Here is a 72,089-nt window from a genome sequence, read left to right as displayed (position 1 = left end):
GCTTATTAACTGTCTGTTATACCTTCTTGTAACTATTTAGCTCATTAAATCCTGCATAATTCTCAACAAAAAAAAAAGAGAGGAGAAAATCTTACATAATTTTATCAACTTCTCCTAAAAGCAGTTGACCTATGATATAATGAAGCCTACCTGTAGTGAATTTGCATTATAGGTGTAGGGGGGACCTTCAAACTCATACTGTTGAAGCAGTAGTGCAGTATGTAGTCCTTGTACATACTTGAGATTTTTAATGCATCATCAAGTTGATGGATTTTCTTGAGTACATTAGCTATTTGTAGTATCAGGATCTAAGTTCTGAATTATCTTCCATTGCGTCGGCCTTTTAAGATTCTTTTTTTGTCAGACGTGTTAGATTATTTATACTGTGTTTTGTTTAGTGGGTTTTCTTGCCTACTAAACTTATTCTGTGTACTTTTGTTGCGTGCAGCAAGAGAATGCAGGTGGAGGAGATTCTAACAATCAATATTAAACCTGGCTGGAAAAAAGGTACAAAGATTACCTTCCAAGAGAAAGGGAACGAGCAGCCTGGCGTTATACCAGCTGATCTTGTCTTCATAATAGATGAGAAACCTCATAGAGTTTTCTCACGCGACGGAAACGACTTAATTGTTACACAAAAGATATCTTTGGTTGAAGCCTTGACTGGTACTACAGTCCAACTCACTACTCTAGATGGAAGGAATTTAACCATTCCCGTCAACAGTGTTATTCAACCAAATTATGAGCATGTTGTCCCAGGCGAAGGTATGCCGCTTCCAAAAGATCCGACAAAGAAAGGAAATCTGAGAATCAAATTTGACATCAAGTTCCCTGTTCGTCTGACTACGACCCAGAAAGCTGGGATCAAGGAGCTATTGGGTTCTTGAGCTTTATGCAAGCTTAAAGCTGGTTTGTTGTGATGTGTACATATTTTCATAGAACCATTTTAAATTTATGGAATGGGGTGTTGGTTTTAGGCTTATAGGAAAGATGACACCTTAGCGAAGTAGATTTCTGCGAAATATTTTGCTTTGCATCTTAAGGGTGTTGTTCAGTGGTACCATTCAACAATAGCAATGCCATTTTTGTTTGTCGAATAAGATTAAAAATTTACATGGCAGATTTACCAGTGTCAGCTTGCGTATTGTCTGTCGTGAAATATTAGCGGTGGAAAGAAACTGTGTTGGGGCAAAAGGAACCCTTGAGAAATTTCCTCCTTACATGTAGTGAAGTGATTTTATAGAGCCTGGAGAGCAGTACAATCTCAACTAGAATACTCATGCATTTAGATGAAGCTGTTGCGCAGCTGGTATTCGAAGCCATTCTCGCAACAAGTAGTCTCTGTGATTAGCCTTATATTCTGGTTTCGATGTGTTTGTTTATGACAGCTAGCCATAAAGCTCAAATCCTGGTAATACTATTTTGAAAACTTATGCAGTACAGTTTGTGAGGGATTTAATCATTTATATATCAACTTATAGTAGCATTATAGAATGACTCTGGCATCCTTAGCTTGTTAACCTATGTTACTTTGCTAGTAGTGACCTTGTAATCAGTCCCATTATGCACTTCATTTGCTCGTTTACTTCGTCTTTTTGTTTACATTTGAGTCCCAGTTTTGTGTGTATCCTCATCAAAGAGGGCATTGAGAATATCAAGAGATGTTAAGGTGGCGGGCGATGAAAAGAGAATGAGCATAATTTCTTGCGTAGTTGAAAAATTAGCAGATCTATCTTTCCAAATTCTCTGAGTGAAAAATGAAAATTTAGATCAATATTATGGTATACTTGATTTGCTGGTGATCCTCTTCAATTGAGGTGTCAAATTCAGCTCTTTTAGGTCAGTGTTTGCATTAATTAACCAATGTTGGTTTGCTATTCGACTCCAAATCATTGATTTAAGCACTTTTTAATGTGTCAATGAACACATGAGCATGAGTGGTACTACAACTTGTTCCACTTTGACTTCTCAGAGATTGAATAGCTAGTGACGTCGCTGTTCACAAAACATGATCAACCAAACTAGGAAACGACTTGATTGTCACACAAGATATCTTTGGTTGAAGCCAGGCCACACTTGGAACGTGCTAATTCAAAAAATCGATCCCCTAGTTTTCCCAGCGACGTATATTATTTGGTCAGATCAGTAGCTTCAACGAAAATGAACTGGAAATGAGACAACATATGCACGGCATTGCCACATTAGATTACACACGATGTGATACATATGTTAGTGTAAGAGGAACTACTGTACTATTTTCAAGTTACATGCTGACTATTAACAGTTAGAATAGAACTAATGATGCTTTCACAACAACAATTGTGGATTCTTGTCGAGCGTATTCCTGTAGCTCCCAACAAGAGCGCTGATCGAAGACCTGCATTGAATTTATCCTTTGACCTTCCTCTCTTTCGCACTCATTAGGAGAAATGAAACCATAATGCCCTGTGGGTTTAACTTAGCTAGTGACTACTGCAGTGTTCATGAACTATTCTCAATCACTATACTCGGATGATGATTCTGAATCTTTATTTAGGTTTTCAACAAGTTCTCCATCCATAAATCTATTCCCTTCTTCCTCGGACCCGGCATCAAAGTATCTTTGGACATTTTCATCGGCCAATCCATCTTCCTCATCCTCTTCATCACGGTCATCCTCATAATCATCAACATCATCTCCATAGACAGGTTCAATATAATGTTCACCAACACTGTAATTAACACTGTTCGATACATGATCAGTTTTATTCCTTAAAACACCATAGTCATCAGCCATTAAATCTTCATAATCATTAGCAGTTGCTTGACCATTATCATCTTCAGATCCTGATGTTCCAGGATCACTGTCATTACCGGGTGCCTCAAATTGAGCTGCTGCTGTTTCTTCATCTTCTTTCCATTTTTGCTGACTGGGGATAGGCACTTTTTCTATAGCAACATTTTTGACATTCTTGACTGGCTTTTGCCTATTACGAACAGAGCGGCGGCCTCTTTTACGTCGTCCTTTGCCACGGTCTCGACTTTTCCAGGGTGAGAGGTGGTCAAATCTGTCATTGTACTTTGTTGGTGTTCTCTGAGCAGATTCAGATTTGGATGCACTGAGTTTCCTCTGAGATCTGCCTCCATGGACACGACCATGAGCTCCTCCTCTTACATGATTACGACCCTGTCCTGAATTAGAATGTCTGCCTCCTACCGTAACTGAGAAATCTGGTTCTAGATTTTCATATTCAAGAGGAGCTTCAGCAGATATAATCCCCGCAACTCTCTTCATATCAGCATAATTTGTTTTAAATGTCTGGCATATTGGGAAAGATTCAACGTGTAAATGAAGTCAACCAGCAGAAGCTTGAAAAACTTAATGCAATGCTCTAAAGCAGAAAAGGAAGTATCAGCTCATTGATTTGAAGCATGCAAGCTATTATTTAGTGCCAAAAACAAAGTGGGTCCTTTAAAAAGCGGAATCAGATGCTAAAGTCCTCAACATAGCTAAAAAATTTATAAGAATTTGGAAGCCAAAACCAGCAAAGCATCGACTATAATTAGGATACATTTGGTGTAATTTAAAACATTACCATGTAATTCAATAAGGGGAATGTGTTCATCAATTGTATTCTGGAGTTAGGTTGAAATTTATGTGTGAGAAATGATGGAGGCGTGCAAGAGAAATGAAATCCTTATAATAAAATTACACATTCATTAAAGTGCAAACAACCCTGAAATCTGATAAGCAGCTATCTTTTAGGTCAGAACATCAGAAAGAGATGCTTACAGTGAAATTTGCAGATTCTTTATCTTTTAGAGAATCAGCTTTCTGTTGCTGTGTATAACAGAGGGAGGAATCAAGTTCCATAAGCCTTAGTGCAACAGCAGGTGTTGTGTGAGGAATCCAAGGTAACACCGGCATCCTCTCCAGATTGGAGGTGCTAACAGCCCCCAACAACTCAGTTGTAGTTTCATAATCTGACATTAAATACTCCCTTTTGATAGCACCTTCCAACAACGTCAGAATCTAAGAGATACAAACAGGAAAAGGTGGTTAACAACATTGCATTAAGATTTAGAAAACTTTTACGGTAAATGTGCTAGAAGAACCCAATGGTAGAAAGGAAAAGAAAACAATAAGGTCACATAGGTGTGTTTTTCATTGTTGATGCTTAAGCAGTGAGTCTCAGTAATTATTATGTCTGTAAATGTTCTCTCTTTTTTTATGAAGAGATCTCTGTAAATTTTGGTAAGTTACAATTCAAGTTGATAAGAATGATCAGCAAGCAGGTAGTCCTATGTGTCATAAACAGAAATTATCGACAAACAGAGGACCTGAAGTAGGTCACCAGCTGCTGAAGCAATATGCAACTTTAAACCCCAGGATCTTCGATATACCTCTGACCAAACAGGCTCAAGAGCTTCAGGAGGAATGCAGGCCTATAAAGCAAATATCACCTTCCGTTAATTCAAAAGCTCATACAGATGAAGTCACAAGTAATATGCACGTTCAGAAGTCAATAAGGGAGAGCGCGACCAGATATGATAGTAGAAAAGAGTATGTTACCTCCATTGAAGCTAACTGCGCTCTTAGCAATCTAATTTGAAGAGGAGGTGCTGCGTCCGAGATAAGAGGGCGAAATAGGGCCTCCAATTTGTCTTTGCATTGAGCTACATGCTCCATAAAACATGAACTCTTTGCTGGACTGAATGTCGTATGACAACAACGACAGTGGTTTTCTTCCAAGAAGTAAGTGTCATAGCAATTATTACAAATACTGATCAACTTTTCACATCTCATCTTTCCATACTTCCTTGCACATAAAAACTGGGTATTAACACATTCTTCCCACATCCACTTCTCTAGATCTGCATATCTACTCAAGGCATCAGAGTTCTCCATTTTGTTCCTCCCAATCCCAATACGAAAGGAAGTTGAAGGTTCTGATGTTTCGCAGTTTGAGATACAGATTGTGCTTTTAGGGCTACCAGTTTTTGAACAACAATCATTGCTAGGTACTGTTTCAGAAGTATCCGCTTTGACGGGATTTCCAACTTTAGCTTCAGTGTACATATACCTCCTAGAAGTTTCCTTGAAAGTTGCTTCAATATTTTGAAGCATTGAATGCAAATGAGATTCTCTAATTCCACGTACATCCAAAGAAGCCATTAAAGCATTGAAGTCCTACACGTAGAAGAAATAGATTTTCACAAATGATATTTAGGAGCCTTGTTGATCATGAGCCTATAGTATTTTGGGAGCACAAACAAATGAATGTGGAGACCAATATGTTACTTCATTAGCTTAAGAAATATAACGTCGAACAAATTTAGAAAAGGGAAACATAATCCAAAAAATCCAACTGTGAAAGACAAGGGAGGAATGGCCTAGTGGTAAGGACCCTCCACCAAAACATAAGGATGGTGGTCCAAACCATCAGGAGAGCGATGTGTGAAAAGGCCACTGTTGGCTCCTGGACAGAGGCTTTTGGGATTTTTATTTTACCATATAAAAAGGGGAAAAAGCAGTATGTCTAATGATAATCCACAACTCCACATAAATCTAGATGAAGTATTGAGATAAAATTAACCCCCCCTCCCCAAAATAAATAACAGTAACCAGCCCACAAAAGCTGCTGATACAGAAGGTTGAAATGAAGAATATTTTACTACCTTTTCAGAATCAATTAGTCTCCATCTACCATCACGTAGCTCAACAAAAATCCTCCCAGAGCCTGGATCATTTCGAGAGGGCGACGTGACAAACTGCCAGTACCGGTTACGTCTGCGATCTTGACCAAGGGGCAGAGACCGATAAACAAATGTCTCTTCCGCCCTATGGCTGATATAAGCTTTCAGCTGGGAACGCGACTTTTCAGCAACATATGCAAAATGCTGGAATTGCGAATTATCCTGGCCTCCATAAATCTCTTGCATTGGGCAAGCCTTTTCTACAGCAACATTTCTAGAATTATTGGATTCATCTGGCAATTTATGCATGGCTTCCTGCTGAAGTGAACGTATGGCTGCTACATCATTGTGGCCATCAACAGCAAGAAGAGGACTTTGCCTGGCCTCCCTGGAAGTAACCGAGCAGAACCGTTCAGCGTTGTTGCTAACAGATGGATATTGAACCTTCAGTAAAAACTCCTCTTTGAAACGACGTTTATCGAGCTGCGCCTCAGCCCAAATCTGCTTCTTCAATGCAGATGCAGCTTCTAGTCGCTCCTGAAAAGATTTCACACTAGGTTCACTGATAGGAAAATTGACAAGGAAAACATCCAACACACCATTATCAACAAACCTCTAATACAAGGCGAATAGAATTCCCCTCATTTGCAACACCAATCAACGCGACAAGGGCATCTAGGCGCTCTTCAACGGTTAAATCAGAATACTCCCCTTCTATAAGCCCTTGAACCCATTTCTGACCAGCGTTGCTTTCATCAATCACTACATCTTCTTGATTGAGACTACTTGAATCAGCACCAATTGCGGCTGATTGACTACCAGAAGTTCCTATGGGTTTTAACTCTCCAAAACTTTCTGAATGCATTATTCCGGTGGAATTCTGCAGACAAACATCTCCTGGTGTTTGTGTCAAGTCAAAACGTAAAATTTCTGATACATCTTCAGTAGAATTCATTCCGTCAGTTCTGTCGGTTTTATGGGATTGAGGAGTCTCCGCGAATTTTAACTCCGAGACTAAATCATCAACCTCAGGATCATCAGCAGCATCACTTTCAGATTCATCATCCCTTTCAACCTCTTTCTCAACATCCTCTGCTTCTTCTCCATTCAAACACTCATTTTTGAACACTCGGATTTTTTCCCTAGCAGCAGAAAGAATGGCATCAGCATCAGCAGGATCTTTCCTGTACGGATCACGTAAACAATATGTTGAAGGAGCTGTTCTCTCGAAAAGCTTTGTATCTCTCGATAATGCAGCAGAAATAGACGCTTCAGGTGTCTTGCTGGTTGTCAGATCCCGAAGACCAGATTTCTTCAACCAAAAAAAAGAAAAATATAGTCAGCTAAAAGAGCAGCAGGAAACAGCATCACATGATCAACAAATTATCTAAATCTTTCAACAGCTTCCAGATAATAAGGATCACCAAAAATACCTGAATCTTTTCAGCAACGTCGAGGATATTAAGGCCCTTACTTCCCTCAAGGGAAAGAATATGAAATGCTGCAAATTTGACTGTTCCAGGTGTCAATCGATGCCTAGATCTCCGCGGATTAGAAAAACCCCTCTCTTGCAATTTGGCAACTGCTTTCTCAGCTGCAACTCCACTCCGTAAATTGGAAATGATATCTGCTCCATCATTACCCTGTAGTTGCAACCAAATTGGAGGTGACATGATAAAAGAACCCAACAACAACAACCCAGTAAAATTCCACTAGCGGGGTCTGGGAAGGGTAGTGTGTACGCAGACCTTACCCCTACCCCGAAGGAGTAGAGAGGCTGTTTCCGAAAGACCCTTGGCTCAAGAGAATAAAAAGACAAAAGGAGACAATATTAGTTTCACTACAGAGATCATAGGTAAAATAGGAACATAAAATGCAGAAAAAAAAATGCAAAGCAAAAACGATGGCTAGTAAATAGGTACTGCACCGAAAAGAGAAAATAGTAAGACACGACATTGCCACTAGCTATCTTAGACAAAAACCCTACCAGACTAGGTTCACAAAGGTACAAAGTAAGGCAAGACTCAACTACCTCCTAGCCTACAACCGTAATACTCGACCTCCACAACTTCCTATCAAGTGTCATGTCCTCGGAAATCTGAAGTCTCGCCATATCCTGCCTGATCACCTCTCCCCAATACTTTTTAGGCCGCCCTCTACCTCTTCTCGGGCACTCCATAACCAGTCGCTCACACCTCCTTACTGGAGCATCTGGTCTTCTCCTCTGTACATGCCCGAACCATCTGAGTCTCGCTTCCTGCATCTTGTCATCAATGGGAGCCACGTGCACCTTATCCCGACTCTCATCATTCCTAATCTTATCCATCCTAGTGTGTCCGCACATCCACCTCAACATCCTCATTTCAGCTACTTTCATCTTTTGGATATGTGAGTTCTTAACAGGCCAACACTCAGCCCCATACATCATGGCCGGTCTAGCCACCGCTTTATAGAACTTACCTCTGAGTATCGTTGGCACTCTCTTGTCACACAAGACTCCGGATGCTAACCTCCACTTCATCTATCCTACCCCAATACGGTGTGTGACATCCTCGTCGATCTCCCCTCCTCCGTGGATAATCGAGCCAAGGTACTTGAAGCTGCCTCTACTTGGGATAACCTGTGATTCAAGCCTCACATCCACGCCCACTTACCCAGCTCAGTACTGAACTTACACTCCAGGTATTCCGCCTTCGTTCTGCTCAGCTTGAAACCCTTAGTCTCAAGAGCCTGTCTCCAAACTTCCAGTCTATCGTTAACACCGGCTCGGGACTCATCAATCAGAACTATGTCATCGGCGAATAGCATGCACCATGGCACCTCCCCTTGAATATGGTTTGTTAACGCATCTATCACCGGGGCGAATAAGAACGGACTGAGCGCAGAGCCTTGGTGTAACCCCATTTCAACCGGAAAATGCTCAAAGTCGCATCCTACTGTCCTAACCCGAGTCTTAGCCCCATCATACATGTCCCTTATCTCCATAATATAGGGAACCGACACACTTTTTGCCTCCAAGCATCTCCAGAGAACTCTCTAGGAACCTTGTCATACGCTTTCTCTAGGTCAATAAACACCATGTGCAGATCCTTCTTTCTCTCTTTGTACAGTTCCACCAACCTCCTAACCAGGTGTATAGCTTCTATGGTAGAACGACCCGGCATGAACCCGAACTGGTTGTCAGATACAGACACCGTCATCCTCACCCTCGCTTCAACCACCCTCTCCCATACTTTAATGGTATGAATCAGAGATAAAAGAACCCACATTAACAAAAAAAAAAGGGAAGGGTACCACATTACATATGAGCTAATAAGTTAGATTCAATCTAGTCTTAATCTTTAGAGACAAAACAAACTGGGCATCTGAAGTACCTAATATACTCCCATCTGCCTAAGCCTTGATAGGCATAGTTACCCCGTATATGTATTGGCGGGAGGTGGCAGGTACCTGGTGGAATAGTCAAGGTGCGCACAAACTGGCACAAACACCACCGTTCTTAAAGAGAAAAGGAGTACCTAGTATACTAGTGTATTAAACGCTTTTCTTCCATGATCAGTACTAGAAGATAAATAGGAAAAATGTCTTGCAAAACACTAAATTAACCCAAAACATATATTTTTGTTTGGGGATCCTTGGCGCAGTAGGTAAAAGTTGATGTGTCAAGCCGCGAAAATAGACTCTCACAGAAATGCAAGGTAAGGTTGCATACATAAGACCCAATGTTGTCCACCCTTTTATGGACCGCCGCGAATAGCAGGAGCTAAGTGCACTTAGCTGCCTTTTTATTTTTTTTTTGGGATAAGTAACCCCAAAAGATACATTCAAAATCAACACATCAGTTTGCTAGATTGCTTAAAGGGAATAACATTACGAATTAAATTTTCAAGGAATTATACGAACAAAAGCAAGCAGTTAAATGGGAAAATGCTCAAGGTCGTCTTCCCCCCTTTAAGACCAAGCAAAGATGCTCAAACAGGTCTTAAGCAAACACGTGTCCTTCCACATTGAATATGCAAAAAGTTCACTGAAACAAGCCCATTAACAACCTTTTAACCTAGCTACCAGTGCAAGCTTTTTGCAAGCCAATATTGCAATCGACTGGCATTTATGATTTAATTAAGCTTAACTTGACAAGCCAATTTCTTATGGAGGAGAACAAAAGGAAAAGGAAAGGAAGATCATACCTCATTTTCATCACGTGGATATGCTGGTTCAACACTTTGTTTTTTTAGCTTCGGCCCAAAACCAGCAGACAGTGCAAATTGCCGCAGTATTTCAGGCCACGTCAGGGCATTCAAGTGGCTCTGCCAACTTCTTATGTCAAAACCCCATGCATATGCCTGTTACAAAGTACATCACTAGAACATTTCACAATGAGTGGAAAAAAAACCACATCACATTGCTAACCGGAGTAGCAACAAAGACCAATAACATATAAAAATCTACCCCTTCAACAATCTCAGGATGCCCGCCTCCAGGATTCGCTCCACTGTTTGGGTTTGCTCCTACTGCACTGGCAGGTGTTCTAGCAACATCTTCAATATCTTTTATTATCAATTTGAGAAGAGCAATATGTATCTCTGCGAGCAGCCTGGGATCCTGAAAGTAGTGTGTCCTAATGTTTCATATATGCAATTACCCTGGAAAAATTCAAAATTGTATCCAAATAAAGAAATGAGGAACTTACAAAATCATGAAATGCTTGTACAAACTCATCCAGAGTGAATGGCCAGAGACGAAGAACATCAGAAAAAGTAATTAAGAATCTCCAAACCTGGTGAGGAAGGGCAAAAGAAATCCATAAAAAATAATTATAAAAAAAGAATTCTTAGAAAGTGTCCCTATTCGTACTCCAAGCAACCCAGATGCTTAGAGGGCTCGGTTCACCATGAAATCTTGTCAAGAAATAACCCTGTAGGAGTTACATGGTTTTCATTCACTCCAGTCCAAATACAAGATTTTACTGTTGATAGGCAGGATGCAATGAGTAGCAACAGTGATGGCCATGAAACACAAGGGTTACCTATGGGAGCCAATACATTCATAGTAAGCTATGTTAGTACCCCCTGCCTTCCAAAATGTTATCAGCCTTTAAAATGTTGACATTTTAGGACGGACTTACTTTTGAATTAGTTAGAGATCTTGGTAAAATTACAACTGAAAAGCTTGAACCAAAATCGGGAGAGACCATAGCACACAATGACCTTTTTTTCCTTTTTTGTAAAAGTAGTGTTGCAGCCAACTTTCACATCGACAAATTCACTAGGTACCAACTACCAGATAACTCCGCCAATGATGGTACGGACAAATGGGAAAAATTCACCAGGTCAACACTGCTGGTATCCAAACCTTGATTCTCAACCACTGCACCCCCTTTGGGGCTATTGATGTATTCTATCATCGACATTTAATCCAAAACGCAATGGTATTTTCTTGTTCCTGAATGGTTTTGAGTCGACCGAGATTGCAGAGTTTGCCACTACCAGAGAGGGGTATCCTTTTGGGAAAACCCCAACCTCAAGAATCTAGTAAATTAAAACAAGGCAAGGACCTTCCATGCTCGTGGAAAGTAAAACTGTTGAAGGAGGATCTTACAAAATGTTTAAATAAAAGTTGAATCGTAGAATATCATGCCTTTTATACAAATAGACAACACCAGAATCGACCAAACAAGAGCTCCACCTCCTCAAAATTAAATACATAAAATGAACTGTGTGTTTTAAGAAGAAGCTAGCAAATGGTCTCACCATTAAAAGATTACCCACGTCCTCCTCAGAGCATATCCATGGCTCAACTCCAAATGGCTTTCTCAAGCAGACACTCTTTGGTGGAAATTCAATGAGCATATCTGAAGCATAAATTAATTTTGGATCAAAAGTCAGGAGCAACATATTGGTCATTTCTACTTCTCAAATATTCCTTCAAAACATGAAATAATGGAAAAAGAAAAAGGAACTGTGTTGTTCCCTTGGCTCATAGGTTTCGACTAAAGAGTGCTCATTTGAATGCAAACAGGCCATTCCAGTGTTATCAAAGGCGAAAAGCGCAAAAAAGCTCTAAGGTCTGTTAGGGCTTTAAGCGCAAAGCGTAAATAAAGCATGGGCTTTAAGGAAGAAAGGCTCAAATAGAGTAAAATTACAAATATGCATGTGTAGTCTAAGACTAATATCTATAAGCATGAATACCAAATATATGGACAAAAAAATTGAAGAGAATTTACGATAAAGTGAAATATCAATTGTTTAGTGTCACTTCTTCAGGATTATGCTTATTGGCAAGGAAAAGCATGCCTTAGCGCCTTGATGACAATACTGAAGCGCCCGTTAAGCGACGCTCAACGTGTTTTGAGCCTCGCTTTAGGGCTTAAGTGCGCCTTTGATAACACTGGGCCATTCAGTACATAATATGTCATTTAGCATGTCAATCAACTGTATCTGATAAGAGCATGATACTACTCATGCTCAAAGACCATCCACTCCCACTAATCATACAATAAAAAAGAAATAGAGAATTAAAGAAGAGAGAGAGAGAGATCTGTTTCTATTGAAAGACATCATTAGACACAAACATGCTGTAATCCGCAGGGAAAAGCATGAAAGCACTATCAGAAACAAAACAAAACAAATCATATGTAACATGGAAATTAAAGATTCACTTTTCCAAATGAGGAGAAGAAAAGCACAGTACTTCTTGACTCTTCTATGTTGGACATGCCAGGATGCACTATTCCGGACGCTAATATTAACAAAACTTTCACAAGTTTAAGAATACTTTTTTTCAAGTTAAAGAATTGAAATTCAATTACTTTAACTTCGAATGTGATGTTTTCTATATCCAACTAACTACTACACATAATATTCTTTACCTCCTTATATATTAGACAAGTCAAAGTAACATCTCAAACTATGCACCTAATCAAATAGTGTCACATGTAATGGGATGGTGAAAGTAGTATTCAGTAGTAAAGCCAAAAGCATTCTTTTCATGAAATAGCAGCACATAAAGGGCAACCCAGTGCACTAAGCTCCCGCTACGCACACAGTCCGGGGAAACGCTGAACCACATTGGATCTGTTGTATGTTGCCTTACCTTGCATTGCTGCAAGAGGCTGTGTACCAAGCTTATTTTTCAAGTCTAGCAAGTAAATTTCTGATCAATATACAAGAACAAACTTTTACTGCATGTTAGTATATGATCTGGGAACTACCTCTAAATGCTTCAAGGTTTTGTAGATTTTCACTGTCTAGTGACAAAATTGAGGGCAAACCCTTCTTTGAGGCTGCTAGCTCCATCAATTCCAGGCGCTCATCATCAACTAATTCCGTTGATTCTTTCGCAATTCTTCGGGCAGTAGCCCTTACATTAGCTGCTTTAAGCCTTGCAACCTCTTTCTCTCGGCGCATTTCTTCTTTAAGCCTCATTTTCTCTGCCTACAGGAGGTAAGGGAGGAAAATGAACTCCGTCTCCTGCCTAAAGCCATAGAAAATGGCATATCTCTGATAAAGAAATTTCAAAATTACTTACTTTTATAGTCTCTTTCTGCAAAAACTTCTCTCTTCGTTCTATTTCACGCCTTTGCTCACGCTGGAATCTCTCTTCTTCCCGCTGCTTTTCGCGGAGCAGTCTTTCTTCCTCTTTCCGCCTTTCCCTGTCTTGTCTCTCCATATCTTTCCTCAATTGCTCTTCTCTCTGAGGATAAACAATAAATAAGATTTCGAGTATTTAGACCACCTTCTACTACATTATGATTCTGTCGCAGAGGTTTAGGCCTTGATCTGAAACTTTAACATTCATTGTCTACTAGAACTGTGGTGGACTCAAATGGAAGGTTGGAGTTTAAGTAATCTGGGAGCTAGGGAAAAGAAGCTATGCAAGACATGTACATCTTGGGTTATTATGAAGAGAGAGAGAGAAGTAGGAGATATTTTCTAAAGAATTGAAACTCCGTGGTCAAGGTCATTGATTCTCTTTTGTTTCATTTGTATTTCTGGTTTAAACATAACATACCAACTGGTATAGATTGTTGGCCAGTCTTATGGGATGCTTATATACTGAACCTAGATAGTTTGTAGAGTTAGCACAATATTGGTGTAGCAATCATGAATTTTTTTTTATTTATCAAAAGAATAAATAAGATTTCAAGTAAATAACACATCCATCGCTACTCTCGACTGTATAACATTTTGTGATGAATAGGAGAGAGAGAGAGAGAGAGAGAGAGACCTTTCTCCGCAACATGTCTTGCTTCTCAAGCTCTTTCCGTATTCTTTTTTCATGGGCCTCCACTTCCCTTGCAATTCTCGCCTCTTCGCTCTGCAAGATATATGTGAACTATGAGGCCAAAACCTAAAAACAGGCTCTATGCAAGCAAAACCCTATGCAAGGAATTCATCCTTGTTACAGCAAAGCCCTATGCAAGGAATTCTGTCTACCTTTCTAGGGAAAAATTTTAAAAGATGATAACAAAATTTCATATGTAAGGTACAATATGTTTTTTTATAAGGTAAAATTTTATATGAAGGGTACAAAGCTGGTACAAAAGAAATGAAACTCATACAAAGACCAAACAGAAAAGCTGCAACTCTTTGCTTTCTAACAACTCTAGAAAATCCATGTATTAGTCCAGACTAAAAGATTGATAAGGTAAAATATGTTTTTATACACGCTCCTATACAAATTTTAAAAGAATATTAGCTTAAATAAGAAGAAGAAGAAGAAGAAGAAGAAGAGTAGGTATCTGTTGAAACCTTTCGCTTTCTCTCCAACCGTTCCTCATCATGGATGACTCTCGGCATAAACGGACTCTCCAATGCCATCATTGGCTGACCACCATAATGAGCCTCCACTTCTATGTTCACAAGAGATCTTTGGGGAACAGCATCAGCCTCTGCAGAAGCTGGAGATTTGTGACCCTGCTTCCCTTGAGGCAGAAGATTTAAAGTCGGGATCTGACCAGGAATACTGTATCCAGAGGCCACTTGTTCACTCCCATGCATAAATGACCTCCCAGTTGACAACATGGTTCTGGTGCTCTGAACTTCAATTGAACTGTGATAATGAGATGGTACAGATTGTTCATAGGCATCGCTTCTAATTGATGGTTGTTCTGGAAGAAACTGGTATTCGTGCAAAGTCCTTGTAGTACCCTGGCATGAAATTTCTGAATTGTTAATTATCCTCAGTACTATAGGAGTTAATCCTACATCTACATGTCATTAAGATCCTTCTGATCTAAATCAGAAAATGCTATACCTCACAAACATATAAAAACGACGAGGGTCTTTTGGAAAGAGCCTCTTTACTCCTCCGGGGTAGGGGTAAGGTCTGCGTACACTCTACCCTCCCCAGACCCCACTAGTGGAATTTTACTGGATTGTTGTTGTTTTTGTTGTTGTCACAAACATATAAAAACATCTTTTCCTTTTTCATTTATCTAGCTCCAAAGTTTAGTTATTTTAGAAAAAATATAAAGCAAGCATTTTATGTGCCTTGACAAGCCCTTAACTATGCTATGCTCTTCTTTCCTTCATCAGTTTGTGACTGTTTCCAACCCTTAAAGATACAAAAGCAACGAAAGGATTAAGACAAGAAAAGAAATGCAAAAAAGAGTTTAAGGAAACATACATAACTGTGTGTTCACAATCAGAGAGATGGCTAATGTCTGACACAAGTCTCGTGTCTGTATTTGTGCAACTTGGCAATATTGCTATTCAACAAATCAAGCAAGTCTAGAAGTTCAACAACAACAACAACAACCTGGGGTACAGTTGAGATCTTTCACCTAAGACCAACCTACACTCTAATTTATTTTTCAATCAATAGTAGATAAAAGGTATCAGCCTCTACTAAGAAAACAATTGTTTAGATAGTAAAAATTTATTAATGTAGTGCAAGTGGTATATAAAAGTAGAACCTAAAGGAAGATATAGTTCTCTATAAACACCACCAATTATCTAAAGCTAATAGGAACCTCGGCGAAGATTTCTACTAATGTTATTCTAATCATCTTCCATGCTTTTTAACTGATACAAGCACCAAACAATACTTTGTATGCTTCATTCTTCATACAAATGTTACATCTCATCGCGTCTCTAATCAGACTTATTACTTGTTTTATGAAAGATTGCTGACCTTGATTGAATTAACATCTGGTCTCTCATAGATTTGGGCTTCAAAAGGTCTCCCAACCGGCTTGTGCTGCATAGCTGCCACTGTTTCATGCAAAACGGAAAGCATTCATCAACTCTGAACATGCCTTCATAACATTAGGGGCTACATATGTAAGAATATACAACTGAGCAAAATAACCAACAGAAATGAAAACCAGGAAAATTGACCAGAACTCATTCTTTACACTTTCTGAACTAGCAGGAGCATATCAACTTACAGAAATGCAATACACATGAGAGACTGGTGAGACAGATATATCGACAAAAATTTGATATACTACTATGCCTATACAACTTCTACCCTCAAAGGAAATCACATATCCTTTAAGTTTATCAGTGTTCATCCAATTGAGGCTGCAATTAATTCCCTTAGGGCTAGGCCATGGAAAGCAGTCGGCATCTCTTCTTCTTCTTTTTTTGGTCTTGGAAAAGTAATATGGAAAATCAGGCAGTTTTACAGGTAGATCAACAGCACATTTTTCAAAAGAAGAAAAAGCAAAGAAGTATATTCCTGCTAATCCTCAAATAAATCCAACATAAAAGACAGTAAGGGGCCGTTTGGTTTGTGAACAAGGAATTAAACAATGATAGGATAATTTAGTGGATATATATTTATTTGTAGATATTGGGTTTATTGGACTAAAAATAGGATATAATGGTATAATATAAAACAATGTGTTTAGTTAAACTAGATAAACTTGGATAAAGTTTTAACTCCAATTTAACCTTAGCTTTTTGAAAATACTATGGGAAAATTGCTGTGGAGAAGGGCAAATGTGTCTTTTTGTTGTTCTATGCCATGATTAGTATAGGATTGTTGTCCCATTAGAGTGTCGTATAAAAATAATGCCACAATTATAGTATAAAAAATCCCAGGATCATTAATTCCAGAATCAACAATTCAACCAAAACTGGGATAAAATAATCCCCCATTTGATCCCAGGATTACTTTATTATCCTTGTAATTATGACTCCTAATTGCTGATTCATGTGCACAAAGGTGTCTTTTCTCAAGACTAGTTTGCCATTAGCACTTCTCACCACCAAAAGTTAAAAAAGCTCGCTGTATTTTAGATGAAAGGTAAATGGATATGTTACTGAGGACCAAGAACTGGAAAGTCTTTGAAATTAACTATACATGTTTTTTCCAAATAGAATGAAAATTAACTTTCATCATGCTTTAAGTAATCAACCGGGCATAGTTCCAGCAGCAAGGTTGAGGCCAGAAAAGCAATTAAATGTCCCCCATTTGTCTAATGTACCATTTTCCTAGCGGATGGTTCACATTTGTTTTTTTGGAGTCGCTTGGGCTGGGCTGAGGGAGCTTCGTAATGGCTTGTCTAGAGCCCGCCAACAAGACCCAATCCTAGCTTTGGACTTACTGTTAATGATAATAAAGCTCTAATTTCTTCTTTTGAAGATTCTAAAAGAATTACTCGACCATAAGAAGGTGGCATGGAAAGGGGACAAGTAGCATTGCCTGGTTCTTTTTTGTTTCCATATCTCAGCAAGTAAGTGATTTGTAATATAAAATCTTTATAAATTTTTATAAAAATTTATTCTCATTGTTTCGCTCAAAACTATTTATGCAGTTTCATAATTATTCAGGAACACTTGGGAGCGACACGCTGCTGCTCTATACTGTAAGGAATACAACATTTGGCCTTCACATCATGCCTCTTAGTGGATTAACATAAATGAAACTAGGAAATTTGCTTTAGAAACGCGACGTTACTTAACATGACTGTTAGTTAGTTAGTTGTTATGTAAATAAGCATAGTCCTACGTGGTTGTTATAAATAAGGGTACTTATATTATAGTTAGGGTACATTAATAATATAATTTTCCCGTGTCATGTTCTCACATGTATCAGAGCAGCAGTGAGAAAACATCTGGGAAAGGGAACCAAGCCGAAACAGTTGTTGTGCTTCAATTCCGGCGACTTTTTAGGGTTGTTTTTTCGCCAAAACCAATTTCCATCGGTGCTGTGCAAAAACCACCGCCACAAGGTCCCCCAACCCCCGGAGACCAAACCCCAGCAAATACCTCCGGCAGTCGACGCCTCACGCGCCGCCACGCCGACCGGAGAGAGTTTTTTCCGACAAGATCTACTCCACGCGCAGGCGCATGGAGCCCTTTCCGACCATTTTTTCAAAACCCTTCTTTAGAACAGTTGGATCGCCCTATAATTCCGAACCTACCCATAATTTTCTTTTTTGATCCGAGCACTTTGAAAATTTTCCGGCAACCACAATAGTTTTCCGGCAACTACAGTATTTTTTCCGGCAATTTTCCAGCAACTACAGTTGATTCTTTGTTTTATTTGGTGCTAATTTGCTAGACCTCTTTTCAATCCAACAATGTCTTTGGGAGTCGATGTATTTGGGTCTAAAAACACGGGTTCTGGAAGTTCCGATATTATGATTACCTCAGAACTTTTAATGGGAAGTTCAAACTACTTAGCTTGGGCTTCGTCTGTCGAGTTGTGATGTAAAGGTCAAGGTGTTCAAGATCATTTAACAAAAAGGGCTAGCGACGGTGATGAAAAGGCCAAAGCACTTTGGGAGAAGGTCGATGCTCAGTTATGTAGTAACCTGTGGTGATCTATTGATTCCAAATTGATTCCCTTGTTCCGTCCATTCCAGACATGTTATTTAGTTTGGGAAAGGCTCATACTTTATACACTAATGACATATCTCGTTTCTATGATGTAATATCGCGAATGACAAGCTTAAAGAAACAGGAATTGGATATGTCTACTTACTTGGGACAAGTAAAGGCAGTCATGGAAGAACTTGAGAAGTTGATGCCAGTTTCTGCTAGTATTGAAAAGCAACAAGAGCAACGACAGAAGATGTTTCTAGTTCTTACACTCGCTGGACTCCCTAATGACCTTGATTCAGTATGTGACCAGATTTTGGCTAGTCTGACTGTCCCCACAGTTGATGAATTATCCTCTCGAATACTTCACCTTGCTGCAGCACCAAGTCACCCAATGATCTCATCACAGACACTTGACTCCTCTGTTTTTGCATCCAGATAGTGGAAAATCGAGCATCTCAAACTATGGAGAACAGACGATGATGAGGTCGTTTTGGAAGATCTAAACTCAAGTATTCTTATTGTCATAAACTTGGACACACTCGTGAAGTGTGCTATTCTTTACATGGTCGACCACCCAAAAATGCTTATGTTGCTCAGACCGAAACTACGGGTAACTAGGGATTTTCTTTATCTGAAGGAGAATATAATGAGTTTCTTCAATATCAAGCAAGTAAGCAGACATCTCCACAAGTAGCCTCAATTGCTCAGACTGATACTTCTATTGCTGGTAATTCTTTTGCTTGTCTCCCAATCTAGTACTCTTGGACCATGGGTCATGGACTCAAGCGCTTTTGATCATATCTCTGGTAATAAATCATTTTTGTCGAATATTGTGTATTCACAATCTCTTCTCACTGTTACTTTAGCCAATGGGTTTCAAACTAAAGTAAAAGGAGTTGGACAAGCCAATCCCCGATTTCTATCACTCTAGAAATGTCCTTGGCTGCCCTTTTAGTCTTGCATTTGTTAATCGTTTGACTCGTGCCTTCCATTGTGGTATATATTTTATTGATGATTCTTTTATTATGCAGGACCGCAATACGGGACAGACGATTGGCACAAGGCGTGAATCAGAAGGCCTTTACTACCTTAACTCACTCAGTCCCTCCACAGCATGTCTAGTTACAGATCCTCCGGACCTAATTCACAGTCGTTTAGGACATCTGAGCTGATCCAAGCTTCAGAAGATGGTGCCTAGTTTGTTTACATTAGATTTGAGTCGTGTCAGCTTGGGAAACATACCCGAGCCTCCTTTCCGCGTAGTGTTGAGAGTCATGCAGAATCTGTTTTCTCTTTAGTTCATTATGATATATGGGGTCCTAGTAGAGTCAGTTCACCTTGGGATTCTGTTATTTTGTTAGTTTCATTGATGATTATTCAAGATGTACTTGGCTTTTCTTAATGAAAGATCGTTCTGAGTTGTTTTCTATAATCCAGAATTTTTGTGTTGAAATCAAAAATCAATTTGGTGCTTCTATTCGCACTTTTTGCAGTGATAATACCTTAGAATATTTATCCTCTCAGTTTCGGCAGTTTATGACTTCTCAAGGAATTATTCATCAGACATCATGTCCTTATACCCCTCAGCAAAATAGGGTTGCAGAGAGAAAGAAGAGGCACCTCAATGAGACTGCTCGCACACTTCTCATTGAATCTCATGTTCCGTTGCGTTTTTGGGGCGATGCAGCTCTCACACCTTATTATTTGATTAATCAGACGCCTTCACCTCCCATCGAGAATCAAGTTCCGTACTTAGTATTGTTTCCCTAGTCACCCTTTATACTCTCTTCCCCCTCGTGTTTTTGAGAGCACATGTTTCATTCATAACTTAGCCCCTGGAAAAGATAAGTTAGCTCCTCGTGCTCTCAAGTGTCTTCCTTGGTTATTCTCGTGTTCAGAAGGGATATCGTTGTAACTCACCTAATCTTCGTACGTACCTTATGTCAGCTGACGTCACATTTTTTGAGTCTAAACTTTTCGTTACCTCTTCTGATCACCTTGAGATATCTGAGGTCTTACTTATACCGACCTTTGAGGAGTCTACTATAGCTCCTCCTCCACCTTCAGCCACAGAAGTCTTACCCATACCAACCGTTGAAGAGTCTAGTGTCGCTCCTCCTAGATCACCAGCCACAGGAACACCACTCTTGACTTATCATCATCGTCCGCGCCCAACTTCAGGCCCAGCTAATTCATGTCCTGCACCTGACCCTGCTCCTACTACGGACTTGTCTCTTCCTAGTACACCGATTACACTTTGGAAAGGTATACAGACCACTTTTAATCCTAATCCCCATTATGTCGGTTTAAGTTATCATCGGTTGTCATCACCCAATTATGCTTTTATATCTTCTTTGTCATCTGTTTCCATCCCTAAGTCTTCAGGTGAAGCATTATCTCATCTAGGCTGGTGACAGGCTATGATTGACGAGATGTCTGCTTTACATATGAGTGGTACTTGGGAGCTTGTTCCTCTTCCTTCAGGTAAGTCTATTGTTGGTTGTCGTTGGGTTTATGCAGTTAAAGTTGGTCCGGATGGCCAGGTTGATCAACTTAAGGCCCGTCTTGTTGCCAAAGGATATACTTAGATATTTGGGCTCGATTACAATGATACTTTCTCTCCCGTGGCTAAAAGAGCATCAGTCCGCCTTTTTTTATCCATGATTGTTGGTCGCCATTAACTTCTCTATCATTTGGACATTAAGAATGTTTTTCTTCACGGTGACCGAGGATGTAGTTTATATGGAGCAACCACCTGGTTTTGTTGCTCAAGGGAGTCTCGTGGCCTTATATGTTGCTTGCGCCAGTCACTTTATGGTCTAAAGTAGAGGTGGCAAAATGATTAAAAGAAAATAGTTATCCACCCATAATATCCATTAAAAATGAGTTGGATAATGAACTTTTTAAAAACGGGTCGAATATAGATAAAATGGTTAACCAAATGGATAACAAATGAATAACTATTTAACTTTTACATTTGTAAAGCCTCAAATTGGGGGTTCCTCAAGTTTGGAAGACTAGAAATTCTCCCACAAGTGATTATAATTAATAAGACATGGATATCCATATTATCCGTCGGATAACCCATTTTTATCCATCTAAAATACGGGTCGGGTCGGGTAATTCATCTATTTTTGAATTACCCGTTTTCGACCAGTACATATCCGACCTGATCTGCCCGTTTGCCACCCCTAGTCTAAAGCAGTCTCCTCGAGCCTAGTTTGGTAAGTTCAACACAGTTATCCAGGAGTTTGGCATGACTCGGAGTGAAGCTGATCACTCCGTGTTTTATCGGCATTCTGCTTTAAGTCTCTGTATTTATCTAGTGGTCTATGTTGATGATATTATTATTACCGGCAATGATCAAGATGATATTACTAAATTGAAGCAACATCTCTTTCAACACTTTCAGACAGATTAAAGTATTTTCTAGGTATTGAGATTGCTCAGGTATTGTGATCTCACGACGAAAGTATGCCTTAAACATTCTTGAGGAGAAACAAATGACAGGGTGTAGACCTATTGACACTCCAATGAATCCGAATTCTAAACTTCTACCAGGACGGGGGGGGGGCTAGCAATCCTGCAAGATATAGGCAGCTGGTTGGTAAACTAAATTATCACACAGTGACCAGACCTGACATTTCCTTTCATGTAAGTGTTGTAAGTCAGTTTATGGATTCTCCCTATGATAGTCATTGGGATGCAGTTGTCCGCATTCTTCGTTATATAAAATCCACTCCAAGTAAAGGGTTATTGTTTGAGGATCGAGGCCATGAGCAGATCGTTGGATACTCATATGCTGATTGGGCGGGATCACCTTCTGATAGACGTTCTACGTCTAGATATTGTGTTTTACTTGGAGCAATCTGGTGTCTTGGAAGAGCAAGAAACAAAATGTAATTGCTCGGTCTAGTGCAGAAGCAAAATATCGAGCAATGGCTATGGCAACAAGTGAGCTAGTTTAGATCAAATAATTGCTCAAAGAGTTGAAATTTGGTGAAATCAGCTAGATGCAACTTGTGTGCGATAATCAAGCTGCCCTTCATATTGCATCAAATCTGGTGTTCCATGAGAGAACTAAACACATTGAGATTGACTGTCACTTCGTCAGAGAAAAGATACTCTCAAAATATATTGCTACAAAGTTTGTGAAGTCGAATGATCAGCTTGCAGATATTTTCACCAAGTCCCTCACCGGTCCTCGTATTAGTTATATATGTAACAAGCTCGGCACATATGACTTGTATGCACCGGTTTGAGGGGAGTGTTAGTTAGTTAGTTGTTATGTGAATAAGCATAGTCCTACATGGCAAGGAATACAACATTTGGCCTTCACATCATGCCTCTTAGTGGCTTAACATAAATGAAACTGGGAAATTTTCTTTGGAAACGCGACGTTACTTAACATGACTACACTTGCAATAAGATTAACAGATCTAATAGTCACATGCCAAGATGCAAAAACCTCCTACTAATCATGCTTGTTGTACGTTGGGCACCTTTAGAAAATATTTTCTTTGATCAAGTAAAAAATAATTTTATTAATAATTTGAGAACTCCTGATAGAGTCTAAGAAAATTATACGATTCTCTACCAAAGACACCTAATCTTATGAGCAAATCGGAACCTCATGGGTGCACCAAAAAGATAATTAAACCAGGATAATCAAATGTGCAAAATCAAGCTAAAAAGAAGCTCTTATTTTTTTTATGACGATAGTGTCTCGACCAACTCGCGCACCTCGACTATTCCACCAGATACCTGCTACCTCACACTATCATAGGTACCGGAAAATTTTGCACACCAAAGCTCAAGGCTCAGGAAGATGGGAAGAAATCATTCTTGCCTCCGTTAGGTTTTGAACCTGAGACAGGTCTCCTCCCACTTCATTGACCACTATTTCTGTCCACATAAGTGCTAGCGGAGCAATATCCCAACCCCAGCATCTTCTCTTCCCCATCCTATAAAGGCCCAGCTAAAAAGTGCAACCTTCACGGTACCCAGCTTGGTCCGTAGTATCAGAACCATCTTAAAGTCTCCCATCATAGACAATTTTCTTTGTGGTCCAGGGATCCAAACTGATAGAAGAGAGAAACTCGATTCCTCTCAAGCTATCAACTTAAAGTAGAAACTCTTTACTGAGAATCATCTACTGCTCCCTAATACCCATCTCCAAGAATCCTAGCTCCATACCAGTAAGATCTGTTTATAGAGCATTTCAAGCAGACTTTGAAACCCTGCTATCTCCTAGTCATGAAGGTTCCTTCTAAATTTGAGATCCCAAGTTACGCTCCCCTTTTAATAGCACTACTTTAGTCGAAGAAAACCTGATAAGTTAATATGCATGTTCAGAAGTATAAATGTTTGCTCATTGTTAACAAACCATTTGAGTTACATTAAGGTTAAAATAAAATAGAGAACAAAGTCTAATTACTTGTATCAGCAAAGAGGAATGTAAAACTGTAGAGAAATCTCAGCATCTGGAGTCTCAGGCTCTCAACTTATTAGCGTACATCCATATTAGAGTGACCATATTAGAGTCTCAGGCTCTCAACTTAGAGATATCGTCATTGAAATTTAAAGATGACACCTCTACTCAGATAAATTTGTACTCGCTCACTTCTCACTTTCCAAGCTTCCTAAAAGTGACTCAGTCAAAAAAAGTAGGCTGCCACCACTTGTATCACTTCCTAAAAATTCAAAGTAATTACATCAAAACATTGCACGGCTAGGAATAGCACACACTTGTTAATTTTCTGCAAAATTTTGTTTATGGTTAGTATTGCCGAGTAGAAGCCTTATGCCATCAACATATCAAAGAAGGTGCAAGTAAATAGGAAGACTTGAGCACCGCCTGACTATCTTCAGTCGGCAGAACAGGATCAGAAACATCAAAAAGCACCTTGATAGGCAACATAGTACGAATTTGAGGAGTATAGGTCCAATGCCAGAAACATAGCAAAGCAGATGGAAGTAAATTAACACATGAGTATTACAAACTATCACAGTTGAAGAATAAGATCATAGATATCACTAAACACTTTTGATAGGCCTACTCAATAGTCATCAAACTTCACATACATTGCAAGGCTGCAGTTCTTATAAGAGAAAGGCAATGACCAAGTATGGGAAGTAATTTACCGATTGGTGCACCAAATGCACCGGGTGGTAAGGGGTCAAACTCCATTCCTAGGATAGGCCCATCTTCCCTTAACGGCTGCCCCAACTGTGCCTCCACAAATGCGATTGCCCGAAGCTCGGATATGGCCTGAGGTGGCTCATAATATCTCTTCAAAGCTGGCATTTCAGTTCTAAACCTAGGAACTGCAGTTCCGGGTCGATGAGCAACTCGCTGTTGATGGTGCTGTTGTTGCAGCTGCAAGTCCATGAGACCAAGCGGACTTACTCTTGAACCAGAACCAGAAGCATGTTTCTTCCCAGTTTCACCACTCACTGCCATTTCATCAACCATTGCTACAGGTGAAGCTTCCTTCTTCTGCCGCTTCACCGGCGTAGTAGCTTTCCTGTCCTTGAGCCTCCTATGACAGAACCACATCTGCAGTTGCCTATCAGAGAGCCCTAATTTTACTGATAACTCTGCTCTCAATGCTTCTGAAGGATAAGTTTCAACTACACAAAAAAAAAATTAAAATTAAAGTCAAGTCCATCAAATAAACAGCCTAAAACTCCAAATGCAACAAGAAAACAGCATTAATACCAAACCAATAAACAATTAAAACCCAAAATAGGGAAGATTAATAAAAAGTAAAGATTGAAAAGAGAAAGATAACACACCAGTATAAGTGTTCTCAAGAATCTCTAACTGAGAAGCTGTTTTCATTTTGCGCTTAACCTTAGGCTCCCCCCCTTCTGGAAGCTTCTTTTTCTCAACATCAGAACTTCCACTGCCTCCACCAGCAGCAGTAGCAGCAGCAGCAGCACTACTATCAGGCTCCATTCCAACAACAAAGATCAAATTTCTAACTTCTTTCCAAATAAATTACACCTCCAATGATCAAAATGAAACTAAAAAATAGCAGCAGCCACCATTTGGGGCACATCAAAATCTCATCTTTTTAACTTCTCTCTCTAAATTAGGGTTAGAGCAGATAGATAGAAAGAGAAAAGAGGAATTGGGGGTGTTGCTTTTGGTATTGACGAAAAGACAGAAAATTAAACACACCCACAAAGTTTATTACTCACAACTGAACGCATTATCTATTCTCTCTCTCTCTTGCCCCCAAAAAGTAAAAAAGACTGTGATTGAGATGTGTGGTGAGATTTGAGGAATATCGATAATAAATAACTCGCCTCTCTTGAATTGATATTATTATTATTGCCAACAGCAGTTGTACTAGTACTAGTAGTACTAATACAAAGTAGATAGAAAGAAACAAATGAAATTAAAGAAGAATGATGAACACACAAAAACCCACCCATCAAAAATCTTTTCTTTTCTTGAAAATTGTTACACTCACATGCAAATATGAAATGAATATAGTATATATTTGACTCTGTCATTCTCCGTGTGACTGATGTAAAAGAGATTAGACAAAAAGAAAATGAAAAAGAGAAAGAAAAAAAAAGGGAATTTCTTGGTATAAAATTCTTGTGGTATAAATATATGGGATGACTTTAAGGGTTAGTATTGTCAGATGCTTTGAAATCCAACGCTTTGATTCACAAATGGGCTTGTGCCTTTGTGCTTTCAGAGTTTTCTTCCTTTCTCTCTCTACAACTCTCAACTCTCAACTCTCTCTCTCTTCATATATAAAAGGACCGACCGGTTTTTTCTTCTCATTTTGTTCGTTACTTTTGTACTAAGATCTGGTCGAGGATTTCAGGTATAAACGAATCGCCTTGTTGAGAGTGTTACACACTCGCCACAGTTGCCGTTGGATGGGAAGTAAAAAGGTATCTGAGAGCGCGTGTGTCCAATGTAAAGACAAAGTCGAAAGCGAGATGAGTTCAGTTTCTTTCCCGCATTATGATGTGGGGTCCAGCTAATGGGAGTGTTTGCATTTTTATCGTTAATTTTACGGCGTGTTAGTGGAAAAATGATTTATCTTAATATAAAATATGCAGCTAAGCATGGTTTGATTAATGAGTCAAAGGGGTCTAATTAGGGGTGCTTATCGGACGGATAATTACGCTTAGCAATTCAACGTATCAGTTATCGGATTATAAATATACTAATCCACTGGTCATCTAATAAGACAACGGACGGATTGGTAGTGGATTAACAATTCTCGAGTGATTATCGGCGATTTATCGGCGGTTTATTGGCTAAACCAAGTAGAATTTTTTTGAAGAATCATTCATCAATACCAAACGGTTTCAAATCCATATCAAAATTTTAATACCATCTGAGATCTAACAGTATTTTTTAAATTGAAGAGTCTTCTGCCAAGTTCCAATCTAGATCATATTCAAGACTACTCGTACACTTATGAATCAATCAAATTTTCAGTACCATTCGTTCTTCACAATAAATCCAAATTGTAAAACCAAAAATCTAGAAAGTCAGTCTTTAATTTGTTAGATGCATGCAAAAAAGGACATAAAACCATACAATCTAAGATTATGCAAACACGTGTGGAAGAAGAATTAAAAGGAATGCATGAGATGAAAATATTTTAAAAAAAATGAGAAACATAAAATATTTTTATGCTGGGGAGACATTAAAAAGTGAAACACAGAGTGTGCTGCAAATGACTCCAACAGCAGCGGACAATGTCTAAAGGATTTCATGTGTTTCTTCGGATAGAAAGGATGTAAGCAATTTTGCTTACTTTACGCCTATGACCCTATTATTTCGTGAAGGTAGAAAAATTATTTTCGAGATTTTCAGTTCAAGTAAAATATATTCTCGATATTCATGAAAAAGAGATACAAATAATGGACGGTAGCGCAAGGAAGAAATCCGTAAAAGTGTTGTTTGACTGTCTTTTCTCGGTATTAATTGACAGTCATTTTTAATACAATTTAAATAATTGGAAATCCAGAAGAAAGAAAACGAGATAGTTTCCACACAATTACAAAGGTACTACAAAATTTTCATACAACTCTATTCTCTAACTTGTTTGAACATGTAGTGTAGGTTAGGGTGAACTACTTTCAATGTAAAGAAAACCTTTTCAAATGTTTGGTAAACATATTTAATAGTACTTTAAGTTTTATATATTGTGTCTAAAAGTACATTTGAAACTTCCTAAACTGATTTTCATTCTTTTTGTGGTACACATTACACTACTACCTACTTAAACTTTTACGTGGAGTCCAATTTTGCGTCACCTGTTGAATTTGTATTCTTTTTAAAAAAAAAATTAACTGATACCCAATTCTTTAATAACTTCATATACATATACTTTTCTCTTCTTCTTTACTGTTGTTTTCTTCTTCTTTGTGCTTAGAGTTTCTTCTTCTTCTTAGTTGAAAAATAGGTTTGTTAAATTTATTATTGTTCTGATAGTTTGATGATTGAGATTTATTGTTTATAATATTTGAAAATTATGTTTCAAATTTGAGCTCATTTCTAGTAGATTGGCATTGAATCATGTATTGAATTGTCTGAAATTGCATTGAAAAGATTGAACTGTTTCAAATCCGAACGGATACACTTTCCAAAATTTTATGCAATACCATTATAACTTCAATGGTGGCCCCAAAAGTGAGTATATATGAAAATGTCCCACCGAGTACTTCTACATAATTTTTAATGAACTAATTTCCTTTTCTTTTTTCCTGTCTGGAAAAGTGATTCCGGAGATAGTAGCACTTCGTAATGTCGTATGAAGTAGACCAACGCCCATATTTGTATGGTATAGGGCCGCCCTAGACTTACATTCAAATTAAGTAAAAATAGCACGGGCTAGTCAGTTTTTGGACTAGTTATTCAAAAATAGCCAGCGTTATATTATGCTGGACCGGTATATTATACTGGAACTCCAGTATATTATACTGGAGTATTTTTTCGGATTTTGAACAGTATTTTCGTTCAAATTATCTTTACATGAAAAGTGGCTAAATTTTGATTACTTTTAAAATTGTGATTATTTTTGAACGATCACTTGTAAATCTGGCTATTTTTGAATTTCTCCCTCAGATTAATAGGCCTGAAGTTCGTTAATGGGCAGAATGTATTGAATCAATTTGGACTCCCTGACAAACAAATGGGACTTTTACCTAGTTATATTATATTAGAAACTTATTTACCAATGTTTTTTATGTTTTGTAGTTTTTAATAAGTATTTAAATTTTTCTTACAAATTATGTAGATTACTCCTTAAAAGACTCTCAGCCCATTATTAGTGCCTTCAATTAAGGGATTCAATTATATCCTTTCCTTTTTTTCCCGTTCCTCTTCTCTCTCCTTTTTTTTTTTACAATAAAATTTCTTAATCTACGTCCAGAATCTCTATCTCCTCTCTTCCCACCATTGCCGATAATTTTATATTATTAAATCATATTTGCATCATTCTTTTGCTGAGAGACCGGACAACACTGAAAATGAAGAAATATTCAGGAATTGTATGATAAATGTATCATAATTGTATTTAAATTGTATCAGATACATCAATACGTAAAACGTAATTGTATCATAATTGTATATAACTTGTAGATGGTACATTAATATCCAAAATAATACATGATACAATACTAATAATTAATATATAATTATCATATATTTGTGATACAAACTGTGAAATTCGTCACGATCTCACAACTGCTCATAATTCAAATATAAATTTGATACAATCTTGAAAGAATTCTTACACAATTTTGATACAATTGTGATACAACTTAAAATCGACTCTAAACTTAAACTGATACAATATCGAATTATACTTGTATTAATATTGTATCATGCATTATTTTAGGTACATATTGTGTTACAATTGTGATACAATTCTAAATTATGATACAACTTTGATCTTCATCTTTTTCAATTTTTAATTTAAGACATCCACCTAGAACCAACTATAAACTTAAATTATAATACAATATTGTATTTTAATAGTATTAGTATTGTATCAGAATTGTCTTGGGTATTGATGTATCAAATACAACTCAGATACAATTTTGATACCTTTATTATACAATCGTAATACAATTCCAAAACTTCATCTTCCTCGAGTTTCATTATGAAATTCAACCTAAAACCAACTTTAATATAGAGTGAAGCTTACCCATAACTTGATTGTAGAGCAAATCTTCAAATTTCTTCTGTATTATATAAATAAGAAAGAGATTTTGAACGATTAAAGATAGAAATCATATATCAACAGCTTTGGAATAGGAAAGAATCTGCAATTATGGGAGATAACAATGGAAGAGGAGTGAGTAAGCGAGATTTTTGGGTTAGAACGATTATGGTTATCAATGGCTTTCTTACTGTGGGTAAGTACAAAGAGAGGTGATGATTTTGGGGTTCAGTGGATTTCTTACGATGATGATTTTGGGTAAGCACAAAGACAGATATAATTTTCCTTAGAAAAAGGAAGAGTATCTTAAATGTAGGGGATTATGTGTAATTGATACCCAATATTTAAGGTATGTTTCATTTTCTCCTTTCTATGATTTTGTATAAAACTAGTAAATATAGGTATATAAAGTAATTAATAAGGAATCTAAATAAAGGTAGTAAATAGGTTTCTATTATAGTATAACTAGGTAAAAATCCCAATACGAATCTATCACAGTGGGCCTAGTTGATGGGCATATTATCAATAAACTAGCTCTTGGTTTCATTGCCCAGTGGACAATGTGATGAAATGATGGGATTGAGAAAGGGACGGGTCGATCCTATTTGAGCGAGTTAAAAAGAATTGAGTCAGTAATTACATTATGAATCAATTCATCCAAAATTTGTTTAAATGAAACGGTTATGATTTAAGCCGCTCAAATTAACCCCCAGAGTATTCAAAGTTTCTCCATTTTATTTTGAGCATGAGTTACTTCAGAGGAATTGCATCATTTGACCCTAGAAACCTCTTAAAAGTTACTTATCTTGCAAATTGACATCACAAAAGTTTCACTAAAAGATATCTTTTTCCTCCTTTGCATTCACATTTGATGCAAAGAAAATTTTAATTTTTTTATGACCTTATTTCTCCCTAATTCCGTTCTTCCTTATAAACCAAACACCCCAAAAAAGAAAAATTATGTTCATCCCTCTCCTCTCTCTCACTTCCAAGTTCGAGTAAAGATAAATATTTAGACACTTGGGCAACTTTCACTAGTATAGTAGTATTAGTAGCCGTGATGCTCGTACATTATTAAAGAATATTAATTATATGAAAGTGTGATCGATCTGAATTGTTCGAGTACTTCAAATCATATATTTTAACAAAATCATAAATTAAATATCATTTTATCTCAATGTATGTACCAAAAAATTTATCTCTTTTAGACTTTTATTCGATTGCTCCGAATATATTTATTATTTGAAATTATCAATAATATTTTCGAGTATTATTTTTACTTTATTTTTTAAGTTAATTCAAAGTATACTTAGTGTTACTCTATATCTATTTTTTTTTTATACATTATTTTACTATTCTAAAAATAATAAGTTCAATGGCCTACCCATTAGATATTATCCCATATATTCAATGTTAACTAGTACTAAGTTCGGGGGCAAGTTGTGTTACCAAATTATGGCTCCTTTCAACAAAGTTTCTCCAAATTATTTCAACAATACTAACTCGATCTCATCATCATTCAGGTCGTTTCCTTTAATCCTGCAAGTATATAAGGTAATATGTTCATTAGGGTCGGTTGTCCCGTTATATTTGGGTATATCGGGCATGCAAAACTTTTTAGGAATAGGCATCGGAGCCGCTCTTTGAGGGAATGGTTTCTGTATGAACTTTTTGGCATCTAAACCTTTCAGGTCCGGGGGTGTCCCCGATATTTGATCAACACGGGAGTTATAAGTCTCCACCTTTTGTCATTGTCCTCAATCTTCTTTTCCCTGGACTCGCGATCCTCTTGGTGAGATCTTCGAGTATCCTCATGGCGATGGGGTCAGTCCCCGAGCCATTTTCGTTTAACCTCTCTGGTGCCGGTTCAGCACGTCGAGTGTTTTCCGGTTCAGCTATACTCGGAGTTTTATTCTGACTCTGAAGTTGAGCGATGGCAATCTGTTGAGCTTGCAGCATCTCGAATATCACTTGGAGGCTGACTCCCCCATCTCCTATACCTTGTGCTCCTTGGCCCTCAGATCGGGCTTCCCCGTGTATACTTCCTCCGGGGTCTGCACCTAAATCTGCATTTAAAGCAATGTGCGAACTAACATCAACTGGTTCCACATTTGGCACTTCATCAGGGTTTATCGGTGGTACACCGACCCCTACATTGTTGTTTTTCCCATAAAATCCAAGACCTTCGTTGTCATGAACAAGTGCATTTTGCGAGTTTGACATGTTTAATCCTGAGAATCAAAAAAAAATTGACAAGAAAAAATGTAAAAATATAGTGTGTTATGAGAATCATTAATGAAATAATCACTATTATTTTTATCCCCACGGTGAGCGCCAAACTGTTTACCTCGAAAATACGAGTAACAATTAAATTTGATTTGTGGTTGTAAAGATATGTGATTTAGTTCAATACTAATTAATAATCAAGAAGTATAAAGTATAAATGAAAGAAATGAGTGAATCAAACCAGTGTTACTAGGCAGTATCGACCTCGAGCTCAGTGACCTCGAGATGGATTAAGGACAATAAAATAAGAATAATAAAGCTAAAAGATAATTCTGATGAACAATGACCGAGAAAAGTAAGAGAGTATGTTCTTGCTAATGATTAGATCCCCTTTACAAATGATTGGGGTCCCCTTTATATAATAGGGGAACCCTAAATAAGGTGCATTTCCATTTACAGTAAAGAATCTTATTGGGACAGTTGTCTAACTGCCTAGTACGGATTCGTACAAATCTGTTCCAGAATTTACGTCATGATTTTGGGGACGTGGCAGGAATTTTGCTCATTTTGTTATAAATCCATAACAACATTACCTCGAGGCCTAGTCATAGTCGAGCCCCGACGTTCCTCGAACACTTAATTCTTCGAGCCTTGTACTCTGTCATCGAGCTGGAGCCTAGTTCATCGAGCTTGAACTCGATCCGTCCTGAATTTGGGCTTAAGGTGATCCCTCGAGCCTAAAAAATCGGGCATACCTTATTTCGACCGTATACAAATTTCATTGCATATTCGAACATTAAATAATTAGCTACCTAAACTATTTTTGGACTTAGTTTATATTTTGTAATTCAAATATGAGTGCAATTAAAATTTTATTATTTTATACAAATAGTTTGGTGCAATTAAAATTTATTATACAACGATACATGCATAAGTCATGTGATTAGTTAGTATTTACATATTTTAAGAATCAAAAATGAAATTATGAAAATACTCAAAAAGAAAAATGGAGAAAGCGATATAAATTGGAAAGTTTCCAACGAGACAAAGAAAAGAATATATATATATATATATATAATACTAAAATTCTTATAATTAAGACGTACACAGTTAAATGTCTATCTTTATTAAGCTGTGTGCAAATTTATAATACAAATAATATGTCAGAAGTAGTGTCTATATTTTAGTTATACTTACTTGAGTTAATTGCAATATTGTCATAACCTCAAAGCACAACAGGATGAGGTCGAGTTAAATAAAAAGAAGAAAAATAAAGAAGTCCTTCTGCCCACGCCATTTCAGCCATACTCCTAAATTACATTGTATACCGCCTAAACTCTACCCACTCTCCTAAATTACACAGAACTCCCGCGCCTTTTCAGCTTCTTCTGCCCACGATCACAATATACTAAATCCTTTCCATTATTTTTCCCAACTGAAAGATTATCTCAAACCAGTCTCTCACAAGCTATCGTTTGGATGCTTCTCAATTCCACAATCCATTCGGCTAAGTGGTAAGTATTTTTTATCAATCTAATTTTTCCAGTATATTGTAGATATGTTGAAAGCTTGTGCTCATTATGATTGGGATTTGAGGCCTAATTTGATTATTAGTACTCATTTTTTACTATCTAAAGATTTTTAGAAATCAATAAATGCTACTGTAATCTTTTTACATTATCAGGAAAGGAAGTTTGTCAGAAAAATGACTTCAAATCGTGAGTGGATGTACAAAAGGTTAACGAGAGGTTTGTATAATCCAGAATTCGTGGTGTTGAGCAATTTATTGAGTTTGCAAAGAATCATCGGGAAGGGAGGGATGGTGAGAGACTAAGGTGCCCATGTAACCGAAAAAAGTGTCAGAATAAATTTTTTGAAGATGTTCTTACGGTCCACGAACATTTATTGCATGACAGCTTCGTACCTGGATATCATATACGGTACTTGCATGGAAAAAATGAGGTTACTAGAAATATAGTTCAACATGAAGAGATGCAAAATTGGGATCAAACTATGAATATTGCATCAGTAAATGTGGGTGCAATTGATGAGCCTGGATCACCTACTTCATACCATAGAATGGTCCTTGACGCCGCTGGCCCCTCATTCGATCCGAATGATATGGATGAATTACTGAATTCTGATGCACAGAAATTTTATGATATGATTGATTCTGCAAATTAAGAGGTGTGGCCTGGCTATGAAACACATTCTCAATTGTCAGTTGTTGCACGTTTATTGCATATCAAGTCTAAACACCATCTATCTGATAGATGTTTTGATGACATTTGTCAATATGTGAATGAGATGATTCCTTCTGATAACCTAATGCCAAAAAATTTCTATGAAACTAAGAAGTTAATGCAGGGAATGAACATGCCAGTAGAAAAAATTCATAGTTGTATCAATGCCTGTATGATTTATTGGGGAGAAGACAGTGAACTTAGCCATTGCAAGTTTTGTCGTCATCCCAGGTACAAGCCTACTAGGAAAATATCTAATTCAAAGAGAAATCTTGTACCATTCAAACAGATGTACTACTTTCCCCTCACTCCACGGTTGCAACGCTTATATGCTTCCGGCATGACTGTTGCACGTATGCGATGGCATGCCGAGCATGAAGTAAAGGAAGGTGCGATGCGTCATTGTTCAGATGCACCCGCATGGAAACACTTTGATAAGATGCATCCATCTTTTGCAGCTGAAAGTCGTAATGTTAGATTGAGGCTATGCACATATGGTTTTCAACCATTTGGACAAACAGGTCAACAATATTCATCTTGTCCAATAGTTGTGACACCATACAACTTGCCGCCTTGGATGTGTATGAAAGAGTCCTATTTGTTTTTTGTCAGCTATAGTTCCTGGGCCGAAGAACCCTAAGCAAAAATTTGATGTTTTCTTGCAACCTTTGATTGCAGAACTAAAAAATATGTGGAGTATAGGTGTGGACATATATGATATCTCTAAGAAGCAAAATTTTAACATGCGAGCTCCTTTGATGTGGACAATTAGTGATTTTCCTGCATATTTGATGTTGTCTGGATGGGGTACTGCGGGTAGGCTAGCATGTCCATATTGTATGGAGAATACAAATGCTTTTACTTTGACAAAATGTGGCAAACAGTCCTGGTTTGACAATCATCGTAACTTCCTTCCACTGGATCATCCATACAGGACTAATAGAAATTCATTTAGAAAGAATAAAGTAGTCACAACGCATCCTCCCCCGATACGGTCAGGTGATGATATATTGAAGGAGATAAATGAATTGGGGTTGAAAAAGGTAACAGAGCTTGGGGCTGATATTATTAATGGCAAAATTAGCAAGTTTTCTGGTTGGAAGAAAAGAAGCATATTTTGGTATTTACCATATTGGAGTACAAATCTCATTCGGCACAATTTTGATGTTATGCACATCAAGAAAAACTTTTTCGAGAATGTGTTCAACACAGTGCTAGATGTAGATGGTAAAACCAAAGATAATCCCAAATCTAGAGAAGACTTGAAAGAGTTCTGTCGACGACCTGAATTACATGCTGTTGGTGACGAATATCCGAAAGCTTGTTACACACTAGATAAGAAGTCAAAAAAAGTATTGTGTGAATGGGTAGAGACTCTGAAATTTCCAGATGGATATGTCTCAAATATGGGAAGGTGTGTGGACATGAAAAAACATAAATTGTTTGGTATGAAAAGCCACGATTGTCATGTATTCATGCAAAGATTGGTCCCTATTGCGTTTCGTGAGCTATTACCACAAAAAGTTTGGGAACTACTTGCTGAGATGAGCCTTTTCTTTAGGGATCTCACTTCTACAGCAATTCGGGAAGAGGATATGGTCAGACTTGAACAAGAAATGCCTGAAATACTTTGTAAATTGGAGCGTATATTCCCTCCCAGCTTCTTTGATTCAATGGAACATCTCCCCGTGCATCTTGCTTACGAAGCAAGGATAGCAGGTCCAGTGCAATATCGATGGATGTACCCATTTGAGAGGTAAAATTTCATTGATATTAAGTCAAGCACTTCATTTTCATCATCATGAATGACTCGCAATTTGAGCTTATATGTTATTTCCAGAAACCTTCAAAAATTGAAAAATAATGTTCGAAATAAGGCACAAGTTGAAGGATCCATATGCAATGCGTATTTAGTTGAGGAAGCTTCATCTTTTTGTTCACACTACTTTGAACCTCATGTTTACACAAGGCATAGAAAAGTTCCACGGAATGATGATGGTGGTACAAGGGAAAGGGATGAACGCGATGGTAATCTTTCTATATTTACCTATCCATTAAGGCATTTGGAAGATGTAAACCAAGATATATGACAGAAGAAGAACTTGATGCAACTCATATTTATGTTTTATTAAATTGCCTAGAAGTACACCCATATATTGAGTAAGACTTCAAGATTTTGTTTTAATTTATAGATGAGCAAAATCATCAAAACACTTAATATATAATTTTCTTGGATGTGATTCAAAGGATTTTTATTGACTCCCTTCGTCAAAATTTCCCACAAATTACGGAGAAAGAAGTGGATAGGAAACTTGATGAAGATTTTGCATCATGGTTTAAAAGATATGTGAGTACTTGTACAATATCCTTCCACTTATACTTACCTCACTTACGAGAAACTCTAATTATTTTTCTTTTATAGGCACGACTCCACATAGATAATCAGTTCATCAAGGCCCTTGCAGAAGGTCTGTGTCGAACAACGCAACCATGGACCGGTTATGTTGTCAATGGCTTTAAATTTCACACTAAAGCCGCAGTTCTTCTAGAGCATCTAACAACAACGGTGTATGCATAAAAGGAACTAATTATAGTGCAGATGATAGTGACTACTATGGTGTGCTAAATGATATCCTTGAATTGGAGTACAAGGATAGTGAGTATATAAAGAGAACTGTTTTATTCAATTGCGAGTGGTTTGATCCCACAAGGAAGGAATGAAGATTCACCCACAATATAAACTTGTGGATATCAACCATGAAAAGAAATTAAAGAAGTATGAACCATTTGTTTTGGCAATACAAGCGGCTCAAGTGTATTATACATCTTATCCTAGCTTACGACGTGATAAGAGTGACTGGTGTGATGTGTGCAAAATAAAAGCACGGGGTATTGTGGACATGCCTCCGTCATCTTCACAGTCAACTCCGACAGATGGTGTTGAGCCATTCCAATCCTAAGAAGATGGTTTAACATTTGGTGTGGTACCTGACAATGAAACTGTTCTCCTGAATGATCCAAATGGTGAATTCATAAACATAAGAGACGAGGATGATGATTTAGATGATGAGGTAGAACTTCATGTTGAATTTGGGTCGGATGAAGATGAGGATGAGGATAATGAGGATGAAGCGCCATATGATGAAAATGACAGTGAATAGAGTCAAAGCGCCTCAATCTCTTCAACTATAGAGTCTGAATGAATGAAACATAGTATATAATTTATTTTTATTACTATTTGATTTTACATTTTCTGAGAAAAAAGTTCCTGGATTTCAGATTTTATGGTTCCTTATTTTTTTTAAACTTAAGTATTTGTATTTAATAGCTCTTTCGCTTGCTTGTTTGACCGGTTACCATCAATCTCATTTTGTGAAGAGTAGTAGTTGTATTTGCAAATGCGGTAAGAAATACTTATGAAGTTGTTTGTCTTTTTAATCTGCCATGTCTAGATTAATACTTGTATGCATTAATTTTTTCAGAGCATTCTGTTCTTGGAGTAATATATAAATTAATTACTCTTGCAATAATATATCAATTAACTACTTATTACAGTATCTAATTAGATTTGATCATAATTCATTAATTATATATTTGTTCATATACATATGACTTTGGAATTGCAAATATGGCACCTAGGGGAGGTGGAGCACGTAGATATGCTGAAAACAGGAAGGCAAACACACTGAGATCTCCTGAGATGTTGAGTCCCATATCTAATCAGTCAACATTATCACATGAACCTCCAGTTATAGAAACACCACATTCGGATGCAACTATAAACAGATCCTTACCATCTTCATCTTCTAATCTTGGTACACCTGGAGATGAAATTCAAACAACAAGTTCGTCAAACATAATTGGTGGTAACCGTATCCTAATTACAATCGTCCTTGGAGGGTAAGAGTACAAGTGTTATCTATTTATATTTATTTATTTATTTATTTTTATTTCGTGCTTATCTGGTGTGTATCAGTGCATCTTTGTGAAGTTATGCGAAGTCATACCTGATTGTTTAGCATCTAAAAAGATAGATACATATTTAGACTATTGGGACAGACATGTTGAGGCACAATTTGTTATAGTATGCAGTTAGCGAAATCTTTTTTTATCCTTTTTATATGGTACGTAGGACAAGCACTTCAAATGAACATGTCATTTGATTTTCTACTCTAACAGCAGGGTGCTCTTATCCAAAAAAACTAGAGAAAGCAGGAAAGTTCTTATCTTTTTCAATATGACTAAACAAATGACTCTAGATGAATATACTCATGGAATCGTCTTATAGAGGAAAGCTTTTCTATTTTATTTTATATGAAGTAAGACTTGGTCTTATTAGGAAAACTTTTGGAATAATGTATATGATTTGCCAATATGAGTGCATTAATGTAGTCTTCGTTGCATACCAAAATCTTAATTCCTTCATATTAACTCTAGTTAGGAGGTAACAACTCATTTACTGCAGTAATTGTGTAAAATAAAGATATTACTTACACTTCACACAAAAAATATAAATTGGTTCGTAAGAAGATGGGCAGAAGAATGTCCCTTTTGATGATTATTAAGCATCGCCTAAGTAATTCACGTTATTTCTCAAATGCTTCTTGAAAGAATACGAAGTCTTTAAATGAAATGGAGTAATAAAATAATTCGTTTCTTATTTACTCAAGTCTGGACCCGGGCAATCAAGTCATTCGGTCTGTCACAAAAATCTTCAAGGAGAAACTGGATTATGCAGGACATAATTGGAAGTCTGTTATACTAGAGACAAAAGATTTCTATTGGGAAGAGTTTAAGGTAAAGTTATAGTACTAATTATTATTTTAATAATGGAATTTGTACATTTTAAATTTCTGTTTTATCAATCTTGTGTTTCATCTGTTCTGTGCGCATTCCAGAAAACACTGGTTTGGGGCTTCTGACATCTCTGATCTGATTAATACTAGGGTGGGTAGCCAAACAAAATCTGGTTAGTAGTCTTCAATGTCGAGATATATAGGAGATATCGGATAATTATGATGAACTAATAAATAAATGCATTAGAAGTATGCTTTAGTTGGCTAGGGAGAATGCAGTTCTTTGCTTTGTTAGTTTCTAGACAGATAATTTTAGTAGTCCGACCTAAAATGTGGGAGAAATCATGATATCGTGAATGAGCTCCCAATTATTTCATCTACTGCTATTAATTCTATCGGAAGTGGACCGTTATCCATCTCTTACATCTTTGAGAAACCTTGTAATCATGATTAAGTCCTTATAGTTTGTCATATTGGTGCTTTTCTCTTCAGAATATCCTTCCGCTGAGTACATATGTGATACATTTATCAGAATTTCACGATACTTGAATTCCTCTCATTGCAATATTTTATTTTTGTTGCATAATTAGGGAAAAATAATCATAATCCTTATATATAACAGTTTTTATAACGTCCAAGACTTCTTAGTTTTAGTGCTTTTATGCTGCTATAAATACCTACACATCAGTAATGCAAGATAAAAGGATGAAAAATAGAAAACTTAATACCTTAATATTATACTAGTTAGTTTCCCTTTCTGTCAAATGTACAAATGTCATGAAGTAACTACTGCATGAATTATTTCAACTTCCGGAATATACATATGTTGAATTGTATAGGTTCTGGTCCAAGCATCGTTATTTATCAAGTACCTTGACAGAGCAATTCTAGGACTGCTATGTCCTGCGGCACCAATGTCCGAGAAGAACTAGGGGAAATTTATAATGACCACAACAGTAAAGACGGAATAAGCATAAACTTTTGATCCCATATGTTGATAATAATTATGTCTCGCAAAGGTTTTTGCTATCTTGAGGGATCACAGTTCTTTCTTAGTATTTGGTTGGTGATCTTTGTTTTTAACTTGATTTCTAGATCAGTAATTTTTTTTCTTTAGCTAGGCTAGAAGATCCTTCTCATTCCTTTTAGATATTTGGAGCTATTCTTTTTTTTTTTTTTCCAAATAAGATCGATAATATTTGGAGTTCCCTTTATCTTTCTTGAGCCGAGGATCTACTATACTGGGTAAGTTGTTGTTGTTGTCGTTATCAATATCTTGTGTTATTTTTCATTTGATCTTTTCAAACAGAAACTATTTCAATGGGACACTGCAATTGAAGGTGCCATAAAGGATAAGTTTATGAGCAAATGTGCAGAACGATACACGGGTATGTTATCTGAAGCAAGAGCTTGTGAGAAGAAGCGCAAACATATTCCAGTATCTATTTGGGAGAGCTGGAAGCCTCACTGGGAGACTAAGGCTTTTCAAGCCAAGTCTACACAATGCTCAAGGAATCGACTAAGTGAAAAAGGTGGTGAAGGGTCTGGTCCCTCACGCCATACATGAGGCTCCAGATCTCACCGAGAACATGCAAGACTACTGGCATATTCATTTTTCTTTAGCCAAGTTAGAATATCTCCAAAGCTAGTGATTATGTATTAATATAGTGAACTTGATTTTCAATTTTAGGCTAAAGAACTAGGAAGACCAGCTCATCCACATGAGCTTATGAAGAAGACACATGTCAAGGCGAACAAGGAGTTTGTGGACCAGAAATCTAAGAGCACATATGTAAGTTACTATAGCTTGGCTGTCATTTTTTGGCACGTAAAAGTAAAGCACCTATTTGGCGATTACATATCTCCTATTACCAATTTTGAGTGAGTGATACCCAAAATCGGTCTTACAATTTGAACTAAGAAATGTGGAAACCTGTAACCTATAACAGTATAAACAAATATAATATAAACTAGCCATATGGATATAAATCGCATGAGCACCCACTGTCTCCAAATTTGATTCGCCTTCTTCCAAGAGCTGGGCAGATCCTTGTAGCTCTTTGAATAATTTATTGATATCTTCATTATTTGGCTTGAAAGCGTAGCACAAACTTTGAGCACTAATCCAAATGAAAACATTACATCCTTCAGTTCACACGATATTCATGCTTTTATGTGATTCCTTGTTGATTTGTTGAAACTCATCTTGATATTCCATTGCATCCTTTTATGTATTATGTTAACTCCCCATATTTGGTAAATATCTTGTGAATCACCTCCCACATTTGAAACTTCGAGTTGTCCAGGTCTATAGCACAATGAGTTTCCTTTATGATTATATAGTGTACCTTCCTAGAATGTAGCGATGTTCAGTATAATATCAATGTATTATTCCCATGAATCACATCCTGGGAAACTATACATATGTAATACAGTGCATATGCCCTTCTGAGAGCCCTCCAAATGTAGCTTCCAAAGTCAGTCAGGAGCGTGGCCAAAGAACTGGGCAGTGGCTTTCCTCTAAGATGCAGTAAATGTGAGTCCCTATTTTCTTTATGGAAAAATGGCAGAAACATAGTGGTTTGGACATGGTTGTGTATTCTAAGCATATGCCCTCTGAGATTGAGAGCACATATAGTCCTAAGTATTTTTTATTTACTCCATGGTTCCATGCTTATGCCTACTATCCGATACTCATTCATGGGAGTGAGTATCAAGTGCTAATACTATCAAATGGTAAGGCATGGATACAATACCTGCAAAAAAGAACACAATGTTAATATAAACAAGACCCACCATGTTCTCCTTCCTAAGGATTTGAACAAGGCAGGCATGTATGGTTATTTCCCCCCTTTATTATGTTCACCTTCTCCTCCCCTTTCAATCTCTTGCAACTCTTATCCTTAAGTATGGGCATTGAAGTTTATCGTTATTCACAATCCTTTTCCTGTACTGTCCAGTTGTGCAAAAGAATCACACTCCATAGGACCTACATCAAGAGCATTATTAGCTAAGTTATCAGCCAGTTTGTTGTCTCCGCGATATATATGCGTTATGATAGCGTTACACTCCTATAACAGCTTCCTTATTTCCTCCACATGCTCTACAATTCCCCGTGATGTACTCCACCTTCCTTCAATGACATTTTTCATTAGCATAGAATATGCTTGCACCCAAATAGGAGATAGCAACTGAGCTTTACAATACCTTAGTGCATGAAGGATAGATACTGCCTCTGCTTCTGTGTTTGTAGTTTCATGAATCTACTGCCCATGTACATAAATAATATCCTCTAATGCATCTCGTGTACAGTAACCAATTGAACTCTTGCCTGGGTTCCCTCTCGTAGCACCATCAGTATTCAATTTTAGCCATCCTTCTCTAGAAAACTCCCAGATGATTTATAAATCTGCACATATAAGCTGTATAACATGTCATTGTTGAAAATTATTACTTCTTTATCTGAAAGTATAACAAATTGATGACGAACAAGTAATGCAATTTGTAGGGAAAAATTGTTGTGTACATCAAAACAATTGTTTTTAAGGTGTTGTTATTGACATTTGAATTTTCAGTTTTGTTGCCTTTATGGAGTTTATATCATTTTTTTGTTCAGGATGCCATAATGTCTAAAATTGCGTCTGCGTCTCAGCCTGAAGATGGGTCCAGTGAGCCTCTTGAAGTTGATTACTCACAAATTTATTTGGAGGAAGTCGGTGTTAAGAAGACGCGCATTTATGGTCTTGGTTCTCAAGCTCCTTTCTATGGGGATGTTGGTGCATCCTCTAGTTCGATATCTCCACTTCAAGATATAGACTTTAATGCTCGGGTGAATGAATGTGTCGGGCATCGTTTGCAAGAAATTAAGGAAGAGATGAAGCATGAGATGAGATTAGAGATCAGAGAAGAGATTAGACAAGAAATGAGAGAAGAAATGCGAGAAGAATTGCGTGAAGAAATGAGACACGAAATGCAACAAGAGGTGCGTGAGCAAGTTGATCAACTACTCCAAAATCGTCTGTCGGTCCTCATCGGTGGCTTACCTACACCGCCTTCTCGTAGACATGACTCGTCGTCAAATGACACGATTTATGGCATGTTAGACACGTCTTGGATTCTTGAATTCTGCTTTCAACTTCATGATAGATGTTATTATTATTTTTAAAGTTCTAGTATGTTTTTTGTTTTGTTTAATATTTGTAATAGTTGGTAACACATTTACAATTTGTTAGTAAATTTTATGACGAATTACTAACGTAAATTTTAAAAATAAATAACCATATTTGCTAACGAATTTGAAATTTACTTGTAAATTACCAACAATTTCTTAAACAGAACTTTTCCATAGATAAAATTACCAACCGATTGCCAATATACTTTTAAAATAAACTATCGGATTTAACAACCAAATTGGTATCCATTAGTATAGTTGCTAACGGAATACAAACGGAAATTTTCTTGTTACTATATTTACCAACCATTTACAAACACAATTTAAATAATGAAAAACCAATTTTACTAATTCATTTTCTATCTGTTAGTAAAGTTACTAACGGACTTCCAACCGAATTTTGGTTAGTAAATTTACCAACGAAAATCTTGGACTCAAGATTCAAAAATTACCAACAAATTTATTTGGTGTTTACTAACTGATTTTTAGTTGGTAATTTTACCATCAAATTCAAACTGGTTGGTAAAATTTACCATCAAATTCAAACTGGTTGGTAAAATTACCATCAAGCCTTTTAGCAACGGATCAATATCCGTTAGTACTCTGTTAGTAACTTAAATTGCCAACCAATTTGATCAGTTTACCAACAATTTTTTTTTTTGGTAATTGTTTTTTTTTTTTTTTTTGTAGTGTTAGGACATGCATTTTATTTGAAAAAAAATTGTAACTTTTGTGAGTGGAAGAAAAATTTTCACTCAAAAACTAGTTTTCATATTTTATGAACAAATACTGTTTAAAAAGAATAAATAGCCAAAATCTATAGCCAAACAGGAGCTTAGTAGGAATTCAGTCTTCTTTTAGAAGGTAAAATGTGGCCAGTATTCCTACACTTGTTCTGTTTCTTGTGATAATCAAAGACCAAAACTAAAAAGAATGACTATTCATGAAAGGAGCTAATTTCAACCATTTACTTCAGTTCTTTGACTGGTAACTGCTAAGGTCAAAGGAAAAGTTTCACAAGCACATGTAGGACGTCTGATCTAAAATAGTTTAGATTGTCACTTTAATTATTTTGCATACTCTCACATGTTACCTAGACTTTTCTCTTTGTACTGCATTAGGTTATACATGCTGATAATTGTATATTTTTTACACTATAATTATAATTAATTAATAGGTTATAGCAAGTTAGTTGTTTCTTTTACTAGGTTACCCTAATGCATATAATATATACATATAATTAATTTACAAGCGACCGATTTCAAAAGTTTTATATTAGCTTTGTAATTGAAAATAAACTTCCTAAATTGGTAAGATAGGAAAAATTGTGCTATTTTAAAAGTTTTTCCCGCTATGATTGAAGATGTTAATGTAATATACTGGAAGGTTATTACTCTATTATTGAAATGATAATGCACTAAATTGTGATTTCTTAAGGACGGAGTATTATTATGTGACTAATTGATGTATTATGAATTAGCATGACCGTACTGTACGCTTCCGAGTAACAATACTCCTATACCAAATCAGTCGAAATTGTTCGCCTAGTACGGTATATATGTCGAGTAAATGAAACAATGCACGTAAATATTGTAATACTTAAGTTACTCGACCTGGTTGTAATAAGGTTGACTTTGTAATTTTTAATAGAGTAATATTACGCTACCAGTATAAATGCAACTTTAGGAGTCGTTTGGTACGCAGACTAAACTATCCCGGGATTCTAATCCTAATAATCCCGGGACTAATTTATACCACATGAGAGATGGGGTAAAATAATCCCACATTTGATGGGATAAAGTGGAATAAGATGAGATATTCTGGATTAAGTATGGGATTAAATTTATACCTTGTTTGGTTGGAGGTATAAATTTATTCCGGGATAAATTTATACCTCAAACCAAACACAATATAAATTTAATCCCACATCTTATCCCTTATACCAATGACCCCTAAATCTTGTAAGTTCTAAGGTCGGAGATAGTCATCTTCGCATGAGAGCAACGTTGAATTTTCAAACAACATAAAACTTTAAACATGCCAAAAAAATCAAATATTTCAGCTGTCTATGTAAAGGTGATTGCGTGAGTGGACTCAACTGCCTCAATCGCACAACATATATGCTGTAGAATTTGGTACAAACATAGCGGTTTGCTAGAGACTAGACTAGTTAAGTGTGTATGTTTTGTCAAAAAGGAGCGTCAATGATTGCAGAACTTTCCAGTACGCATAATTCTGCACAACACACATAGTAGTATATTACTTATGCACACGTATAATATACACGCATATAAACAACATTCTTTTCAAGTATGTAGAAATAACATTTATGTGATTGAGTAAAAGTTATAAATTGATGTGTCCAAATTCCCTCTAGCTACGTGTCTTTGCTATTGCCTTTCGGAAGGCACAGTTACAGTACATGTATATCCGTTTAGTTCCATGGGCGTAAGTAGTTAATATTTCAGCAGTTTGGTTGGATAATATGTGTGAGTTCACCTTTTGAATTATGAGAGAGTTAGCATAGTTTGTAACATTTCAAAGTGGTGGATTCTGAATATTCTTTGCTCCACTATCCAGTGAGTCACTGACTGGGCATTTTGGCATGTATTTGCACGCTTATAGTATAGTAGGTATATATCAGCTTTGCTTTGATAGATAGACATTACTTTTGTCATATAAAATGGTCCAAAAATCTGATCTCCAAACTGCTGGATTATCGTACTGGGTCCGTCGACTGGACCATGTGCGCCAAGACTTATCGTGACATGCATCTGTAAATATAATTAAAGGTTTGGTTTATGTCTTTCATGACTTTCTGTTTTCAATTTTAACTATTTCTTGCCAACCAAATTTAGCAGAATGCGTACCAAACTGGTTGGACATTTGAATAAGGTGAACAGTCCAATCACTAGCTAGCTGTAAAATGACTACATGCATCGTTTAAGAACTCAATAATTTACCATACATATACTGAAGACCTTATATATATGGTTATATGTTAAAGAATCAGCTTTATTAAAACTTGGCCAAATACCTTAACTTTAGAAAAAAATATTTTTGGGAAAAAAGTACTTTTAACCAAAAAAAAAAGTTTAGCCAGACAAGATATTAGAACCATCACGGACAAATTGTGCATTTGGTAGGGATAAAAATATTTTCCCTTGAAAGTTACTTTGAGAAGTAGATTTCTAGATAATTTTCTAGCCGTTGTTTAAGTTTAAATGTAGGTGACATATGGTTAACGTAAAAAGGTATAGAATAGGGTGTGAAAACATATTGTGATGGTACTTTTGTTAAAGATTAACGACAACAATATTCAAGTGTTAGAGTGAAACAAGTGACATCCAACATTAAACTCATGCTCATAAGTCTAGAAACTTAAGGTTACCGAACATTTAGGGCCCGTTTGGTCATAGATTTTGCTAAATTTTTCAAATTTTTTTGTGGCAAATACATGTTTGTTCATAAAATTTATCCATATTTTAGCAAATTTCCAAAACCCAAAATCCAGATCCCAAAACCAGCTGGGCCCAAAATATTACTATTAAATTTTTTAAAAATTGCCCCAAACCTTTTTATTTTATAAAAGAGCCCACCATTTATTATTTGTAACAATGTTGCGTCTTCTTCTTGGTCATCTGATAGTATATTATGTAGTTCATTATAGAAATGATAATTTTGTACCAATTTTTTTTATGTTCAGGACTATGATTTGTGATAATGATAATGAATGTTATTGATGAAGATACTATTAGGTACTTGTGATAGTTTTTAGAACTCGTGAGTATAAGTCATGCTTCATGTTTTTTCAAAAAAAAAAATGAAGTAAATTATGTTTTGAAAACTGATGTCAAATCACATTTTCATCTTCAAACCAAACTTCACTAGATTTTTCAAAACAAATTTAGAAATCTATGACCAAACGCTAACTTAAAAAATGATTTTATCGAAAATAACATTTTGCTGAAAAAAACATTGTCCTACTTATCAAACAACCAAAAGGCAAATCATATGATTCTTTTGGAAGTTTGGGTTAAAATTCCCATAAGTTTAGCTTTCGAAAAAACAAAGTACAGTATTGTTAAATATGGGAAAACAGAAGTAAACCATGACTCTTTGTGGGAGCTAGGCCGCTCTCTTTTAAAAGATTCAAAGTTCACTTTTTATGTTCAAAGGAAATGGAACTGTGAGAGTCCCCACAGTCACACCAAATTGTGGCAGAGAGACTTTTACTGCTGAATATTCTTCTAAATACTGCTTTCTTTCCCTTTCAATTTGACTACACCTACATGCTCAGTTACTGCATGCTCTTACCACTAACCATAAGGCATGGGAAAAAACGAATTACAGTGCCATTTGCTGCAATTCCCAAAAGTACTGACCCTCATGCATTTACTTCCATTCAGTAAATGAAGGAAAATTGCTTTCCTTCTAGCTTTACTTTGACTAGGAATACATTCTTATTGAGTTTGCAACCAACATTTTACACATGCAATGAACTGGAGGTAGTATTTCACTAATATCAAGTCAACATTTTTAACTAGTTAAGAATAGTGGTGGCAAAATGGAAAAGAAAACAGTTATCCATTCATATTATTCACTAAAAAAGGTTGGATAATGAACTTTTTAAAAACGGATCAAATATGGATAAGAACCATATTATCCACTTATAAAATGGATAACCAATGGATAACTAATGGGTATAACTTTTACATTTGTAAAGACTCAAATCGGGGGTTGTTCAAATTTGGGATACTAGAAATTCTCCAAAAAGTGATCATACTCGAGAAATCATGGATAATATGAATATCCATATTATCCGCCGATTAACTCATTTTCTATTCATGTTAAATATGGGTCGGGTCAGATTATTTTTTCATATTTGTATTATCCATTTTCGACCCGTCCATATCCGATCCGACCCCACTTTTTTGCTACCCCTAGTCTCAAGAACTATGAAACTGAAACTCTGCAAGAAGGTGTATAAGCAGTGGTGGAGCCAAAAAAATTCACCAAGAAGGTATATATATATATATATATATATAATTATACTCATAAAAATAAAATTTTAACTTAGCTACACAATGCCAATGACACCTCCTAGCCTAAAGTGGTTCCGCCATTGTGTATAAGCATAGAGAAAAGATGGCAAAAAAAAGAAATTCTCTATTAATACTCTTTCTTACCCTAGTCTAGTGAGGTAATAGTCTCAGCTGCTGAATTATTCGACCCTTTTCTAAATATTTTTTTAAACAAAAGGTGAAATGAATATCATGCTAGATCTCTTTACTATAGTGTTCTCTTTTATCTTGTACATGAGAACCTAACTACTAACAGCAACTTTATGAGAGAATTTCTTTTAACTTATATGGTGTACACTGTTTTTAACAATAACAAGAATAGTAGGAGCAATTAATTATCTGGACGATATCAACATCACAATAAACAGTAGGCCCCAAACAACTTTAGACTAAGTTTTCACATTAAACCAGCCCTTGTCCTTTCCCAATCCTACAGTTCCCCAAAAACTCATTTTTCTTCCCTCAGTCCCATAGGCCACTGTCTCATCCACCCCTAAACTAAAGTAGAAAACAACAAAAGCCACATTCTACTCTTATCTCTTTTCTCACAAATTCCCTCCAAAATTTACATTACTTAAACAATTTCAGAAACACTCATTTCACCATTTTTATATGATATAACATAAACAATTAGACATCTTTTCTCTTGCATGAAAAGCCATGCAACTATTCATCTTCTTTTTTAGTACTCTGCCTTTGATCTTTGCTTTAAATCAAGATGGGCTATATCTGCAAAGAATGAAGCTTTCTCTTTCCGACACAGAAGGTGCATTTTCTTCTTGGTCTGAACATGACCCTACCCCCTGTAACTGGACAGGTGTCACGTGTAACGACGCGCCGTCTCCCTCCGTTATCGCCGTTAATCTCTCCGGCGCTTCTCTCGCCGGACCCTTCCCCATTTTCCTCTGCCACCTCCCTTTGCTTTCATCCCTCTCTCTTTCCAATAATCTTATTAACTCTACTCTTCCACTTTCTATTTCTGAATGTCGTAGCCTTACTTACCTTGACCTTTCTCAGAATCTCGTCGGTGGCCCTATTCCTGAAACAATTGCTGATCTGCCTTACCTCAGGTACTCAATTTGAAGCTAAATTTTGCATTTAACTTGTTTTTATCTGTTTAAAAAAGAATGACACATTTTAAACTTTAGAAATAATTTAACTTTAGCTTTCCACTTATTATGACTTGTTTTAGTTTACAGATTTCAATTTTTTTTTTTTTTTTTTTTTTTTGTAAAATTTCGTACCCAATCAAATATACTTACATAAATTGGGATGAAGGCGGACTAAAATTTAGGACCTGTTTGTCGATCGATTTTCTTTTCAAAAACGTATTTGTCCCTAAAGCATTATAAGTTTTTGGAAATTTTTTTGTCCTCGCTCAAAATACTTCAACATTTTTTCAGGTGAAATGCATATCCAAACATAATTTTAAATTTTAAATACGATTTATTAACTTACCTCCAAATACTACTTATTTTAAAAAATTATTATTTTTATGTCCAAATGCCTACTTAAGTCATATATGTGCATTTGGTCTGTTTAGAGGTGAATGTAGGATCTACAGTCAACGTATTTAAAATGAGGATCAGAGGATGAATTTATTATATGTATATATTTTGAAATTTATATACACATGAAACTGTAAGCAATGATTATCTAGTAGCTATAATCTATTTTGAGATACGTATTTCAGTAAAAACTAAAGTAAACATTTCTCTCTGCTGTTAGATACACTCCAAATAATTGACTATTTGAATAAATGCAGATGGAACAAAATGAATGTTGAACATTAATATAGCTATTACTCCACCTAACTAGTGATCTTTTATTGCAGATACCTTGATCTTAGCGGGTGCTATTTTACGGGAGATATTCCAGCAAGTTTCGGAAAATTCCAGCAACTGGAGACTCTTATACTTACTGAAAATGTTCTTACTGGTAAAGTTCCTGCTATGTTAGGTAATGTAACGAGTCTCAGGACAATTGAACTCGCTTACAACCCATTTGCACCGAGCCAGTTTCCTCCTGAACTTGGTAACTTGACGAATCTTGAAACATTATGGCTAAGTATGTGTAATCTAGTCGGTTCAATTCCACTTAGTATTGAGAAATTGAGGCGATTGAGTAATTTTGATGTGTCCAATAATAGACTCGTTGGGCCGATACCAAGTACAATTTTCCAGCTTAATAGTATTGTCCAAATTGAGCTCTATAATAATTCCCTTACTGGATTTTTGCCTAGTGGATGGTCTAACTTGACTAGATTGAGACGATTCGATGTGTCAACTAACAAGTTAAATGGTACTATTCCTGATGAGTTGTGTGAGTTGTCACTTGAGTCACTCAATTTATTTGAGAATCAATTTGAAGGTTTATTTCCAGAAAGTATAGCTAAGTCTCCTAATTTGTATGAGCTCAAGTTATTCTCCAACAGATTTTCAGGGTCACTGCCTAGTGAACTAGGAAAGAACTCAGCTTTACAATATCTTGATGTTTCATACAACAAATTTTCTGGTAAGATTCCAGAAAGTTTGTGTGAAATGGGAGCTTTAGAGGATCTTATTATGATTTACAATTCGTTCTCCGGGAGTATTCCAGCTAGTCTTGGTAACTGTCGGAGTTTGAGACGTGTCAGGTTTCGGGGTAATCAGCTATATGGGGAAGTCCCTACTGAGTTTTGGAGTTTGCCTCAGGTTTATCTTTTAGACCTTTTTGGCAATGCATTTTCAGGGAGTATATCACACATGATTTCTGGTGCCAAAAACTTGTCTAACTTACAAATTTCAAGAAACAGAATATCAGGGGTTATACCTTGTGAAATAGGAAAATTGCAGAATTTAGTTGAGTTTTCCGCGAGTCATAATGAGCTAACGGGAGAAATTCCAGGCACATTAGTACATCTAGGGCAGTTAGGAACCCTTGATCTTAGTTTCAATGAGTTATCAGGCGAAATCCCCTTGGGAATTCACACAATGAAGCAACTCAGTGAGCTTAACCTGGCTAGCAATAGATTTTCGGGAAAAATTCCAGATGAAATTGGGACTTTGCCAGTGCTTAATTATCTTGATCTTTCGGGGAATTACATCTCGGGTGAAATTCCACTCAGTCTGCAAAGCTTGAAGCTTAATAAGCTAAATTTGTCAAATAATCGGCTGTCCGGGACTGTTCCTGCATTTTTTGATAAGGGTGTTTATAGAAATAGCTTTCTAGGAAACCCAAGTTTGTGTCAAGGTGTTGCTGGTCTTTGTACTGCCAAAGGTGGAGGAAAGCGTGAAGGATACTTGTGGGCGTTGAGAGCTATCTACACAGTTGCTGGCTTTGTTTTTCTTGTTGGGATTGCTATGTTCATTTGGAAGTACCAGAAATTCAAGAAAATTAAGAAAGGAATCACTATATCAAAGTGGACATCATTCCATAAGCTCGGATTCAGTGAATTTGAAATACCTTATGGCCTAGATGAAGCTAATGTAATTGGAAATGGAGCTTCAGGAAGAGTTTACAAAGCTGTCCTTAGCAATGGCGAGGCAGTAGCAGTTAAGAAGCTATGGGAGAGATCAGTTAAAGATGAAACCAGTTTTGGTGCTCTTGAGTCTGATAAAGACGAGTTTGAAATGGAAGTTGAAACTCTGGGAAAAATTAGGCACAAGAATATTGTGAGATTGTGGTGCTGTTGTGATACTGGGGATAGCAAGCTACTGGTATATGAGTACATGCCGAATGGAAGTTTGGGCGATTTGCTGCACAGTTGCAAGGCCAAATTGTTGGATTGGCCGTTGAGGTTTAAGATAGCTTTAGATGCAGCTGAGGGGCTCTCTTATTTGCACCATGATTGTGTTCCTCCAATTGTTCACCGAGATGTTAAGTCAAACAACATATTACTGGATGGTGAATTTGGAGCAAAAATATCAGATTTTGGTGTGGCAAAAATTGTTAAAGCAGCCAGCAAAGGTGGTGCCGAATCCATGTCTGTAATTGCTGGTTCCTGTGGTTACATTGCACCAGGTATTGCTTTGTCCAAACTATATCACTGGCTTTAATCATTTTTATGTATACTTTAACAGTTGTAACTTAGTTTCTGGAAAGGTTGCAATTTCATTTAAAGTGACCATAACTTATATACTAACTAGTAAAATTTCATTGACTGCAGAGTATGCATATACTCTTCATGTGAATGAAAAGAGTGACATTTATAGTTTTGGAGTGGTCATTTTGGAGCTTGTGACAGGACGAAGACCAGTTGGTCCAGAATTTGGAGAGAAAGATCTAGCTACTTGGGTACACACCACCTTGAACGAGAAAGGAGTTGATCAGTTGCTCGACCCAAATATAAATTCCAGCTTCAAAGGACATATATGCAAAGTTCTTGATATTGGTCTATGTTGTCTTAACCATATTCCAGCTAATCGCCCCTCAATGCGCAGCGTGGTGAAAATGCTCCAAGAATCAGTTCCTTATAATGTGCCAGGGATGGTAGACAAGAATGGTAAATTTTCCCTTAGCTTTTTTCCAAAGTCAGTCCAGTGATCCGGCCCTTCCCTGGACCCTGCGCATAGCGGGAGCTTAATGCACCGGGCTACCCTTTAGTCTAGTTAGATCAAGTAATAGAGCAGTAATGTTTTCTGTCAACAATTGGCAAGGAAGAAACTGCATAATGAAAACTAAGTAGCCTTATCTAGAATTAAGCATCTTGCACTCTTTGGATTCTGCAATCCTTTATGATTCTCTTGGATCAAAAAATACCAGGTAGAGTATTGAAAGTTCTTGCTTTTTGACTAAATTCTAATACTAAGACAAATTATTCTTATTTAATGCCTCTAGTTAAGTTTGTTCTGCTTCCTTCCATCTAATTTTCCGGCTCTTAGATTGCTGTTATTATCTTTCTGGCGTTTGTTGTTGATAGTGTTTGTTTCTATGGTTTCTTTTCATCCTTCTTGAGCCGAGAGTCTATCGGAAACAACCTCTCTACCTTTCCAGGGTAGGGATAAGGTCTGCATACACACTACCCTCCCCAGACCCTACTTGTACAATTCCACTTGATTTGGTCTTCATTCGCCGACCCTCATTCACTGAACTGGGGCCTTTAGAATTATACCTCTATAGACAAAGTGCCAGTTTCCATTGACATTGATACATTATATTGACTTGTGTGGCTGACTAAAGATATTTAGAATCTAGTTGGTGACAGTCATTTGGGATATTCAATAATTAGGATAGCTACCTGATTATTTAATGAGGCAGCATGAGTAGTTAAAAAGGTAGTTCTAATTAAGTTAATATGACTGGCTGAAAGGATTTGGGTTTGAATTCTGCCCCGAGCTGGTGGGAACTGGGAAATACATTGAAAATAGCTTCCATTTTCTTCCAACTATGACTTGATATTCATCAATTGAATGATTGATTTGCAATACTGAGGGACCATAAATTTATAATGACAAAGGATTTAAATTCTATATAGTGATCATGTAAAATATCTTTATGATCAGTATAATTTGAACAGTTTCAACAGGTGGCTGGCCAGCCAACTGTTTTAGAGTATCAATTCATGATTAATGTAGATTGTAGATACTTACCTGCAGCTAGTTTAAGTCCCCTAATTGTATAAATATCTTTTATACCTGCTTTTGTAATCTAAACTCCGAAAATAAAATTTTGTAGCCATTTTGTGTGATTAAGTGGCCGTTTGGACATAAGAATCGTAAAATTCCAAAAAAAAAGTGAATTTTTTTGCAAGTGAAAATGGTATTTGAAAATTAGAGTTATGATTGGACATGAATATTATTTTGGATTGTTTTTGAATTTTTGTGAGTGGTCTGAGTGAAAATTTTGAAAAACAACTTTTTGGAATTTTTCAAATTTTCGAAAAATTCCAAAATTCATCTTCAAGTGAAAATTGAAAAATTTATGGCCAAATATTGATTTCGAAAAAAAAAAAATTTAAAAAAAAGTGAAAAAATTCTTATGTCCAAACGGGCTCTTAGAGTTTCCTCCTTCAGCTAATTTACACAAATAGCTACTTTTGTAGTCTTATGTTTAGAAATTAACACTTTTACAATATCGGCCAGTGGTTTGAACTTCTAAATTAGGCACTTGGTCTGAAGTTTAAAATTCAAAATTTAATACTATTCAAACCAGGGATCTAATTTTGAAAGAGTGGCTAATTTATAAAAAAAAAAACAATACAACGTATGACACAGAAGTGGTCTTCTAGTGTAAATATTACCTTCATGATATGATCAAAACAGGCCAATCCCCGTCTGGACAAGAGATTCACGAGAAAAATCACAATGTGATCCTAATGAGATTTGAACCGTGCACCTAACTTACATTTTGATATTTAATTATCAGCGGCCATACCTGCTAATGCTTGTGAAAAAAACTGATAACGCTTAATGTAATCATTTTTTGAGAAACTTATCACTATTTAATTTGGTGTATGCACGCAATTTAGTTTATTTAACTATATCCAAGAAAAAAAATACTATATGTGCCAGCATTATCATTAAGAAAGTTACTTTTTATGCGGAAAACTAAATAATTAAAATGTTACTTACCAGCAAATTTTTTTTTGGGTAATAACTGTGAATATTACCATAACAACTCAAAAGCTTTACATCCTAAGAGCATCGAGTGTACTAGCTTATCCCAGTACAACATGACCTCAAAAACATCCTTCTAAATACAGGAATTCATCCACTATAAAAATAAAACCAACTAAACGACAAACTAACTACACAATCATCGTATCAACAATGGACATTGTCTTGCTCTTTTGGATTCTACATATGTGCTCAATCTTCTTGCGAGATCTTTCTTTATTTGACCAACACAGAATTCCATGTTCAAGTTGATTTATCTGAAAAATTTTCAGTTCCTAGCTTGCCAGGGATATACTATTGCTCCTATTATTGTTGCCGCTACTTCCTTCCTGAATTGCTTCCAATGCCTCCTTCTAAGCCATTGTAATGTCTCAGGTATTGCCATGCCTGGTAAACTGATGTCAGACCACCTTGCCAGTGCAACTCTCATAGTTTTCACCCAACAACAGTTACCAAACAGATGTTGTTGAGACTCTAATACTCCCAGGTTACACATGTAACACTCAACATTTCCTGTGATAGGAATGTGCATTTGCAGCAATCTCCTCTTCGTTTGCAGTTTTTGTTAATTTACTAACCATAGTACAAACTCGTGTGTGGGTAGCATCACTCCGCTCCATACCAAATTCATTTTCCAGCTTCTTGACATATCCCATAACATTGCATTGTAACTGCTCGAAACAGAATAAGCACCATTACCAGCAATTTTTTGTAAAATAATTATCTTGATGAAAATGCCCAACATGCTTAGCAATTTATAGATGACTTAATTTCAGTTTTGGTAACAAGGTGAATCACATTCTCCTACAAGTAACTCCCTCCATAATTTGTTGGAAAATTTGGAAAGTGAGATGCCAACCCTATTATGAACATGAAAATCCAAACTGAACTCGAATTCTAATTGTATTTTATGTAATATATCTAATTGGTCTAAAGTACAATTCCCTATGTTCCAATTTATGTGATATTTTTTGTTTGTCGAGATTCAAACTTCTTAATTTTGACCATGCATTTGGATATAGGATTTTTTAGTTTTTCAAAATAAAACTTATATATTTGAAAGCTACTTAAAAAGTATCATAAGTTATAATTATTAATAATTTAAAATATTTAAAAAGCATATGAAAAAATCATGATCAAAGAATAATTCGTTTGACTTACCAAAATGCGTACATCTTCACATAAATTGGGATGGAAGGAGTATTTTTTTATTGTTGGTAATATGGTCTAAACTATTAAAATGGAGAGAACAAGAGAAAGACATATCGAGCGAGGGGGAAAAAAATTCTTTGGAGAAAGCCAACAATGACAAAGTCATAAAACTCATGAATTGTGTAGAAGCAAAAGCAGTGACATACGAATTAAAACTTTATTGCAAGAATGAATAATTCACTTTCAATTGAAAAAAGATTAATCAAAACAAAAGAAGACTTCTCTCTAGCCTAGAGCTCTCGACGCACGTTAAGCTAACTACACCGAGGGTGGTAGCCATGGCTAGAGGGTGAGGACAACCGAAAAAACAAACAATTGTAATAGTGGGAAGCTCAGTCGGTGCTAAGGTAATAGCAAAAACCCTAGAAAATGGCAAGAAATAGCAAGTTGTAACACCATTAGCAACCCAATTCCTGTCTCTCCCCCCCCCCCGCAAATTCGCACGACAGGAATATCAAGAATGTGAAGCTTTTCCTAAAGGTTCTTGATCGAAGCCTACCCTGCACTACTATTGAGTAGCGAGAGAGGGTCGAAGCAGCTTTTACCTGATTTAGGGCCGGGATCGATTTTCACAGAGAGCTAGATGTTGGAGTCGGGTATCTATCTAATTTAGAGTCGTGTATGTGTTCCAAATTACACTTCTAAGCATTTTTGGGTTTTTGTTTTACTTCTGCTTTTATCAAACTACAATAGTAAATTAAACTAGAATAAGCTAAGAGTAAAATGTTGCGGGTTGTTCAAATGGTTAAAAGGCACTAGGGTAGTGACTTTTGCCTAGGTGGTCAATTGACGAATACTTGAGTCTAAGGCATGATTGACATATTTGGGGAGTATGATATAACCGTTGCACGATTTTAACCGCTCTACACCTCTCGGTGGTTCAAGTGATTTTGCCCGAATTGACTTTCTCAAGACCAATTGGGTATGCAAATTTGCACAAGCAATCAAGATTCAAGTCGGGTATTACTCTCTCAAGATTTAACCCTTTAATTGGGGCTATCAATCTCTTGAGTACGCCCCAATTCCTTGTTGGACCAATTGCAGAGACTCAAGTTCTCTTTCTCAAGAAGAGATCAAGTCAACTAAAAACAAACTAGTGTTTGCAACCACTAATTCAGCAATTAAACATGAAAATAACTCAAATATCAAACACCCACAATCAATCTAGCACTAAAACACAAGACCCATCAATTACCCATACTAGGGTTGAGCCATAACCCTAGCTTATGGGTTTAGCTACTCATAATTAAAGAAGAAAAGCAAGAAATAGATGAAGAACAACTCATATCAATTAATTACTAAGATAAACAAGAAGATTCAATGTTGAAATGTAGATAAAACTACCCAAAATAGCTAAAATATTCGAACCCACGAGCGCAGCTCTTAGCTAAAACTATCTGATAACCTAAAAATGGTAAAAGAAACTATTTATACTAAGCTAAAAAATCTGGACAAAAATACCCCCGCGGGGCTAGTACAGACCGCACAAAATGGTGTGTGGCCGCACTAAGGCTCTAGGCTTGAAAATCGAATTCTCTGAACTCGGGGAATGCGGACCGCACAGAATGGAGTGCGACCGCAGAGGTTTTTGGTGCAGTCCGCATGAAATGGAGCGCGGACCGCATTGGCTTGAAACTGGCAACTTTCTGATCCTTCTCACTGCAGACCGCACTAAATCGAGTGCGGCTGCGTTGATCCCAGTGCGGACCGCACAGAACCTAATGCGGACACATTGCCTGTTTGCTTGAATATCATACTCTCTGAACCTCACTCATGCAGACTGCACAGAATGGTGCACAGCCGCATTGGGCCTGTTTTGCTTGAGCTTTGTCTTGTCTTGGTACTTGTACAAGTTTCACTCCTTTTTGAGCTGATCTTTGATATCTTGTCACTTTGTTGATCAAACCTGCAATCAAGCACAATTTGTGAACCTTTTGGGACTATTTTGTACAAATTTCTAATCAAAACATAAGCAAGAAGGAGTATAAAAATCCATAGTTATCACTCCACAAGAGCAATTGACAAGAATTCATGAGCAACAACATGCAACACAACCTAAACAACCAGCAATGAGGAATCCTGAGCCGGCAACAAGAGAGAAAATTCCAGATTCCACTTGGTCCGGACTATTCACTCGAAATCGAGCAACAACAAATGGTATTTCTCTTGTTTACATACCTCCAGAATTGGTTGAAGGAAATATTGTGGTCAAACTTGATGAAAGAAACATATAGGGAAACTGATAAATGAAAGGCTGCACTAGTAGTCTATATGATAGGAGAAACGCCAGGGTATAATTTTATGAAGAAGTATGTGACCCAAAATTGGAATATAGTGGCAGAACATGAGGGTTATTATCATGAGGAACGATACTATTATTATTAAATTTCCAATCCATAACAGATTTGAATGAAATTCAATATGCAGACCCGTAAAGTATTAACAACAAACCTATGATATTGAAAAAATGGTGCCCAAAATTTGATTTTAATGCTGAGTTTCTCACAGAATTACCTCTGTAAGTTAAGTTTTCAAGTTTACCCATGAGCTGCTGGAGTGGAGACTCTCTAAGTAGGATAACGGGTGCTATCGGTGTCCCAAAATGTGCAGATGAGTGCACAACAAAGCAAACTAGAATCTTATTTGCTAGAATGCTTATAGAAGTCAATGTCACCAAACCCCTATCAAATGAAGTAATTGCAATAGACCCTTCAGGAAAGACATTTCAGCAGCCAATGGTATTTGAATGGAAACCATATGAAAATTGTCTAATGATAGGACATAACTGTGCTACACAAAAAATGAAGGAATTGAAGAAATAGGAAATCAAGCAGCCCAACACGCCAAAAAGGAGAAGAGGTCCTCAGAAAGTGGTGCCAACTTGGGTGCCAAAGGTTGATAAAAGAGTTCCAGCTGCCTCTACTACTGATCAGAAGGGAGCTAACTATGAAGATACCATTAAAACAGGGTCAACAACCAATAGAGAGTGAAGATAAGTGAGAATTGAACTCACAAGCCAAAAGAGAAACAACTATTGAAAGGAAGGGCAACTATAGAAATCAATGATAGACTTGTGAATCAACTGGTTGAGATTACTATCCCAGTGAGAAATGTGTTTGATGTTCTACAATATGATGATGTTGTGGTAGCACAATTATTCCCTTATGGCATGGGATGGGGCTTTATATTCCATCATTAGTGTCTTGGTTAGCATGGAATGTGAGAGGGTTAAATAAGAGGTATAGGCAGAAAGAACTAACTAGATACCTCAGAGAAAATAGAGTCAAGTTAGCAGGGCTAATAGAGACAAGGGTAAAAGAACATAAAACATATAGAATTAGCAATAAAATTTCTCCTGGATGGGGTTTTGAAGCTAATTATACACATGCAATGACTGGAAGAATTTGGCTACCATGGGACAATAATGTATATTGGATAAAGATTCTGAAGAATGAAGCACAACTTATTCAATGTAATGTGATTAGCAGGAATCAAGTAATAGATTGTGACATGATAATGATCTATGGTCATAATAGTGATCTTCTTACAGACATGCTCTAAGCCTTAGCTTATTTGGGTAGATTTTAGTTCAACACTATATACACAAAACATGCTACATTGTGCAACAATTACTAGTCTTGAGATAAGGGACTTTGCCAATTGTGTGCAACATGCCAACATCTGATGCTTAATGAACTGCCTTGGAAGGGAGACTACTACACATAGAAAAATAAACAACAAGAAAGAGATAGAATCTGGAGCAGAATAGATAGAGCTATGGGAAATGCAGAATGGATGATGCAATTTGGGCATTTAATTAATGAGCATAAACTCCCACATATATCAAATCATTGTCCTATGATGATTGCCACTAACACTAGAGATCCAAAAATCAAATCTTCTTTTAAATTCTTCAATGTCTTAGAAAATATGACAGATTTCTTAAATTAGTGGAGGAATACTAGACACAGAGAAATCACTTGCATAAGATGAGAAATATATGGATGAAATAGAAGGATCTCAAAGAGAAGTTAAAGATGCTAAATGAAACTGAGTTCAAGGGTATTGCAATAAGATTAAATCAAGCAAGAGATGACCTACAAGAGATTCAAACCAAGATAAGCAAAAAATACTCAGATGAACTAGAAGTAGAAGAGAAGAACCTTATTTGCCAACTTGAGAAATGGTCTATGATTGAAGAGAGTGTCATGCAACAAAAGGCCAGGGCAATGCGGCCAAAACTTGGAGATGCCAACACTAGCTATTTTTCAGCTATTATAAGAGACAGAAAACAGAAGAAGCAAATCCTAGAACTTGGCTCTCAAGAGGGAAGGAGACTAGTTGATGTAGTAGATACCAAGAAAGAAATTATATAGTTTCATAAGTTACTTATGGGGACAATTCTACCTACCGTGACAGCAGTAAACAAGAAAATCATGAAAAGAGGGAATGTCCTAAATCTTGCTCAACAGATCAGATTATGTGATGAGGTCACAGAAAAAGAAATTTATGATGGTCTCAATTCCATAAGGGATGACAAAGTCCCATGAGTGGATGACTATAATTTTGTGTTCTACAAAAGAGCATGGCTTATCATTAAAAAAATTGAGATCATTGATGCTGCACAAGAACTCTTCACAACAGGTATAATATATAGAGGAATTAATTGTACATCAGTCACCTTGATTCCAAAGGTAGCTAACCCTGCTACAATCAAGAAATATAGACCAATTGCCTGTTGTACTGTACTTTATAAAATTATAGCCAAGATCCTAGCAGGGAGAATTCATAAGGTGATTGCTAGCCTTATCATAGAGACTCAATTAGGCTTTATAACTGGGAGGAAAGTTACAGATAATGTGATCCTAGCTCATTAATTGGTAAAAGCATGCACAAGAAAACATATTTTACCTAGATGCATGATCAAGGTGGATATTCAAAAAACATATGACACTGTGAACTGGAGGTTCTTGGAATGTTGGTAGAATTACATTTCCTCAAAAGCTTGCCAGATAGGTGATGGAATATGTCACAATACTCAACTATTCCATAGTTATAAATGGAGAGTTAACTTCACCATTTGATACTGAAAGAGGACTTCGACAAGGGGATCCAATGTCTCCCTTTCTGTTTGCTATTATCATGTAGTACCTGAGTAGAAACCTTAGTGCCCTAAGGGACGATAAGCAGTTCAAATATCACCCTAAATGCTCTAAACTGAATTTCACACACCTATGCTTTACAGATGACCTCTTAATATTTGCTAAGGGTGATGTAACCTCTGTAGACTATTTACATGAGAAATAATTCACTACTGCTTCAGGCCTACAGGATAACTTATCCAAAAATGCTATCTACTATGGTGGTGTTTCAGAATCTACCAAGCATGATATCCAGCAACTACTAGGATATCACGACCCAAATCGGAGGGCCGCGACAGGCACCCGGTACTTTACTCTACCGAGTACCAACATAATATATCTTTCTTATCATACCATCATGGGTAAATGGGCCAGAAGGGCCGTCATGATATAACTAGAATAAAACATAAGGAAATACTTGACATAGGACGACCCAACATGTAATACAAACTTATACATGTGACATACAGTCCTATAAGATCAAAATGAACACTTGTACACTGAACATAGGCTGACAATGCCATACAATCTTTCATATACATGACATCTATCTACAAGCCTCTAAGAGTACATACACATTATAAAGGTCGGGACTAGGCCCTGCCATACCAATCAATACATGTCTAAATCATACTGACCAAATAGATAACTCCGGAGCAAGTGGAGTGCATCAACACCTTCCGCTGAGCTGATAGCCACTAGGAGGAATGTCAACCTGTCTATCGGGACCTGCAGGCATGAAACGCAGCGTCCCTAGACAAAAGGGACGTCAGTACGAATAAAGTATCGAGCATGTAAGGCAGGAAAGCATAAACAAGAACAGTAATGTAAAGAGAGACAGAAGAGATACAACCTATAACATTTGAGTGCCTCTGGGGTTACTGATATGAAATACATGATACATATACATACATAAACTTTTAAAAACATTCGCCTCTGTGGGAGTCATCATCATCATATCGTACCCGACCTCAAAGAGGACTCGGTAAAAATATACCCGGCCATCATAAGGCTCGGTAGAATCGTACCCGGCCACGTGGAGCTCGATAAACCCAACTGATTAGTGGTTGGACAATAGGTTTCGTACCCGGCCGACTATAGCGCGGTTTGGTAGAGTAAAATAGATACTATATATAATGTATGCTAGACTCATGGAACCACGTTCTAAACCTTTCGGAGTGACTTAAGGTCGTTGCATCTTCGATTAACATTATGGACATCCATACCCTTAATATGAACCTCAGTTGGATTCAAGGATCATACACACTTGCTTAGAATAATTTTATAAGGAAACAACAACATGGACAACCTTAGTTACTAGGAGTAGATACATTATGAAATAGCGTATTCATTTCACTTTAGATCATGCCAAAGAAAGAAGGAAGTGCCTTAACATACCTTATCAAAATCTTTCCAATCACCAAGTTGAACTCGTCTCTTCGCACCTTAATCTACAACAATGATAATAATACTATCATCAAGTGATGAAAGGTACAACTATCGCACAATGGGCGATAAGCTTATTCTGTATAAAAACGGGCAGCATCTCCCCATAATCCTTACTTCCTCCAAATTCAAGATAACTCCAACAACACAATAACACAACAATAAAAACATATATACATTATTTTCTAGCCTTATATTACACCATCAAATACTACAAAACAGCCCAACACACTCCAATCTTTTCATACACAAAACGACCACTGTACTAGTGTCAAACAACCCGAAAATATTACGACGAACGACCAGTCCACCACCCTACATATATATGGTGTTTTTCCACACACTTCCTCCTCCAAAACTCCACAAAACATTAGTAAAACACGCAGCCCAACAGAAACACAAAACAATTTACAAAACAGTCCGCTACAAGTGAATAACTCGAACTCACGGCTTCCGATCACCGCCCCGTGAGTTCTTACAAGTATAGAAAGACTTACCATATATTTACAGCAGAAAAAATGGATGAAAGAGAGTAGTAAACTTACCTTATTTTCTGGATAACTCAGCCCTTATCTTGGTTCTTCAAACTCTAGGTTTTGCTCCTAATTAGAACTTGAAAGGGAGAAAAAATCAATTAGGATTTGTGGGTAATTTTTGGGAGGAAGTTTGCAGGGGTTTAGGTATGGTTATTTGTGATATATAATTAGGCTTATATTTTAGGAGATAATTCCTTAAATTGTCTCTTTGGCTGACCCAAAATTTCCTCTTTTTGGGCTCTCATTTAACCAAGTAGGTGCACCTACTTGTCACCTAGCAGCCTGCGCAGTCTTGCAAAACTACATATCTCTCTCTACTCCAATGTCATATTGATAAACGGTTTAATGCGTTGGAAAATAGACTCATAGGGCTTCAATTTGATGTATGGAACACCCCATAACTCTAAGTATATTAGGAGAAAATTGCAGTTAGATTTGACCTAAGTTTCAACACATTTATGAATGTAACTTATGATGACCTTTTTCAACTTTTGTTCTACAACTCGCTTGACTTCAAATCATAACACACGTCTATCATACGACTAAAATAACTCATAACATAATCTCCTTATAATTTTAAACACCCTATTCTCGCCCCAAAAGTACATGTTACAACATTACCAACTTGTCGACTTTCGACGAAATTTATTTTCTTCAATTCATTTAGCTTCTAATCCTTTAAACCCTCTTGGTACTTGGTATTCATGATATTAAATATTTGTAAGCTCCATTGTAATATGATTAACCTACTTTATGTACTTTCAAATTTGATCTCATTTTTGAGCTTACATCAATTGACTTACGAATACTCTCATGTATGAAAACATGGGGTGTAACATCATTCCTCCCTTTGGAACATTCGTCCTCGAATGTTTACTGATGCGCCTATTAGTCTCATAACCCATAGCTCTTACGAATATTTTAATATTGTCCTTGCCATCTATGAAACTGTTTTGTGTATGAATTCGAAGGCTAGTGCATTCCACCCTTTAGGTATCTTTCTCACACCACGACTTGTTGTCAGAATTCTTCAAATCTCGTAGTTGTTGCGACCTTCTATCATGCAGACTGTATGTGCGCATAAGAGACTCTTCTCTCCTACTTCCTTCAGCTTTTAGTCAATCTCTAGGTCTCACTTTGTGAATATATACAGAACTATGTCAAGTTGTTCCTCTAGGCATCTATAGGTGTACTGAAGTCCTTCGTTTGGTACTTTAACGAACTTACGACTATTGCTATATCTTGTTTCATAGTCTTGTATATCTATCCTTATGGCTTTACTACATCTAGGTAGGTTACACTATACTATAACACTTACTTCGGTTTATTATTACCGAGGTTTGCTGCCCAACTCTAGGTTACTCTCTCGCTGCTTATCCTATATGTATAAATCTAAGTCCTTTAGTGCTTCCTCATTACTATTCATCTTAAGAATAACAAACAAATCTCATCGCGTACTTTAGAACTTGTACCCATTTATTGATGATTCACCTTAATGTTGATCTATAATCTATCATTGATCACTTGAAACCTCTTTTGTAATACAGGTCGTTAGGGCTCACGTTACATCGAGGAACATCTGAAGTTATTTGCCTGATCCACCTAGGGACGATACAATACTTCATTAACTGTATTTCATAGCATTCCAACGTGATTCACCTTATGGGGGTATTTAACCCTTTACAATTCATGAAATCCTTTTTTTTGAATCATCACCCAATCAAAGGTCTAAACGTTATCCTCTTATTTATCACAATTACACCCTTATTCTACCATTAGGGCAGCATTCCATCTTTTCTAAATTCTCCTAATCTTAAACTCCTCCGAGTTCACTCATGCTATACTGAGCTTTTTATAACTTTATGGAAACCATCAACTCTCTTGTTGTGATGGGTTTAATCCCGATGACTTACCTATTATCGTCACCTTCTCACTCACCTTTTCTTATCCTTACTCCTGTCTAGGTAAAACCTTGTCACTCTACCATACTTTAGCTTGTGGCCTACATCTATTTATATTACTCGCAACCTTCCTTTAACTTGCAAGCATCATATATTTCCTTATGTTATTCTGGAACCTCAACTGAGACATCTTATCATCTCTAACTCTTATTTTCTCTCTTAACTAGACCTCTCTATATCTGGAAACCGCATGCTGAAAAATATGCCACTAACGACACCACTATCATTTCTTGATATAGAATTGTGACGCTTCCATCCCTCTATCTGATATCTGGATTATTCGTAACCTTTTGTACTTGGGCATCTCGTACCTTCTTCACATGTACCTTACTTACTTTTAAATCTTGTATCGTATCTTCTATATCTTTCATAACCTCCCTCCCACATAGGTAGAATCCCAATCCACACCTTAAAGATCTACTATAATACTTGCATATCATGTGCACACACAATCCGCCGAAAGCTTCATATTGACTTCTTATGAGGTTGGTACTGTTCTAACTAGATTTATCGTAGAGCCATTATAGAATATGTCCGTTGTACTATCTCTTTTGTACCTCTGATATTTAGAGTGATTCTACAATGTTCTGAATCAAGATTTCTATACCCATCGGGGTCTAATAATAAGACTCCTAATTCACTTTGCTGATGTAACTCTTTAGTTTCCTTCTCTATCTCAACCTTTAAGTAGTCTTACTTTATCTTCTGATCTGCGACTTAGGGTACTAGTTATTACTTTAGCCCCTCATTGACACTATGGAACATCTATGATGTAACCTTCTAGCAATTCAAGCTTTTGTCTGTGACGTGGAGTCAATTCTTTCTTTTAACTTATACTAGAGTCTCTTATAGCTGTATCATTGTCAACATATATGCTGCATGGATAACACTTCAAAATCTTAAGTGTGTTCATAACGTAACTAACTCTGGGTCATAGATCAAATAATTCCTTTTTGCCTTCTCAACTTTCGTTAAAAGTAAGCAATTACCTTTCTTGGTCATTCTGCCACGTGTTGCATGAATACCTGGCTTATCTTAGTGCTCACATATATTGGAATTTTGTAAAACTTCATATGATCTCGAATATTACTTTGGATTTTACTTCCCGTTCCTCAGTTACGACAGGTGCCACTTTGTTATGGAGAGCATACAATGCCGTAGTGAGACTATTGTTACAAGACCATTATTTATTTAGGTTACTATGCTTTGTTTGAAGCCTTCTTCCTTATTTTCTCAGCTAGTCTTTCATTGTAGCATTTATGGAAGACTCTCTGACTCTTGTAAAGCTGTGAGCTTATCCCATCATATACCTGACGAAATTTTTAATGTTCTTTCTCACTTATAAATATCCTCAGTTATATACCTTCGTGTCCTTGTTCTCGCAGGGTTACTTTTGAACTCAATTTTTTTTCTCCCCAGTGGCACTCTTTTTTATTTCCGTAACACTTTTTACGTCAACTATAACTATCTCAACTCTTATCTGAATATTTCTCAAGGATTACAATGTCGTATCTATGAGACAAAATTCCCTATGATGGGTTTCACTAGGTTTATCTTGCAAGATCTGCTGATTTAGCTGTATCCTCTTGTCTAGCCATAGCTAGGCTCTTCTTGAATCAACTAATAAATACTCGTTGATCTATTCTCATATCTATATTCAGCATAATCTCTCTTGGATGGTTTCCTTTATCTTAACTTACCTCTCGCACTGGATCCTTATGTATCAAGAGTTCATTCGCACTTAGTATCAATAACATCCTGGTCGGGAACCCTTACTGCCTCTCCCCGACATCATGCTTGAATAATGTTCTGGAGTCATAACATATCTGTAGGATCTGAATAAATGTAATCTCATTCCTTTCGCCTTTTTACCGCATTCTTTCTTTACTATTCCATAGTTACTTGAACTATATAACTCCGACTTACTACCATATCACACCATCTTCCCCCTTCCCCCTTAGGGGAGTACTAGCATTTAATGCTATGAAGATTTACCTATATATGGTTTACCTCTTCATCTTTGTCTTCTTTTCACGTCTTCACTGACTCTTACTCGCCTTGAGGTAACCCTTCTCTACTAGGGATAACTGAATTCCCTATGCGCGAGGGTGACACCTAATGTAACTGACACACTTAGTCCCTTGAGCATAACTTTCCTCACATTGCTTACTTTGGGGAAGCGTCTTCCTGAATGACCTTTAAAGGTTATTCTTCCGTTGTCCATTCTATTTTTGTTGGAACATGGTCTCTGACGATCTCGCGATATCGACTATTATCGAATCCTCTGGTCCCTATCATGTTCGATTTTTTTTGTTTACTAGCCTATGTTGATTTCTATAACTCCGGGGGTCTAACTTAGCTTTCTAGTAATCATGTTGGAGTCACCAACTCATTTCTCGAAATAAGAATATGACTTTATGGCATATACGCTTTTATAGTCTCAAAGTTTGTCATCTCTTATCTTTTCCTTTACTTGACCATAGACTCTATCATCCTACCATTGTTTGATTTACCATTATCACCCATTTATCATACCTTACTCATAATGCTTTATTTACTCTCTTCTTATTCTCCTGCTAATACTTCTGCCTATCGCATTATTCTGGAAACTTCACAAAAATATTGTTTCACCTTTGGCTCTCGCGGCTCAATCCACCATTTTAGGTTACTCTAACCCAAGCCGGATCTTGATATCCCATCTTTCTCTTAAACTATATATGTTAGCTCCCATAGGGCCATAATTGAGATGGGTGTGGTCAATTGTATATATCTTTGTTACTGTTGAAATTAACTCAAAATGTTTATACTTTTCTACCTGAATTGTAAATACTGATAATCTTCACTAACTAGGACGTCGTATCCTTCTTCACCTTGCTTGTTTTACTTGTTGAAACTCGTATCTACCTTCTGATTCTCCTATTTCTTCTTACCATATGGATGGATAGATATTTATTTCTTAGGGCTCTTTATCAAGAAACTTACACGTCTTAGTACACACATGATCTACTGAAAACCTCACACTTACTCATCATAAGCATGATGTAAAATCGAGTTCTTCTGATCAACTCTTCCACAACCACTTTCGATCTCTTACCAACTATCTTTCTAGATGTAGGTACCATTGTATTATGAACAAAATTGAATTTAGGAGTTTGAATTCTTAAAATTGAGCTATACCACACGATCTAGAGTAAGAAAAAAGAGTGACAGACCTAAATGCCCTGTAGCCTCCTTCTTATAAGTTTGGTGCATAACACACCCATAAACAAGACTCTACTAGACACGGCTTATAGACTCCTTAGGACAGAACTGCTCTGATACCACTTTTGTCACGACCCAAATTGGAGGGCCGCAACAGGCATACGGTACTTTACTCTACCGAGTACCAACGTAACGTATCTTTTTTATCATACCATCATGGATAAATGGTCCGGAAGGGCCGTCATGATATAACCAGAATAAAACATAAGGGAATACTTGACATAGGACGACCCAACATGTAATACAAACTTATACATGTGACATACGGTCCTATAAGACCAAAATGAACACTTGTACACTGAACATAGGCCGACAAGGCCATACAATCTTTCATATACATGACATCTGTCTACAAGCCTCTAAGAGTACATACACATCATAAAGGTCAGGATAGGGCCCTGCCATACCAATCAATACATGTCCAAATCATACTGACCAAATAGGTAACTTCGGAGCAAGTGAAGTGCACCAACACCTTCCGCTAAGCTAATAGCCTACCAGGAGGAATGTCAACCTATCTATCGGGACCTGCAGGCATGAAACGCAGCGTCCCCAGGCAAAAGGAACGTTAGTACGAATAAAGTACCGAGTATGTAAGGCAGGAAAGCATAAACAAGAACAGTAATGTAAAGAGAGACAAAAGAGATACAACCTATAACATTTGAGTGCCTCTGGGGGCTACTGATATGAAATACATGATACATATACATACATAAACTTTTAAAAACATTCGCCTCTGTGGGTGTCATCATCATCATATATTAGCAGACCTCAAAAAGGACTCGGTAAAAACATACCCGGCCATCATAAGGCTCGGTAGAATCGTACCCGGCCACGTAGAGCTCGATAAACCCAACTGATTAGTGGTTGCACAATAGGTTTCGTACCCGGCCGACTATAACGCGGTTTGGTAGAGTAAAATAGATACTATATATAATGTATGCTAGACTTATGGAATCACGTTCTAAACCTTTTGGAGTGACTTAAGGTCGTTGCATCTTCGATTAACATTATGGACATCCATACCCTCAATATGAACCTTAGTTGGATTCAAGGATCATACACACTTGCTTAGAATAATTTTATAAGGAAACAACAACATGGACAACCTTAGTTGCTAGGAGTAGATACATTATGAAATAGCATATTCATTTCACTTTAGATCATGCCAAAGAAAGAAGGAAGTGCCTTAACATACCTTATCACAATCTTTCCAATCACCAAGTTGAACTCTCCTCTTCGCACCTTAATCTACAACAATGATAATAATACTATCATCAAGTGATGAAAGGTACAACTATCACACAACGGACGACAAGCTTATTCTGTATAAAAACGGGCAGCATCTCCCCTATAATCCTTACTTCCTCCAAATTCAAGATAACTCCAACAATACAATAATACAGCAATAACAACATATATACATTATTTTCCAGCCTTATATTACACCATCAAATACTACAAAACAGACCAACACACTCCAATCTTTTCATACACAAAACAACCACCGTACTAGTGTCAAACGACCCGAAAATGTTACGACGAACGACCAGCCCACCACCCTACATCTATATGGTGTTTCTACACATCCTTCCTCCTCCAAAACTCCACAAAACAGTAGTAAAACATATAGCCCAATGAAACCACAAAACAGTTCGCTACAAGTGAATAACTCGAACTCGCGGCTTCCGATCACCGTCCCGTGAGTTCTTAAAAGTATAGAAAGACTTACCATGTATTTACATCAGAAAAAATAGATGAAAGAGAGCAGTAAACTTACCTTATTTGCTGGATAACTCAGCCCTTATCTTGGTTCTTCAAACTCTAGGTTTTACTCCCAATTAGAACTTGAAAGGGAGAAAAAATCAATTAGGATTTGTGGGTAATTTTTTGGGAGGAATTTTGCAGGGTTTAGGTCTGGTTATTTGTGATATATAATGAGGTTTATATTGCAGGAGATAATCCCTTAAATGGGATCTTTGGCTGACCTGAAATTGCCTTATTTTGGGCTCTCATTTAACCAAGTAGGTGACGCACCTACTTGTCATTATCCATTATGCAATATATTACATAAGCATGAGTTGTCAGGTAGGTTAGCCAAATGGGCTATAGAATTAAGTGAATATGACATTGCATACCAGCCTAGAACCGCAATAAAATCTCAAGTGTTAGCAGATTTTGTGGCTGATTTTAGCCAAGGAATGCAATTGGAAGCAGAAAAAGAATTACAAGTGTTCAACGGATCTAATTCGGGAATTTGGACCTTATTTACTGATGGTTTATCTAATGTGAAGGGTGCAGGCCTGGGAATTGTTTTGGTACCACCTACGGGTGAAACCATTCGACAAACCATTAAATATCATTCTATAACCAACAATGAGGCAGAGTAAGAAGCTGTGATTGCAGGTTTAGAACTAGCACGAGAACTCGGCATTAATCAGATTGTGATCAAAAGCTATTCGCAGCTCGTAGTTAATCAAATGTTGGGGACTTATACGGCCAGGGAAACACGAATGCAGCAATACTTAGAGAAGGTACGGGATCTGCTCAGGCAATTCCAAACCTGGAAAGTTATGCAAATATCAAGAGATGAAAATGTTGAGGCAGACGCCCTAGCCAATCTCGCATCTGCAGCAGACGTGGCAAGCAATGAAAATGCTTCCATAATTCATTTGTTTCATTCAGTGCTTGATCCAGACAAAAATGAGGTAAATTTTAACAACTTAACCTGGGATTGGAGGAACGAGATTGTTGCTTTTTTGCAGTATGGAACCGTCCCTGAAGACAAGAAAAAAGCTCACACGCTTCGAAAAAAGGCTGCTCGATATTGTTTAAAGCAAGGCAATATTTATCGAAAAATGTTCGGTGGTCCCTTAGAAAGGTGCATCGGGCCTTCACAGACGAAATATATAATGAGAGAAATACACGAGAGGCATTGTGGAAATCACACCAGAGGAAGATCACTGGTAAGAACCATGATTAGGGTAGGTTATTACTGGCCTAAAATGAAATAAGAAGCGGAATTGTTTTTGGCTAAATGTGATAAGTGCCAAAGATACGGTAATAACATGCATAGACCTGCGGAGTTGTTACATTTGGTCATTGCACCATGGCCATTTATAAAATGGGGGATGGATATCGTGGGTCCACTACCACATGCAAAAGGATAGGTAAAATTCTTGCTTGTATTTACTAACTATTTTACTAAATGGGTGGAAGCAGGAGCATTCAAACAGGTGCGAGAAAAAGAAGTTAGAGATTTCATTTGGCAAAATATCATATGTCGATTCGGTGTGCCAAAGGAAATAGTGTGTGATAATGGCCCTTAATTTATAGGCGCACAAATTACAGAGTTTTTTCAAAGTTGGCATATCAAAAGGATTACATTTACACCTTATCATCCGGTGGGTAATGGACAAGCTGAGTCAATGAACAAAGTCATTATCAACAATTTAAAGAAGCATTTGGAGGAATCCAAAGGTAATTGGCCAGAATTGTTACCTGGTGTTTTATGGCATACCGCACAACAACAAAAACAAGTACGGGAGAAATACCATTTTTATTGGTTTATGGAGCTGAAGTTTTAATTCCTGTTGAGATAGGAGAGCCAAGGACAAGGTTTACACAAGCGTCAGAAGAGTCTAATGGCGAAGAAATGCGCATAAATCTTGATCTACTTGAAGGAAAAAGAGAAGTTGCATTAATAAGAATGGCAGCACAAAAGCAGGTCATAGAATGATACTACAATCGAAAAGCA

General features: G+C 36.9%; 4 protein-coding genes across 6 annotated transcripts in view; 3 read left to right on the top strand and 1 right to left on the bottom strand.

Annotated features, from left to right (window-relative positions):
• Nucleotides 1-1,097, top strand: part of LOC107777591 (dnaJ homolog subfamily B member 1-like) — a 4,630-nt gene extending 3,533 nt beyond the window's left edge. The window contains 1 exon segment of the mRNA NM_001325244.1: nt 449-1,097. Within this exon segment, the coding sequence (NP_001312173.1) occupies nt 449-887 (439 nt within the window). The 3' untranslated portion in view covers nt 888-1,097.
• Nucleotides 1,098-2,172: 1,075 nt separating this feature from the next.
• On the bottom strand, nt 2,173-26,245 carry LOC107777592 (homeobox-DDT domain protein RLT2). The gene is made up of 18 exons (XM_016597644.2): nt 25,251-26,245; nt 24,597-25,085; nt 15,811-15,890; nt 14,427-14,825; nt 13,903-13,992; nt 13,204-13,368; nt 12,887-13,109; nt 11,427-11,527; nt 10,367-10,453; nt 10,126-10,278; nt 9,864-10,019; nt 7,110-7,319; nt 6,290-6,988; nt 5,659-6,213; nt 4,553-5,170; nt 4,321-4,425; nt 3,773-4,012; nt 2,173-3,298 (listed from the first exon to the last, which is right to left on the bottom strand). The coding sequence occupies exons 1-18, from the start codon at nt 25,411-25,413 to the stop codon at nt 2,495-2,497; spliced, it is 5,337 nt and encodes a 1,778-aa protein (XP_016453130.2). The 5' UTR covers nt 25,414-26,245; the 3' UTR covers nt 2,173-2,494.
• Nucleotides 26,246-33,559: 7,314 nt separating this feature from the next.
• On the top strand, nt 33,560-43,124 carry LOC107773825 (uncharacterized). Of its 2 annotated transcripts, none has more exons than XM_075223286.1 (6): nt 33,560-35,884; nt 35,969-38,028; nt 38,799-38,925; nt 40,234-40,312; nt 40,615-40,716; nt 42,541-43,124. In XM_075223286.1, the coding sequence occupies exons 1-2, from the start codon at nt 34,818-34,820 to the stop codon at nt 36,216-36,218; spliced, it is 1,317 nt and encodes a 438-aa protein (XP_075079387.1). In that variant the 5' UTR covers nt 33,560-34,817; the 3' UTR covers nt 36,219-38,028; nt 38,799-38,925; nt 40,234-40,312; nt 40,615-40,716; nt 42,541-43,124. Both variants share the same exon structure in this region, with proteins under 2 accessions (XP_075079387.1, XP_075079389.1).
• Nucleotides 43,125-48,640: 5,516 nt separating this feature from the next.
• LOC107777593 (uncharacterized) lies at nt 48,641-53,015 on the top strand. Of its 2 annotated transcripts, XM_016597646.2 has the most exons (4): nt 48,642-48,945; nt 49,197-49,249; nt 50,014-52,181; nt 52,327-53,015. In XM_016597646.2, exons 3-4 carry the CDS (start codon nt 50,132-50,134, stop codon nt 52,701-52,703), a joined length of 2,427 nt encoding a protein of 808 aa, XP_016453132.1. In that variant the 5' UTR covers nt 48,642-48,945; nt 49,197-49,249; nt 50,014-50,131; the 3' UTR covers nt 52,704-53,015. The 2 variants fall into 2 exon arrangements, with proteins under 2 accessions (XP_016453131.1, XP_016453132.1); XM_016597645.2 differs by having other exon boundaries at nt 48,641-49,249.
• The last annotated feature ends 19,074 nt before the right edge of the window (nt 53,016-72,089 follow it).

This window comes from Nicotiana tabacum, chromosome 10 (assembly GCF_000715075.1).
Source record: "Nicotiana tabacum cultivar K326 chromosome 10, ASM71507v2, whole genome shotgun sequence".
Lineage (NCBI taxonomy): Eukaryota > Viridiplantae > Streptophyta > Magnoliopsida > Solanales > Solanaceae > Nicotiana > Nicotiana tabacum.
The sequence above is the reverse complement of the archived record's forward strand: the minus strand, read 5'-3'. Positions and strand labels throughout refer to the sequence as shown.

Excerpts from the sequence above, each read along its gene's own strand:
- LOC107773825 (XM_075223286.1), top strand. The coding sequence starts at position 34,818 with ATGTGGAGTATAGGTGTGGACATATATGATATCTCTAAGAAGCAAAAT. Across the intron at positions 35,885-35,968 it reads TGGATGTACCCATTTGAGAG|AAACCTTCAAAAATTGAAAA; the intron begins GTAAAATTTCAT and ends TGTTATTTCCAG.
- LOC107777592 (XM_016597644.2), bottom strand. The coding sequence starts at position 25,413 with ATGGAGCCTGATAGTAGTGCTGCTGCTGCTGCTACTGCTGCTGGTGGA. Across the intron at positions 14,826-15,810 it reads CAGATGTTAATTCAATCAAG|GGTACTACAAGGACTTTGCA; the intron begins GTCAGCAATCTT and ends ATTTCATGCCAG. Across the intron at positions 11,528-12,886 it reads AAACCTTGAAGCATTTAGAG|ATATGCTCATTGAATTTCCA; the intron begins GTAGTTCCCAGA and ends TTTATGCTTCAG.
- LOC107777593 (XM_016597645.2), top strand. The coding sequence starts at position 48,840 with ATGCAACTATTCATCTTCTTTTTTAGTACTCTGCCTTTGATCTTTGCT. Across the intron at positions 49,250-50,013 it reads GCTGATCTGCCTTACCTCAG|ATACCTTGATCTTAGCGGGT; the intron begins GTACTCAATTTG and ends CTTTTATTGCAG. Across the intron at positions 52,182-52,326 it reads CTGTGGTTACATTGCACCAG|AGTATGCATATACTCTTCAT; the intron begins GTATTGCTTTGT and ends CATTGACTGCAG.